The following is a 72,089-nucleotide window of genomic DNA, read 5'->3' as shown; positions in this document are numbered from 1 at the left end:
CACCGACGCATGTGTCATTCCTATTTTGCACCCGCGCAAAGCGCGCTTTTCCCTCCACAGAAGCACGTCGCTAAACTAGTGAATGAACTTGCGCTACCTGGGCGGTTCAGCGCAAAAAAGGAGGCGTGTTCCGGCGCAAACAATCCCTGGTGCTATTTTGCTGTTCCATTAAACAATTGCGCCACTGACCAGAAAAAAACTAGTCTAAAGTCAGTGGCGCGTTGCGCGTTGTTCATTATGCTATTTTAAGGGCGCATGCTTGACCATAATGTATAGCGTGCACAACGCGCATACACTTTGCTCATGTAATCTACACAGATGCAACAGTTATTTTTGCAAATCATAAATTGTTACACTAAAAAATATTAACACATGAGATGACCGAAATCAATGTGGTGTGCCACGAAGATGTGAAAAAATAGGCATAAATCTAGCTTACAAATTATTCAGGCTAATTGTAGTCTAATAATTAAGGAGACCTGTTTGCCCAATAGTGGCAACTTCTGGCAAGACATATATGTATATAAGGACATCTAACAAATTGGTTTGTCCGTCAAGAAGCAGGGAAAAAAATCGGTGAGGGTGGACGCAGCGATGTCCTCTGCAGGCGTCAGGTCCTGAGTAGAGGCAGATCCACCTCCCGTTACACGGCGTGCCCGATTGATGCTGGCAAGCTTGGACTTTCCCCGTCTTCTGATGTCATTGTAGCGCTTGCGGCACTGGTGCGACGTCCTGGGGATGCCAGCTGATTAAACAATTGTGGCTATTTCCTCCCACGCCTGTTTAACCGACGCTATTTTGGGTGGGTTTCTCCCATTCCCATACAACACAACTTCTCTGTCTTTCACTGCTCTTACAAGCACATCAGTCTCCTCGGCTGTGAACCGCTCCTGGCGTGCGCCTGGTAAATACGCCATAATAATAGCAATCCATAATGGAACTTGCGCACCTGCTTTTACAGGGAATGTTGGATGACGCTCTGATTGGTTTATTCACGTTACGCCCAAACCACACCTATGAATAATGAAGCTACTTCAGACCAACCCATTTTAGATTTGCGCCGGGCGCAAGAGCCATTTATCCCGCCGGGAAAATAGCAACAGCGCCGAGACCCGCCCACAAAGTTACTTGCGCTTCCCGCTTTGATACTTGCGTTTCAGATCGTTAAAATAGGGCCCTTTGGCCGAATATGTCACCGGATGGGCCTTTACACACCAACTCGTGACTCTCCTAATCAAATCAGACATAAACAATGGGGTTTGTGTGTGATAGGGATATCGAAGTTAATTAACAACCCGAGGAGCCACGATGTCTGCTCTGAGTCTAAAGAAGGGAGTCTGTCCAAAGAATGGAGCAGTGAGTGGTATAGCCTAAAGACATTCACATGACTTCACGTCCGCAAACACACACACAAAGAGGAGAATGCTGGAACAACATCCACACACACACGCGTTACTTAAACCATGTGAAAAAAAAAAACTGTCTCAATAATGTTCAAATATATATAATCCTTTGATTTCATGTCTTTATACAATGTATTACAATAACTAGGATGTTTACTGTATGTAAATCAAAACCTGTATGCCAGTAACTGTGATAATCTTGTATATCTGTACGCGCACGTCGCAGAATGACCGTGCTTGGTATCTCTGTTATCGCAAAAACCTGACTGTGCCGAATCTTGTTCACAAATCACAACAAGATGCATTATTTCAGAAATACCAGCTTTCTAAAGAAATAGAGGCTTAAAATTTCCACCCTATTGATTAACTGAGAGGAGGGGGTCGAGAGAACAATGAAACACTCGCGCCTTCTCTCTCCACGGATGTGATTGGATCCTTCCAACTGTCTGGGCTCGGCCACTCCATCTATAAGAACGAGGAGTTTATCATTAACTCTTTGCACTCCGCCATCCTGAGGAAGACCACCCTGGCCTTCGCCCCCCTTTGAGAGAAGGATCCCTTTGGCAGCCAGCCAAGAGAGAGAGACCTGCAAACCTCTGGAGCGACTTTCCTGAACTTCACAGAAATTCTCCCAGACACGCAACTCCGTAGCGAACTTCCACGACGATTAGAACTCAGACACGTACACGAGAGAGCCTAATGCAAGTATTATATTTCACCTTTAAACTGCTTGTACGAGGTTGTCTTAATTAATCCTGATTCACGAAATCATAAATGTCTGAAGGGCTCTGGTGAAGTGATTGGAACTCTCTCTCTCTCTCTCCCTCATGGATTCTCTCTTTCCATCATTCTTTTCCCTTTGATTTTATTCGTTAAGTTTGATTTTTCCTTGTTTGTACCATATCGTTTGTTTCTCCTATATATATATATATGCATATTTACCCCCGTGTGATTAGTAGCTTTGTATTCTGTAGTTGTTTTATTAAAACCCAATAATTGCATTAAATTGAATCTGTATTGTTTTGCTCACAAATCGATACTCGGTTACTTAATGTAACCTCGGTTCTCTCTAGAAGAGGGAACGAGTATTGCGTAAGTTCCTTACGCTACGGGAAAGTATTCTTTCTTCGAGATTTCTGAAAAACCCAAAATTATCCTTAATTTTGTAACATTGTCAACGCAGTGCGGCAGCCTGGCAGACCATAGCAGGCTATTCCAGCGTGCTATTGGCTGCTCTGCTGGCAACTGCAGCAGCCTATCGGTGAGCCCGCGTGACGTGGCGACCAATGAGGGCGCTTCGCGCCCACCTGGCTTCATTTGCCTACAGGTGGGGCGTGGCCACGTGTATATAAGCAGGGCTCACGGGCTGCATATTCGGTTTTCGTAGTTCTGAAGCGTAAAAGCCCGCGGGGCGCACGGCAAGGAACGCAATACTCGTTCCCTCTTCTAGAGAGAACCGAGGTTACATTAAGTAACCGAGTATCGTTCTCTTTCGAGAGGTTCTCTCGTATTGCGTAAGTTCCTTACGCTACGGGAACATATTGTCAACGCCGTGCGCGCCTCGCATACAGCATATGTATCCCAGGGAACCGGGGAAAAAACACTGCTCGGGCAGGGTGGCCGGTAAAGAAAACGGGCCACCACATATACAGACACTTCATTCGAACTGACGGGTGGTTACGACGGGTGGTTACAACACCCTGTCCCATGAATGAGGGAACGGCACCTGCCGGTCTCCTTCAAATTCACCACACCTTGTCTCATGAATGAGGGAGCGGCAACGCCGGTCGCCTTCAAATTCACAATATCTTGTTATATGAGTGAGGTAACGGCACCGCCGGTCACCTTCAAACTCACAACAGCTCGTCTCGTAAATGAGGGAATGGCACCGCCGGTCTCCTTCAAATTCACATGAGCCTAGTACCGAACTTACTACCAGTATGTGAGCTATGTCTGCGCAGAACCACTGGGCAGAACCAACAGCCCTATTGAACTGATAACACTTTCGCCTGTAAGGCAGGAACTTCCAGATTGTAAAATCTCACGAACGTAGACGGGGACGCCCAGCCTGCCGCCATACAGATATCGTGGATGGAAATCCCTCTGGCCCAAGCCCACGAAGAGGCCATGCCTCTGGTGGAGTGTGCTCTGACACCTAGCGGGCACTGCAGGTGTTTGGAAGCGTATGCAGTTGCAATCGCGTCCACTATCCACCTGGACAGGGTCTGTTTCGAGGAGGCGAGACCCTTAGTGCGCCCACCAAACGAAACAAATAGCTGCTCAGAACGCCTGAAGGCGGCGGAGCGTGTTACATAAACCTTCAATGCCCTGACAGGGCAGAGGATATTGCCACCGTCCCCCTCATCGGATGCTGGCAGAGCCGAGAGGGAGATAATCTGCGCCCTGAAGGGAGTGCCGATCGCTTTGGGGACATAACCATGCCTCGGTCTGAGAATGACCTTAGAGTCATTAGGACCGAACTCCATACACTTCGGGCTCACTGAGAGCGCGTGTAGATCCCCCACGCGTTTCACTGAAGCCAGAGCTATCAGAAACGCGGTTTTTAGTGAAAGGAACCTTGGTTCCACAGTCTCGAGCGGTTCAAAGGGATGAGCCTTCAGGGCCTATAGGACCAAGGCCAGATCCCATATAGGAACCGACGGGGGCCGCGGGGGATTCATCCGTCTGGCTCCTCTGAGGAAACGGATGATGAGCTCGTTCCTTCCTAGCGTGCTACCTAGCGTCGTCTGAGCGAACGCTACTATAGCCGCCACATACACTTTGAGCGTGGAAGGGGACCTGCCCAATTCCAAAAGCTCTTGGAGGAAGGAGAGCACCCGCTGGACCCCACATTGCTGTGGGTCCAATCCCTTGGAAACACACCACTTAGTGAACACCGACCACTTAGAACTATATAACCGCCTCGTCGAGGGGGCTCTAGAGTGTGAAATCGTGTTCATAACCCCTTCGGGCAGGTCAACGGGTATCCGTTGGTCACCCATACATGCAGAGACCATCGCTCTGGATGGGGATGCAAAACTGACCCTCCTGCTTGAGAGAGAAGGTCTGCTCTCAGCGGAACTGGCCAGGGGGGTGAGTGCGACAGCTTCACCAGCTCTGGGTACCAAATCTGGTTCTCCCAGCGCGGTGCTATAAGGAGCACCGGGCGGCGCGTTTCCCTGATTTTCGCTATGACCTGGGGCAATAGGGAAATCGGCGGGAAAGCATACAGCGGGAGGCTGGGCCAAGTTTGGGACAGCGCATCCTCGCTTTTGGACAGAAACGTCGGGCAGCGGGCGTTCTCTTTTGTTGCAAAGAGGTCGAGCTCCGCTCTGCCGAACAGGCGCCATACCAGCTGGACTGTCTGGGGGTGCAGGGACCATTCTCCTGGGAGAATGAGGCCCCTGGACAGCTTGTCCGGGCCCACATTGAGGTGGCCCGGCACGTGCGCAGCTCTCAGCGAGCGCAGCGAGCTGTGTGCCCACACGAGCAGGCGTTCTGTCAGATTGCCCAGACATCTGGACCTGACACCGCCCTGCCGGTTCACGTAGGACACCACTGTGGTATTGTCCGACCGGACTAACACGTGGTGTCCTCGTATAAGCGGGAGAAACTGCCTGAGCGCGTTCTCTACCGCTATCATCTCCAAACAGTTTATGTGTAGGAGTTTTTCCTCGCTCGACCAAAGGCCCGAGGCTGATCTGCCCTCGAAAACGGCACCCCAACCCGTGGTGGAGTCGTCCATCGAGATGACCTTGCGGTGTGAGATGGCTCCCATCGTCACTCCCCTCTGGTACCAGTCGGCTACTAACCAGGGCTCTAGGGCTGACACGCAGCCCTGAGTCACTCTGATCCTGAAGCCTCCGGACGCCCAGGCTCTGTGAGGCACTCGGGCGTTTAACCAGCATTGCAGCGGGCGCATGCGCATTAAGCCCAGCTGGAGCACAGCTGCAGCTGAGGCCATACGTCCCGGCATCCTCTGAAAAAGCTTGAGAGGTGCGATTTTGCCCGGCCGGAAGTACGCAGCCATGCGCCGAACTTGGCGCGCGCGTTGGGGTGACAGGCGGGCTGACATTGCCACAGTGTCCAGATTCAAACCCAGAAATGAGGTTGATTGCGTGGGCACTAATGAGCTCTTGGTCCAATTGACCGTGAGCCCTGGGCTGTCCAGATGGCTGAGCAGCATTGCCCTGTGGGCGAGGAGCTCGGCCTCCGACTGCGCCAGGATGAGCCAATCGTCCATATAGTTCAATACTCGCATCCCTCGATTTCTCAGAGGAGCGAGGGCCGCGTCCATGCACTTCGTAAATGTACGGGGTGCTAGTGACAGGCCGAACGGAAGGACGGTGTATTGATAAGCCTGGCCGTCGAAGGCGAATCGTAAGAATGGCCTGTGACGCGGCATTATCTTGATTTGAAAATATGCATCTTTCAAATCTAGGGAGATTAGCCAGTCTCTCGGGCGAATATGCGCGAGGATCTGCTTGGTCGTGAGCATCTTGAACGATCTTTTCATAAGAGCTTTGTTCAGACGCCTCAGATCCAGAATCGGTCTGAGCGACCCATCCCTTTTTGGCACGAGAAAATACCGGCTGTAAAAGCCTGACTCGCTCATAGAATGGGGAACCGGTTCTATAGCCCCTTTGCACAGCAGCGTGGCTATTTCTGCTCGAAGTAGATGTGCTACTTCCTCGCTCACTCTCGTCTCTGTACGCGCACAGAAGCGCAGAGGGCGGCGAGCGAACTGCAGAGTGTAGCCGTGCTTCACTGTTTTCAGCACCCATTCTGATACACCTGGAATGGCTTCCCACGCTCTCGCGTGCGCCACACGGGATAGAATGGCCTCCGGGCTCGAAACGCCGCGCTTCGCGGGTTTGACGGCCTGTATAGGAGGGGCGGGCGCAGTGCGCGCGCTCTCTGTGCTGTGGGCCAGCCGATCGCTCGCGATGGCTGGCCGCCCTACACACTGCATCTCTGCCGCTTCGAGCGGGGAGTGGCTTGTGTGCGGCCCTACACTCATCGCTCCGGCCACCCTGGGCGGAAAACAAATGGTGTGTGGCGCCTGAGGCATAATGTTCGCGAAAATGTGTGAGCGCGTTTGAGCGGGCACAACTCTTACGCGTGGAACATGACCGGTTAAGAGTGGCTGTGTGACAGCGCGTGTGGTGGTTAGTCGTGGACGCAAACAAGCGGACACGTGACCTAACTCTAGCACTCGAGCGGCCGGTGGCCGCTTTATGTGAGTGGGGGACACGGGGTTTATAGTGCTTGTGTGCAGGGGTGAACACAGAAAAGTGGGCACATTTACTGCATTTGAAACACATACGGCGTGAGCCGTGGAACCAGAAATAATGCAACTTTTGTGATTTCTCTGGTTCGCCGTAAAAACGGCGGTTATTGACAGGCGAGAAGGCGTTTTTGCCGGCTCGTTGGCTGCGTGAAATCCATCTGCAGCAGCCACAGTGGTGGGGGCTGACAGGAAAGAGAGTTTTGACGGTGGTCCGGCCGCGGCGGGACTTAACCGTCGTTTCTTGCCTCTGGCTAGGAGGACTTTGGAGGCTCGGGCTTCAGCGCGATCCTAGGCCGGGGGCCCCGAGGTGGAGGCGGCTTACCACGGCTGGAAGAGCGCGATCTGGGGCGGCCGCTCGGTCTTCGCTGAGACGAAGGGGGCCGCGCTGGGCGCTGCGCGGAGCTCGTTGCTGGCTGGTCACGAGGACGGCGAGCAACGGAGCTATTGCTAGCGCCGGGGCGTCGAGGCAGGAAAAGGTTCATGGCCTGCGTCGTTTTCTGCACTTCGGAGAAACGGTCGACGATCCCCTTGACCGCTGGTCCGAAGAGCCCAGACGGAGAGAGCGGGGCATTTAGGAAGGCCGCGCGCTCTGTTTCTCGCATGTCCGCGAGCGTGAGCCAGAGGTGGCGCTCAGCTACCGTGAGGGAGGCCATAGAGCGTCCGAGGGCCTGTGCTGCGGTCTTGGTGGCGCGAAGGGAGAGATCCGTCGCGCTTCGCAAATCCGTGATTAACTCAGCGTCACAGCTTTTCTCGTCCAGGTCGCGGAGGAGATTAGCTTGGAGGATTTGCAGCACGGCCATAGAGTGCAGAGCAGACGCAGCTTGACCGGAGGCAGCGAAAGCGCGGCCGATCAGCGATGACGTCACTCTGCAGGCCTTAGACGGGAGGGCAGCCTTTGAGCGCCAACCGGAAGGCGGGCAAAGGTGCGCTGCGACCGCCTCTTCCACCGGAGGGATAGCGTTGTAGCCTTTCTCAGCCGCGCCGTCAACTTGTGAGAGCGTCGAAGAAACCTGAGACGAGACCCTCGCGGAGAATGGCGCGTTCCAGGACTTTGCGAGCTCCTCGTGAAGCTCTGGCAGAAAGGGTGCAGTCCTGGAGGTGGGCGCACGGCGGCGACTGTTTAGGAAGCATCCGTCAAGTCGGTTTGGCGCTGCCACCTTGGGCGGGGCCCATTCGAGGCCTAGCTGCTCGACAGCCCGGGTGAGAAGGCGCAAAAGTTCGGCGTCCTCACCCGCTCGAGAGCGTCCGGAGCCCCGGACTGAAGAGGTCGCGGAAGACCAGTCCTCGCTGTCGGAAGCCATGATGGAGCAGCTGTCGGCGCGTTCCGCGGCCGCATCCGCCTCATCCCCGGAGGCGGCAACAGAAATGGCGGCCTGGGGTGGGGGCGGGGAAGGCGAGAGTGAAGCGGGCGGGAAAGGTTCCGGCGAGCTTCTCTCGGCGAACTCCGGAGTCCGCTGCGAGCGGCGCTTCTTTCCGCGCGGCGTAGCAGGGACTGGAGGGATATCATCGTCGAACAGGACGAGTCGAGCCCGCAGGGTCGACATCGTCAGTTCTTCGCACTCCTGGCATCCGCCGGCGAGAAGTGCGGCGGCGGCGTGATCACGGCCCAGGCAGAGAGCGCAGATCACATGGCGGTCCCCGGAGCTGAGCTGCGCGTGACACGAGCCGCGGGTGGAACGAGACATTTTGCATCAAACGCTCGGCTCTTTTAGTGAAAAGTGTGACGCAGCGGCGACAACACTTGAGCGTAAAGGATATGGGCTGCCGGATAGCAGAGCAGGCACGGATGGCTGAAGGTGGCGCGATGCTGCCGGCTTCCTCAGGCGCTGTCCTCTGCTTGCTTGTCTGCGCGGTCACGGCGGCAGGTTCCAGATCCAGCGATGCGAAGGGCTTCGCTGAAGAAAAGAAAATCGAATATGCAGCCCGTGAGCCCTGCTTATATACACGTGGCCACGCCCCACCTGTAGGCAAATGAAGCCAGGTGGTCGCCTCATTGGTCGCCACGTCACACGGGCTCACCGATAGGCTGCTGCAGTTGCCAGCAGAGCAGCCAATAGCACGCTGGAATAGCCTGCTATGGTCTGCCAGGCTGCCGCACTGCGTTGACAATGTTACAAAATTAAGGATAATTTTGGGTTTTTCAGAAATCTCGAAGAAAGAATACTTTCCCGTAGCGTAAGGAACTTACGCAATACGAGAGAACCTCTCGTAAGAGAACTCGAAGTCACTGAAGCGTAAGATTTTAGCTACCCATTTAAGCTTGATTTTCCTGTAGTACTACTTCAGTAGTACAAATTGTACAAACATAAGAGATATTATTTGTCCTGATCAAACAGATCAATGTTTCTTAAGGTTTGTAAGATTGATAATTGATGAAGAAATCAATTTGGATAAAGGTTACTTTTAAATGATTAAAGGTTCCGTTATACGTTAATTTTTGTCTGTACAACAAGCAAATCATATTCATAGACTCATGAATATTCATACCATTTGAATTAATTATTCCCCGAAACTCATTGTTGTTACAGTGGTGGAGAAATATTGTGGCAGTTTCAAACTTTGTTTTTGTGAGCAATATTAATATTAATTTTCATGTGTATTTTTTGGGTACTAATATTATGCACGCGCGTTTTCGTTCGTTTGTTTGAACTGTGAGACAAATCGCGCAAAGCAAACTCACTCACTAAGGCACAACGCTGAGCTCAGTTTAAAGCATATTAACAGATGCTAAATTGGCAATATTAAATGTCCTGCAGAGATAAAGAAATCTCTGTACAGTCCGTACATGAGTAATATTGTTTCGTCCCGCTTGACTTGAACGAAGAAATCTTCTTTCAAGCGGAAGATTGAAATAGAGCGAGTTTCCTCTATTCAATAATTGGCCTAATATAATATTAAATCGTTAAGATAAACGATAAAACTCCTGGTTTCACATTGGGGTAGCTACCCAAAGCAAAGAACTAACACATGATTCATAAATGCTGACTGACCGTCAGCCAGTTTGATACATGTCTATTGGAGTTCTTTTAAATGTGAAGCAAAGCAGATGTTAATTCCTGTAGCCACATGTTTCTTGTGCCATTATAGCACAAAAAGATCCGCCGTGGTCTAAAAGTCATTGTGATGTGTTAATTCTGTGTGCGGCCATCATCTGATTTTTGGTCCAACCCACACGAGCGTGTGTTGCAACTCCGCGTGCTAGACACCAGAGAGCGCTAGCTCACAGCTCTCGAATTACACTTCCTCATAACTTTATCCCGAGCGGGCGCAACAGCACCATCTGGTGGGCATTCCTCCTAACTAACTCTAGTCTGGGTGGACTCGACTGCACCATCTCGTGGGTATTTTTGGATAGTTCTGCAGGAAAGACTCGGGAGAATTATATTGACAAGAGTGCATTTAATAATAGCTCAGCAAGCTAATAATATACAAAGTCAATTTGGCGTAGGCCCCGTCCGTAGGCATAATCCGAGGGTATCGGATCTGCAATTCCTGCCTGAAGACGAGGGCAGGGGCGCAGCCGACCCCCCGGGAGGTATGGACAGGACCATCCTGGTGGTGGTGGGGGGGATGGGGGTAATCGTCGCTTCAGATCTGCGTAATCGTCGCTTCGGTATCTGCGAACTCAAATATGTGTAAGTACCGGGCTTTTATACGGTGAGCATGGGAATATAATTGGGTTAGAATGAAGGCAATGAGTGACGTAGTAATTGAGTCTTCCCAGCAGAACTTATGCTAGAGCTTTCATTTCTGCAGGAAAGACTCGGGAGAATTATATCGACAATAGTGCATTTAATAATAGCTCAGCAAGCTAATAATATACAAAGTCAATTTGGCGTAGGCCCCGTCCGTAGGCATAATCCGAGGGTATCGGATCTGCAATTCCTGCCTGAAGACGAGGGCAGGGGCGCAGCCGACCCCCAAAAGTAGGTGGAGTATGAATACACCGGGACGGGGCCTGCCAACCCCCAAAAGTTGGTAACTGAGTATACCCACCGGTCTAGAATCCTGGGGTTCCTGAAAAATGGAGAAGGAAGTTACCATGTGGTAGAATTAAGATGTGAAGAGATACAGCATGCCTATAGCTTAATGAAAAGACAATTTATTTATTTATTTTTATTTATTTATTTATTTATTTATTTATTTATTTATTTATTTATTTATTTATTTATTTATTTTTATTTTTTAATTTTTATTTTTTTTATTTTTTTAATTTTTATTTTTTTTATAATATATATATTGCCAGTTCACTCCTAGGAAAACACAGAGACAAGGCCTCATTGGACCGTACAGACTGCCGCCTTGGCAAAAAATAATAAACAGGCCTCATTGGACCACACGGCCTCATTGGACCACACAGACAGAGCCGCATTGGCTATAATAGAACGGCCACATTGGACCACATATAGCAGGCCACCTAGGGCCGTACATAAACCACACATACTCTGGCCTCATTGGACCACACGGCCTTTATAGACCACAGAGACAAGGCCTTCATCAGCCACCCGGCCTATATAGACCACAGAGACGAGGCTTCTAAGCCACAACGGCCGCTAATGCCACAAAGAGACGAGGTAAGACTGGACTGCACGTGAACGAAGCTAGGCTAGAATTTTTTTTTTTTTTATTTAAACAAAGAACCTATGCCCCAGGGGGTGACTGGCCACTATTGGCATCTTTTAAGGACAAGACCAAGCCACTAGTGCCACACATATACAAACCACACAAGACTACGGCATCTAAGCCACATTAAACATACTGTATGCCCCAGGGCAGGGGCGTAGCACCACATTTTGGGCCCTGGGTACAAACCATCTTGCTGGGCCCCCATACCAAATACCATAGTGATACCAATGGGTGGGGTATTGCATTTTTATCTAAAAACACTTAAAATGTAAACAAAATAAGCCACACTCTGATTAATATATTTTTGTTTTATTGTCAAAAGTACTACTACTTACAAAAGAGATGACAAAAGGTCTAGCAGGTCCAAACCTCGACTAAATCAAATATGCTGTAAAGCAGTTCTGAACAATGACCATACCAAATGAGAAAAAAACTTTGGTCTGAACATTAATAAACACTAAATAATGTCAGTTTTTACTAAATGCCCATTGACGGGTCTTTGCATGTGCAAATTTGCTGATCAGGTCTTTAAAGTCCAGTTTTTTGGCCAACTGACTTTCTACAGAGAGTATGGCAAGGCTGTTCAGTCTATCCTGGGACATTGTTGATCTTAAATAGTTCTTCACAATTTTAAGTTTACTGAAAGCACGTTCCCCTCCAGCAACAGTCACTAGTGTACAGAAGATCCTCAAGCCAATGCAAACTTCTCCAAAAATGCTTTCTAGCTGCATTTTGTATATGGCATTCAGCAGCTCCAGTGGTGAATGAGTATTTGGAAATGTGTTTCCATAAATTGCTTTTAAATGAAGCATTTCTTTTTCAAATTCTGCTGTAAGGTCTTTGTTGTATTTTTTATTAGAGTCTGACACGAAATCTTCATCTGATCTTCTGTCATGTCAGTAATCTTGAGAAAAGCTGCACATGTGTCACATACAGATGCTGTGGTCTGAAACCTTGCAGATAAGTCACTTATAATAGAATCCAGTGCCACATAAAATATGTTATGCTTGAATGCTTGTTCTGCATTTTCTTCAGATGTATCCCCTTCTGTCTCATCATACATCCTTTTTCTTCTCTTCTTTCTTTTATCTTCACCTTTGAACTGAGTTGGGATCTCCATTGCCTGAGCAACCAGTGTGGCCTCACCAAGCAGGCTGTCCCATTCATTGCGAAGTGCTTGCATTTCCTCTTTTAAACTTGCAATGTTTGCAGCCTCCACATCCAGTGAAATATTTCCTGTTTGAACAATGATATTTCGATTCTCAATGCACTGCAGAATCTTTACCCACACAGTGAGGAGAAGAACTGCATCAAACTTCGAAAAATAATCTTTAAGACCATTTGCCTCATATTTTGCCTCATTGGTCAGATTGCAGTTGGCAATTACGCTGTCTAATGCTTCAATAATTGAAGGCAAATGAGTCGACACAACTCGAACAGCCGCAATACGAGCACTCCAACGAGTCTCTGACAGACGATGAAGAGAGCAACCAGTTTTGTCTTTCAAAATTGCCCATCGTTCTGGACTGGCGCTGAAAAATGTGTACAGACAATTAATACATCCAAAAAAAGTTGAAACCTGAGGACAGGACTGCGCAGCATGTACTCCCACCAGATTGAGAGTGTGGGATGCACAAGGACTGTACGTTGCAACTGGGTTTTGTTGTAAAATCTGAGCCTGAACACCTTTCACTTTGCCTGACATATTCGCACCATTGTCATACCCTTGCCCTCGACAGTCTTCCAATGGTACGCCGCTGTCTTTCAACACGTCTAGGATCATTTGTGAAATTTCCTTGCCTGACTTTTTATTAAAGTCTTTGAACTGGAGGAATCTTTCTGTTATCTCCCAAACACCACTCTTTTTGTCTTGATGCACATATCTTAGTAGTAGCACATTTTGCTCTGTGTGAGATATGTCAGGTGTAGAGTCACAGATCACGGAGTAATAAATTGCCTCTTCTCTTTCTGCAAGAATGCTGTTCAGAACTTTTTTGCCACATAGTTCAATGAACTCATTCTGTGTTTCAGGACTAAGGTAATGAGTTAGCCGTGATGCCTTCTTTTCTCTTACTTTTTCAAGATGCTCATGTAAAATTGGGTCATAATGTGCTAACAACTCAAGAGTGCCGAGAAAATTTCCATTATGGACATTGTCTAGTTCCAGGGTTTTGCCTCTGAATGCAAGATTTCTTGAAGCCAAATGAATAGTCACATCCAAAAGCCTCTCCAATAATAATGTGTTCTTCTCAATTTCTGTCAGTATTTGTCGTTCAACGTGACTATCCACACCTCCTGCTGCCAATATGGAGTGCTAAAGACTTTTCCATTTCAAATAGCACTGCTTATGGGGGGCATGTGTCTCATGTTTTGGAAACTTTTCATAAATTTTTTTCCATCTGACGTTTGCTGTTTTAAGCCCATCTTTGCTATTTAGTGCACTTTTTGATGGTGTTTTCTGCTCATGAGAGAAGAGCAGCCATGGGATGCAGTATAGAGCTTTTGCACTTTCACTATATATAAGCCAATCTCTTCGGATTTTCTCACGGCCATTAGCGGACTTTGCATACTGAAGGTAAGTTGGGAATGGTTTGCCCTCCATATCTTTAGGTGTGATATTTCCAATACCAGGTTTTGCTCCACCTTGACTGGCTAGCATTTGAACAATAGTTTTCCTATGCTTATCAGTAAGAGTTGTTGGCCATAATCCTGGGTCCTCTGACAATCCCTCACCAGTATCCCTAAGGCTCTCATTCTCTTCTCTTTCCTCTTCAGCTCTGTCCTCCTGCTCCTGACTACCTTCATCACATTCTTCACTTTCCCTCTCATCACTTATATGAATATCAACCTCATCTTCTATCTCTGCCTCTGCTACAAGAGGAAATAAGCAAAACGGGTACATTGTTATTGTACACATTTAAACTTTAAACTGTAATTAGTAATTACAGTTTAAAGGGATAGTTCACCCAAAAAATAAAATTCTGTCATCATTTACTCACCCTCAAGATTTCCTTTCTTCTGCTGAACACAAAAGAAGGTATTTTGAAGAAAGTCGGTAACCAAACGACTGATGGACCCCATTGACTTCCATAGTAGGAAAAAAAATACTATTGAAGTCAATGGGGACCAGCAACTGTTTAATTACCAACCTTCTTTAAAATATCTTCTTTTGTGTTTAGCAAAAGAAAGGAAATCATACAGGTTTGGAACAACTTGAGGGAGAGTAAATGAAGACAGAATTTTCATTTTTGGGTGAACTATCCCTTTAAAGTTTAAATGTGTACAATAGCAATGTACCTATTTTGCTTATTTCCTCTTAATTACTAAGTGTTAAAACAGGCAATTCCGCTAAAAGCACACCTTGTCTCACTGTCACATCCACCTCACTGTCACTGCTTTCACCGGGCCCTGATGAGGGGTCTGAAACTGAAATATATGGCTTCAAATGGTTGCTAAAATATCCTTTATTGTCACAATACCTTTTTTAAAGTGTAGGCTAAGTGCAAGTTAATTGCTGATTATTTGTCTGTTTAAAATAAATGCAGACTATAGAATCACAGTGTACACTAACCGCCAAACTAGACATTCAGTCTTTTAATTACGTTTTAAAATAAGTCATTTTCAATCATTAAGATGTGCATTAAACTGAGAACAATCCTGTACTTAATGTAAGAGCGTGCGCGAGATAATTTACATAACAATGCGGTAAAATAGGCGCTAACGATCTGTGTTTTCGCGGGTGTTAGATTTTGACAATGGAGGGAAATATACAGTGTTTTCATGTAAACTTCTGACTCTGGGGAGAACTGCAGCAGAAGAGGAGACACTGGCAGTGTGTTGAGCTCCCAGCTCCGCCTCCGTCTGCTTCTCACCCCCTGAATTACTTACCCAGAAATATTGTTTGCTCGCTATGTAGGGTTCGATACTATAAAGTATTGGTATATTATTCAAATAGAGTACAAACATAAATGTATGCTATTCTACCTATAGTAGATATTTATGTTAAAACAATGTCAATGCTCGATGATGCATTTGGAGCTCACCTTTCTTTTAAAAAAACTGAGTGAGTAACTGCTTGCCCTCATTTGCCTTTCTCTCTCTAATCTTCTTTTCGTTTCTTTTTTGAGCCCCTGATTTTCCTTTCTTAAGGAAAGACATGACTCTTCCCCTGTCTTCCTAGTTCATATTACGGCAAACTTCAGTTACTGTGTCTCATTAACTGATCAATTTCACCGCAGCAGAAGCACCTGACCTGCGGGTCGTACCATTTACATTGATTCGAGAGGGGTGGTGGGGCCCTGCACAGCATGAAAATGACTTTTTTTTTATACCAAACCAGGGCCTAACTACAAGTTTAGTTTTGCACAGGAACTTTTTATTTGTACATAAATACTATACAAATGTTAGTGCATGTATATGTATGTATAGAAAAATGACTTCTAAGGGCCCCCCCCCCCTGCCTCGGGCCCTGGGTACTCGGTACCCTTTACCCCCCCAGTCCGACGCCCCTGCCACTGGCCGATCAGGCATCTTTTTAAAGGACAAGGCAAACATATGCCACAAGGCGCCAAGCCCCACATGAACACAAGGCCCACGTGGCCACAAGGCCACTAATGCCACACATAGACAGACATACTTGAATACAAGGCCACTAGGCCACATTTAACCATGCCATGAAGGCCACAAGACCACGAGACAAGGCCACATTAGGCTACATGGTCACAGTAGACCACACAGAACATAGAATGTTTCCTAAACCATAATCCCACACTTAGACGAGACGTACAGACGATGGCCACTAGGCCACACAAAACGAGGCCATAAAGGCCGCAGCCTTGAAGGCCGAACATGGAGCAAGGCAACATTGTACCACAGAGTCGAGGCCCGCCGGGCCACAAGGCTGCTAAGCCACACTGAACGAGGCCAACGAGACAGAGCCGCTAGGCCACACAGAACATGCCATGCTTAATGGCCACAAGACCACGAGACAAGGCCACATTAGGCTACACGGTCACAGGAGACCACATAGAACAAAAATATTGCATTAAATAAGACACTCGTGTTTTTTTTATTTTTTATTTATTTTTTTTATATTATAAACTTAAGATTATTTAAATAAAGAACATGTAACAAAGGCACAACGGCTGCTACAGCCACATAGAGACGAGGCCACATTGAACAGAGTCGCTAGGCCACACATATTAGATGACTAGAAGTCGTTGAGGAGTGCTGGCTAGAATAATAACTGGATGAGGGAAATAAGATTATGACACCACCACCAGTAGTTGCATAGGAATTTACCTTTTGGTTACTGTAGAGCTTGCTGGGCTTGAAGAATGGTTTTAGAATCGGGTCTTATGTATGATTCGAAGGCCGAGGAAGACCATCTACCCAAAATCTTGATGGCCGACATGGGGATTACTCGTTCAGCTGCTGTAGTAGCTGCCCCGATTCTGAATGAGTGGCCGGTGTAGAGAGAGGGGGATAGACTGCAGCTTTTAACGACAGTTTAACTGGGTTCTGAACTAGCCTTTTGAAAGAGGTGCACCGTTAGGTAAGATAAAGAGAGGGGCATAATTAGAAGTTTTAGGTTGGTTTTTAAGGAATTTGACCATAGATGAAAGGACAAAAATCATTGTTGATTTTAAGAAAGATAAGGTGACGCCGGAGCCTTGAGCGTGTTTTTTTTTTTTTTTTTTTTTGAATGTTTAAGAATTAGAGTGGAGCGATTAGGTGAGAAACGAATATCAGAAAAGGAAATACCAAGGGTAGGATCGAATGTATTAGTATCTGAGGAGAATTCGCCTGGACGCATGAACCGTAGAAAGCAACTAGAAACACTGCTTCTAGCAGAATATTGATGTAAAAGGAAAGAGACCGTTGCGGACGGAACTGATGAACCTATGCCGCTACGGGAGAGTAATGAGCAGACGTTTATCTATTTGTTTACTAGAGGATTTAGCGAAGCCTTTAAGGAGTAAACAAATGGAAGTTTCGGAGAAAAGACTTGGAAAATTAGGACTATAGATTTTTGCATAGGATTTGATGCCAGCGAGGAGTCGGCGGATGTAAGAGTTTCTTTTTTATTATTATTATTTTTTTATTAAGATGAGAAAGGAACAAATGGTCGAAATCAAAATGGGAAATACTGACATTTGAGGCGAAACAGAACATTGAAAAAACTGACCATGCGGACGTGTAAGTTTTGAAAGTTGAGGAAGCGACACTTTTAGGAATATATTTTCTAGCCGATATTAGCAGATAGTTTAATATAATATTATTGCTGCTAGGGGAGGACAGGGTGCTGGGTCCGTGTTGGCTAATGGGCAGAGCCGTCTGAAAGTCTTGGACGATGTTCGCTCTAAGAGGGAACACTGTAGCTGCGGATGGAGAGACAAAACGCCTACCGAAAGACTGAGCTGGGATTGCTGAAGAAAACCATCTTGACCATCATGGTATCCCACATACTTAATAGAGGAGACCTTGGATGCCAACTCCACACATTGAACTATGTTCGTAGCAACACTGACCTGAAAAAATGTCCCATGTACATGTGAGTTGGAGAACATATTTCTTTCCATCTGCAATTAGGGGGATTCTAAACCCTTGCGTAACTCCCACTCACGTCTTGATGGAACACCATCTAACCGTCAGCCTGCTAAGAGAGCCCCTAAAAGAAAATAAACCAGACAGCATGACAATACATAACATGGGCATGTGATTGAGAACATCAGACGATGCCCTTGCAAAAGGATAAGAATGTTTTATATGTTTAAGCTTTACTAACTAATAAAACCATAGCTAGCTATATAGAACCCGGCACGGCTACTGAACCTATGAAAAAAAATCATCATTTGATAACCTAAGCCAGGATAATACTGTGTGATTGTGGCCACATTTGGCAGTATGAGACGAATATCACAATCCTAAAAATTCCTTTGACCCTGGAATAACATCTGAAGTCTATAATAGTTAGTTTGACATACTCACCAACGCCATGATCAAATTTTGGCCTGAATAATTTCACTAAGGTGAATGGGTTGATGTAAAACTCCGGACAAGTCCTTGTGGATCTGATTAACGTACCTGGCATTAATGCACTGAAATCCCACAGTATGACATCAGATCACAGTCTGAAAAGCAACGAATCACAAAGATTATAAGCGCACTGTGTGCCAGCTTTAGCGAAGAGAAAAGCTCACTGCGAGAGAGCTCGTCATTTGCGGTGCAGCCAGAAATCAACACTCATGTGCAGTCTGAGTCAACAGTCAAAGCTATATTTACTCCCCTGTATATTGTGTTAGACTCAATAACTGAAAATGTTGGCGTTAATGGTGCAGTGTAGCATATTACAGACATGTCTTCCTGTAGCTCGAACAGTAGAGCGCGGCACCAGCAACGCCAAGCCATGGGGCCCGGCTCCCAGGGAAAGCAAGACCGGACAAAATACCAAATGTGCACCCCGAATTCAATGCAAGTCGCCCCGGACAAAAGCGTCCGCCAAATGCATAATGCAATGTAAGGTCTGTTGAGCGCTTGGATGCAGTGACAAATTGGAGGAGTTAACATGACAATACACGCGATCACATTTGAATGGTTCAGCGCTTGTTCGCTGGCTAATTCTGCCTTCTAGTGCATACATTTGACCAACGAAGAATAGAGCATGCAATAGATCATGATTCGGTGTAGATTGACCGCAGCAGTTTCCACTAGTGTAGGAGTTTATCTGAACTAAAGCATTTGACGGTTTCATGCATTTATAAAGGGAGCACACTCACTTACTGTTTTCATAAAAGATTGGAATAAGTGTTCCCCTGCTGCGATTTAGATGCAATCTTTATGTAATACGGGTCGATTGAGTACGGAAATATATTAGTGCTGCAATCGAATATCAAAAACTTGTTTGGTATGCAAACCTTACCTGACCTATGGTGCTGTGAGTACAAGCGAGATACACGTTTGTTTTATACTAGTTGCAGCCATGGCGTCCTAGCACGGAAGGACCAAGTGAACCGTAATACTAAATTCTAAAGTTACTAAAATAGAAAGAGGTATCCAGATATCAGCTGAATAACACACGAGTAATTAACTGGAGTTAAGCGAAAACAAAGCATCAATTACTATACATAACGTGTTTATTTCAATTGACTAATTTATAATATAGCGCATATTTATAATGCAATAAGACGACACCTTTATGGAACACAGAACGCTACAGTACTTCCTCATCAGAAAGGAAGCCATGTCGAATCACTAAGGGAAACCATTTCAACGCTGGGTGCCCCGTATGATTGAGCAAATGATGTACTCTGCTGGATGACAGCCCAAAAACACTTTTAAGCTTAAAACTATGTTGTGTCAGTTTTAATTGCATGTTGTATGTGACGAACTCACAGTGCTGCAAGAGAATAACACCATTGAATGAGAACGGATCAAAGCACTGATGTCGGTGCTGTAGCCTACTTAAAAACTATGCTGCGCATATAAGCATATTTAATTCAATTGTATTGATTAATAACACAGAACCCATTGCGATTCCAGCTTAACTCTGTTAATCATGAGCCCCGATTAACTGGGTGCATGTTGCTTTAAACTCATGTTGGTTTCCTTGTGTTCATAGGGAGAGTAATAGAGGCTAATATGCTGTGCCATCTGATTTGTTTCAGCTTTTCTAAACAAATTGCCATCAATACAGGCCGTTGTCATGCGAATCATTTACAGCACTATGGATTACGACACAAGCGAGCCACAACGAGCCATCACGTTGCACCAGCAGACCGGCAGACACCTGTGCGCGTCTCATACGATGCTTGTGTCTGCACTGTACAGACATGCTTGCGACAAAATTGAGAAAGAGTACAATACTACACCCAATCGGCATCGGAATGCATAATCATATACATGTCACTGTGGTGAATGCTGATGTAGAGATGACGCCAGAATGGTGATGAAGATCACAGCCGTGTCTTTGATAACATGCCCAATAGTCCTCCGTGGAAGTGATTGTTCTGAATCTGAACGCAAGATTGCTCTCGTTAGTGAAGGCACTCGTGTCTGTTGCCGCGACAGCCCGGTGAACAGAATGATAGCTGACATGGACTTAGAACGCCACTGTGTGCATATTATTAACTTTATAATAGGACCAGCGATCGACCGCTACGGAACATCCAGAACGTTAACTGAATCGTCGCTTCAGATCTGCGTAATCGTCGCTTCGGTATCTGCGAACTCAGACATGTGTAAGTACCGGGCTTTTATACGGTGAGCATGGGAATATAATTGGGTTAGAATGAAGGCAATGAGTGACGTAGTAATTGAGTCTTCCCAGCAGAACTTATGCTAGAGCTTTCATTTCTACTCTCCGCTATTAATTTTGTCTTGACAGACTTAATTTTCCTTCCTAAGTCGAGCATGTGAATTGTTAATGATTACTGTTAGGAACGTTTTCATTTATGCAATTTTACTAAGCATTAGGCAGCAACCAAGTCTCATTCTCGCTGATTAAAAACACTTATTTGAATTTGGGTTTAAAAGGAAAAATGAATTTCCTCTAACTTAAATTGAAATTAGGTTCTTAAAGTGACTGACAGTCCGCTTGGAAGGAAGGACGCCACCGTGTGGCCGTACCCTGCTAAGTCAGCTTACAGCTCTCTCTCTCTTTTCCACTTTCTTCCAATTCTGTGTGAAGTGCTTATTCCTGTTTCCCTTTCTGATTATTAATATATTTTTTTTGGTTATTGCTGATACTCCAACGTTAGCATTAAATTGTTATAGGATATTATTTGGACTTGCTTTCTTTTATTCACATTCTCCTTCCAGGCTTATTTAGATTAAAATTTTAAACTTGTTTTGAATTTAATTTGAATTAAGTTGGTCTTGTTAATTTTTATTTTTATTTTTTTTATTTAATTTAATTGAATTAAAAACATTTTTTTTGTGTCTCTTTCTTCCTCTCATTTGGGTTAGGTTCTTTTTGATAGTTACCAACAGTATCAAAATTGCCTTTTGTTTTATCATTATTTGATAGAAACTTTTGCCTTTGTCTAAATCACTCTCGATATAGGAGTTTTGCATTTCCTTTACGCCTGCAACCATAAATCACTTGATCCGGTAAACAATAGAGTCTTAATTAATTTTGATTTCACCTGTTTACCCTCTTTTGTGTATTTATTGTAAGGCTCACAAGCATCTGTGTTGAACTGAGAATCGTCTCAACGTGGTCTCCACGAGCAAGGTTGTCCAACCGACGTGACCTGCACCGGCTGTGGGTGAATCTCGGTTTCTTTTACCTCTGTCCGCCGTTGCGGCACGCAGTGGCGACATCAGCAATTTGACACTCCAAAGCCAGTCAACCAGTTCAGCTGACACACACAAGGCATTTTCTGGCACCCGTACCTAAACCATGGCTTAATAGGGGGCCACTCTTGAAAAAGAGGGTTCTAGGGAACTTGCCAATTTTGCTGTGCTGGCTGGCGGTTGACGGGTGGGTGCTGTCAGGTTGTGTTTAAAGTCTAAACTGTTTGAGTGGGCGTAACGCGAAACAGAGTAACGAAGGACCGAGGACACAGCAGTTGGGTGTTTGGGAACGCCCGGAAGGCCGACTGCGCCGCTGGTTTCCACCTGAGCGACCTCAACTCGCCCCGGATAAACTAAATGTGATAAAATCCACATTATAAGCCGAATATTAGATACTCCCAGAGTATAGCCTAAACGTGTGGCCCTTTCCTCTCTAAGCCGCACCCTTTTCCTAGGTTTCCTACCCCGATAGCCACACATGCTGTAGGACCTATCAGAAACTCTTACGAAAGGTAGCAGGCTTAGTCCCTTTTAGTGTTTCTCTAACACTCCCAGCGTTCGCGCTTATTCTCCTTTTTATTGCAGACCAATTCATTTTTGTGTTTGTTTTCACTGTGCTCTTTCCTACTTTCACTGTCCGGACTGTCGTAACCTTGTTTCTTTCAGTTCACCAAGAGACCCCAAGGAAAGCAAAGTAATAGAGTGACAACCAAGCAGCCGGTGTCACCAGGTGACCCACAGGGCTACCGCCTGTCAAAGCCTCTATTTCAGGCCGACCCAAAAAATTGGCCCGCCTAATTGTCTAACTGTCTACATCAGTTAGCCAAAATTCTTGTCGACGGCATAGTCCGTACAAGAGCTCGTAAACCTTAGAACAAACTTGCATTGGCCTCTTTGTGTGTGTGTGCTGTGTTTCTCTCGCCCACAGTGAACCAGTATGTCCCGTTCATCCAGTCCCTCTGTCCCTTTGGATCGCATAGCAGTATGGCTGGAAGCGATGACGAGCACTGTTCCGTCTGAGGACACCAGTGATCTGCAACAGTTGAGCCAGGAGGAACTGGACACAGAGCTAGACAAGCTGACGGCACATGACCCGACGCAGAGTTACTCTCACAAAGAACTGGCCAAGATCCTCGGGAGCCTCGCCCACAACCTTGTCGCCCAGGCACGGCTAAGAGAAAAGACCCACACCGACCTGGAACAGGAAGCGGCAACATTAAAGCTCCAAGCCGAGGAGGCCCGGAGAAACCAGGACCTCACCCAGCATCATCTAGATCAGCTACTTCTAGAGACCGAGAAAAAGGGTGAAATGGACACAGAACGAGATAAAGAAGTAGAGAGACTTCAAAAGGCCCTGGAAGATCTGCGTCTGGACACAGACCGCAGAGAGCAGTCAGAGAAAGACACCAGGGAAGAACTCAACGAACAGCTCCGGCGAGGCGAAGCTCTCCTAGAGAGAGCCAACACTGCGCTCAAAGACAGAGATGCTAAAGCCAAAGCCTCCTAAAACCACTTGCAGGCTGCCTGAGCCGAGATCAATGAGCTTGTCCAGCAAAGACATGAGCTCCAAGATGAACTTGACCTTGTTCACAGAGAACTGAAACATTCCTATAAACTGCAAAGTGACCGGGAAGGGGGAACGCACCACACAAAGTTTCCCCTGACCAAGTTTCTGGTCCGCACCTTTTAGCCAAGAACCAAGAGCTGGAAAGGGGGGTGACAGCCCACTGCTCAGACTGTCACCCGCTAGCCTCCACGAACCCCCGCCAGCAGCGGAGGAAGGGACGCCCTTCCAGGAAGTCAGGGTCAGCAGCCACGTAGGTCATAAGGACCTTTACAAGCTGGCCAGAAATATCCCTACTTTCAGCCCAGACCCTGCAGGAGGACACAATGTTTATGCCTATTTGCAAGACATAGACTTTCACCTGCAGACTGTCGCTAACGCGAACACTTGGGACAGATTGTACCTACTCAAAATCATGTCTAACCGGGACGTGCGTAGCTTTCTGGACCGCCAACCAGAGACTCTCAAAGTGGACTACGGGCAGCTACGACGAGCTTTAATTCGTGAACACTCTGATCCAGAATCAGTCCAGGGGCTCATCGCTGCTGTGGACCTCAGGCAAGGTCGACTTGAAACCCCACAGAACTTTTATAATCGACTGCGACGTACCTACTTCGGCGCACGAAACGAACCAGGCATGCTGAAGAAATAGATGCTTAGAATTTACACCCTATTGATTAACTAAGAGGAGGGGGGTTCAGAGAACAATGAAACACTCGCGCCTTCTCTCTCCATGGAAGTGATTGGATCCTTCCATCTGTCTGGGCTCGGCCACTCCGTCTATAAGAACAGAAGTTTATCATTAACTTCTTGCACTCCGCCATCCCGAGGACGACCACCCTGGCCTTCGTCCCCCCCCCCCCCCCCTCCCCTTGAGAGAAGGATCCCTTTGGTAGCCAGCCAAGAGAGAGAGACCTGCAAACTTCTGGAGCGACTTTTCTGAACTCCAAAGAAATTCTCCCGGACACCCAACTCCGTAGCGAACTTCCACAACGATTCGAACTCAGACACGTACACGAGAGAGCCTAATGCAAGTATTATATTTCACCTTTAAACTGCTTGTACGAGGTTGTCTTAATTAATCCTGATTCACGAAATCATAAATGTCTGAAGGGCTTTGGTGAAGTGATTGGAACTCTGTCTCTCTCATCTCTCTCTCTCTCTCTCTCTCTCTCTCTCTCTCTCTTCCTCGTGGATTCTCTCTTTCCATCATTCTTTTCCCTTTGATTTTATTTGTTAAGTTTGATTTTTCCTTGTTTGTACCATATCGTTTGTTTCTCCTATATATACATATATGCATATTTACCCCCGTGTGATTAGTAGCTTTGTATTCTGTAGTTGTTTTATTAAAACCCAATAATTGCATTAAATTGAATCCGAATTGTTTTGCTCACAAATCTCGAAGTCACTGAAGCGTAAGATCTTAGCTACCCATTTAAGCTTGATTTTCATGTAGTACTACTTCAGTAGTACAAATTGTACAAACATAAGAGATATTATTTGTCCTGATCAAACAGATCAATGTTTCTTAAGGTTTGTAAGATTGATAATTGATGAAGAAATCAATTTGGATAAAGGTTACTTTTAAATGATTAAAGGTTCCGTTATACGTTCATTTTTGTCTGTACAACAAGCAAATCATATTCATAGACTCATGAATATTCATACCATTTGAATTAATTATTCCCCAAAACTTATTGTTGTTACACTGCCAAGGGAAAGACACGGCTTGCCGTAGGGAGCCGTACCGTGGAAGAATACACACATGGGACCACCGTGGGGGTCAAAACATATGGAACCCAGCCTAACACCCGTTCCACAAATGCATACGAGTGTTAGACCTGGCGTCGGATGCTTCGCCATATCCGACTGCCGCGGAGGACTCAACAGGGTTCGCCAATCTGGGGAACTCAACTGGAGCAATTAGCGCACGCATCCGTTCCTTGAGGAGGGGAATGGCGCAGCAAGCCGACACAAGAACGGGCACTTCGGTGTTACTGACTATGGGAAGTGAGCACACAGGAAGAAACCGTCTCTACACGGAGGCTATAGAATCTAGCGAACGTGTTAGGTGTCGCGCAGCCCGCAGCTCTGTAATATCTGTCAGTGAGGCTCCACGAGACAACGCCTAGGAAGAAGCAACACCCCTGGTGGAGTGAGCTCTTAACCCGAGCGGGCAGGGCACATCTTGGGATTCATACGCCAAGACGATGGCATCCACTATCCAGTGGGCCATCCTCTGCTTGGAGACAGCCTTTCCCTTCTGCTGTCCTCCGTAACAGACGAAGAGCTGCTCTGAGGTCCTGAAGCTTTGCGTTCTGTCCACTTAAGTCCGGAGAGCACGGACGGGACAAAGAAAAGCTAGGGCTGGGTCTGCCTCCTCCAAAGGCAGTGCTTGCAGGCTCACCACTTGGTCCCGGAAGGGAGTAGTGGGAACCTTGGGCACATATCCAGGCCGGGGTCTCATGATCACATGAGAGTTACCAGGCCCAAATTCCAGGAACGATTCGTCAACCAAAAATGCCTGCATGTCCCCTACCCTCCTGATGGAGGCCAATGCAGTCAGGAGTACTGTCTTCAGTGACAGAACTTTTAACTCTGCTGACTGCAAAGGCTCAAAGGGCGCTCTCTGCAGTGCGGTTAGCACCAGAGACAAGTCCCAAGAGGGTATAGAGGGAGGGTGAGGCGGATTTAGTCTCCTCGCCCCCCTCAGGAACCTGAAAATCAGATCAGATTTCCTGTCATTCAGACCTGCAACACATTTAAAAAAAAGTTGGGACAGGAGCCATTTAGGGCTAGTAATGAGGTAAAATGGTTAAATAATGATGTGATTTGAAATAGGTGATGTCAACAGGTGATTGTAATTATGATTTGGTGCAAAAGCAGCATCCAAGAAAGGTCTAATCCTTTAGGAGCAAAGATGGGCCGAGGATCGCCAGTTTGCCAACAAATACGTGAGAAAATTATTGAAATGTTTAAAAACAATGTTCCTCAAAGAAAGATAGGAAGAGATTTGGATATTTCACATTCAACAGTGCATAACATAATTAAAAGATTCAAGGAATCTGGAGGAATTTCAGTGTGTAAAGGACAAGGGCGCAAGCCTAAGCTGAACAACCATGATCTCCGATCCCTCGGCACTGCATCAAGAATCATCATTCATCTATAAGTGATATCACCACATGAGCTCAGGACTACTTTGGCAAACCTTTGTCAAGTACCACAATACATAGTTACATCCACAAATGCCAGTTAAAACTGTACTGTGCCAAAATGAAGCCCTATGTTAACAGTGTCCAGAAGCGCCGTCGACTTCTCTGGGCTTGGAGGCATCTGGGATGGACCATCACACAGTGGAAACGTGTACTGTGGTCAGATGAATCAGTATTTCAGGTATTTTTTGGGAGGAATGGACGCCGTGTGCTCCGGATCAGGATCATCCAGACTGTTACCAGCAACAAGTTCACAAGCCAGGGTCTGTCATGGTATAGGGTTGTGTCAGTGCCCTTGGCAAAGGTAACTTGCACTTCTGTGAAGGCACCATTAATGCTGAAAAGTACATAGAGATTTTGGAGCATAATATGCTGCCTTCAAGAAGACATCTTTTCCAGGGATGTCCATGCATATTTCAACAAGACAATGCAAAACCACATTCTGCACACATTACAAAGTCCTGGCTGCGGAGGAAGAGGGTACGGGTACTTGACTGGCCTGCCTGCAGTCCCGACCTGTCTCCAATAGAGAATGTGTGGCACATTTTGAAGCGCAAAATGCGACAACGAAGACCCCGTACTGTTGCCCACCTCAAGACTTGTTTGCTGGAAGAATGGGACAAAATTATAACCTGAAACACTTCATCACTTGGTTTCTTCAGTCCCTAAACGTCTTTTAAGTGTTGTGAAAAGGAATGGCAACATTACAAAGTGGTAAATGCTTTACTGTCCCAACTTTTTTGAAATGTGTTGCAGGTCTGAATGACAGGAAAGGATGCATATTTACAAATGACATGAAGTTGACCAGACAAAACATGAAATATTTTTTGTTCATATTGTCTGCAATGAAATACAAGTCAAAGTAAATTTAGAAATCACTTCTTTGTTTTTTTATTTGCGTTTTCCATACTATCCCAACTTTTTCTGATTTGGGGTTGTACTAGATCATGATTAGTGGCGATAGCGGCAACATAGACTTTGAGGGTGGAGAGAGACAGCCTTCGCTCCAACCCATCTTGTAGAAAGGAAAGCACAGACCTGATCGAACATCTTCGGGGGTCTTCTTGGCGAGAAGAGCACCAATCGACGAACAGGTTCCACTTCAATGCATAGAGGCTCCTCGTAGAAGGGGCTCTAGCGGAAGTGATGGTGTCAACTACCGCTTGCGGTAGGTCACCTAGAACCTCTGCGTCCCGTCCAGGGACCAGACATGGAGTTTCCAGAGGTCCGGACGCGGGTGCCATAGGGTGCCCCGTCTCTGAGTCAGGAGGTCCTTCCTCAGAGGAATGGGCCAAGGAGGTGCTGTCGCGAGGAGCACTAGTTCCAGGAACCAAGTCCGGTTGGGCCAATATGGAGCGACCAACAGGACTTGCTCCTCGTCCTCCCTGACTTTGCACAGTGTCTGTGCGAGAAGGCTCACTGGGGGAAAGGCATATTTGCGTAGGCCCCGGGGCCAGCTGTGTGCCATGTCATCCGAGCCGAGGGTCCCCTCGGTCAGGGAATAGAACCACTGGCAATGGGTCGTGTCTGGGGAGGCAAACAGGTCTACCTGTGCGGACCCAAAGCGACTCCAAATCAGCTGGACCACCTGGGGATGGAGTCTCCACTCTCCCGGGAGCACTGGCTGTCGTGAGAGCTCGTCGGCTACACGATTGAGCAGGCCCGGAATATGAATGGCACGAAGCGACCTCAGATGCTTCTGACTCCATAAGAGGGGATGGCGGGCGAGTTGTGACATGCGACAGGAGCGTAGACCACCCTGTTTGTTGATGTACGCAACGGCCGCAGTGTTGTCCGTATGGGCCAGAACGTGCTTGCCTCTGAGCGGAACTTTGAAGCGGCTGAGTGCAAGACGAACTGCTAACAACTCAAGGAACTTGATATGCCATTGCAGTTGATGCCCCGTCCACAGACCCGAAACTGCAAGCCCGTTGTACGTGGCACCCCAGCCGGTGGATGAGGCATCCGTAGAGACAACAGCATGCCTGGACACTTGTTCTAGGGGAATTCCCGCCCGTAGAAACGAAGAAAATTAGAAAAAGTAGAAAATTTCTGAGAGATTTTCTTCTTCACTGACTGATCTGAGGGGAAACTTGGTACTTCGAGATTTGCCACGACATGCCACGCCCATCTCGGGACTCGGTCATGTAGCCAGCATTGAAGCGGTCTCATATGAAGCAATCCCAACGGCGTTACTGCGGCTGCGGATGCCATATGCCCCAGGAGCCTCTGAAATTGTTTCAGTGGTGCCGCTGTCCTGCCTTTGAACGAATTCAAGCAGGTCAACACTTACTGGACATGTGACCGAGTCTATCTCCATACCGAGAAAAGAGATCCTCTGTGTGGGACAGAGATTGCTCTTCTCCCAGTTGACCCGAAGCCCCAACTGGCTGAGGTGACTGAGCACCATGTCCCTATGTTCGCACAACTACTCCCGCGACAGGGCAAGGATCAGCCAGTCGTCGAGATAGTTGAGAATGCGAACACCACGCTCTCTCATGGGAGCAATGGCCGCCTCCGCGGCCTTCGTAAAGACGCGGGGCGACAGGGACAGGCCGAAGGGTAAGACACGGTACTGATATGCTCGTCCCTTTGAACGCAAAACGCAGAAAGGGCCTGTGTTGAGGGAGAATCGAGACATGAAAGTACGCATCCTTCAGGTCGATCGCTGCAAACCAATCTTGGGGACGGATGCACCTGAAGATGTGTTTCTGCGTTAGCATTCTGAACGGCAGCCTGTGAAGGGACCGGTTCAAGAACCGCAGATCCAAGATCGGCCGTAACCCGCCGCCTTTCTTGGGTACAATGAAGTATGGGCTGTAGAACCCGGACCTCATATCGGCTGGAGGGACCGGCTCTATCGCGTCCTTCGCCAGTAGGACTGCGATTTCCGCCCGGAGCACGGGGGCATTCTCCTTCGCTACTGTCGTGAAGTGAACGCCCGAAGGGGGGACGCCGGGCGAACTGAATCGCATAGCCTAGTCTGATGGTATGGAGGAGCCACCGAGACGGGCTGGGAAGCACTAGCCAAGCTCCCAGACACCAAGCAAGGGGGATCAACGGCACCACAGACGTACCCGCAGCGGGGCAGCGAAGCGGCATGCAGGGATCCAGAAACACACGAGTGGAATGACGTCTTGAAAAAGACGCAGTGTCACACCCGTGTTGCTCTTTTGTGAGGAAACGCTCTTTCAACAGTGCTGAAGCACCCAGGGGAAGACCGCGGCAGCACACAGGAGTTAAGTGCAGTCCTGTGTCTGCACTCACTGAAACAAACGCCCTCACCAAACTGACAGTTGCTGTGAGAACAGCAGTTTGTTATGCTGATGCAGCGGTGAGCACGTGATCGCGCTGATTGTGCCTTTTTGCCAACACAAAGCATCCTTCTCGTTCTCTGGAGTATCTCTCTTGTAGATAGGCTCTCTTTTAGAAAAGCAGTCTTGCTTCATCAACGCTGTTCGGCTCCGAAGTGAATGACAGAGTGCATTCGCTCTCGCTTCCTGTTTATACCCGCGGCGTGGGGCGGTGTGCGAGATACAAATCTCGCACGCCAATGGCCCATTTGCCTGTTCTCTATATCTCGAAGCTGATAGGGGTTCCCTGAAGTGATCGAATTGGTATGTATGCGACCTCACCTAAGAGCAAACAGAGAGATATAAATGGTAACAAAACCCTTTCCTTTACTTCAATGAAAGGTTAGTTTGCACATTTTCAAATAACAGATCAAAAGGATAAACATTGTAGATTTATTTTTACAGCCATCTTTGATCATATTTACCAGGGGTGCCAATAATTCTGACCACAACTGTAAGTCTAAAGTGTAAAATCTTTTTAAGCTTTATTATTAGGAATATTATGGAATAAAATGCACATAAATACATAGTGTACTGTATACATCTACAGTTTGCTACTAATTTTACAATTATGCTGTGCAATAAAAATTCAAATAAAATGTACAAAGGAGAAAATGTATCTTTCCATTTGCTTAATGCACCAATAAGTCCACACCTGTAAGGTGTGGCTGTTGTCGCATAACAAAGGAGTATTTAGCAAACAGACTCTTTATTAAATCAACAACAGAAAAAACATATGCCAGTTGGAGCTAACAGGCTTAACAGGAACTAAATGCAGAAATGAAATGCTATGAGAGGGAACAGGAATAGAATAGAACCAAAACACAGTGAAAAACATATAATCATGAGGCTGTTCCAGTTTTAGAGCAGCAAAGGCAAAACACAATCTCCTCTTAATTTCAGTCTAGCCCAGGGACAAGTCCTCCAACCCATACGACCATATAGCTACCTTTAAATACGACTCATACAAGAATGGTAGATAGACTATAGTGAGTGAACAACAAAACTACAGCTGATGATGTTTATTATGTTCCTCAAACAATTTTGAGAGGTTGTGAAGTAAAAAAAAAAAACTTTGTAAGGAACATAGGCATAACATTTTTCCTGTAAGGACCAAAAAACATATTTCTATACATTAAAGTAAAAAAAAATCCTGGAGGTTGCACAAAACAAAATGCCAGTGACTCTTTCATGTGCATCAAAACGAAATAAAATCTCAAAAGAGAAAATTGTCCCTTTCTCACTCCTTTTCTCACTCCCTTTCTCTTTTCCTATGTCCACGCCCACAGACGAATATGATAGAACGTCAGCATTCTTACTCAGACACTTGAACGCTGAATCGACGGCAGTGCTCTGTCTGACAGACTTTTTCTCGAAAGATAAGAGGTACATTTTCCTTCAAATTATTATGCTACTTTAGATTAGCTATGATTTTAAAACTATTAACAACTTTTATCTTATTTTAGGTTAGTTTTTCAAAACAATCCACAGAAATACATATTACTGTTTGATTTATCTAACAAGCATTTGACATCATCATCTATAATTTGATGCATTAAAGCAAATTCAAAGAACTCATGTGGGTGTTAAAATCTATTTTAGGAATGTACTTTAATTGACTTTATGAATTTCTATTTTTAGATTGGTTAAGTCTTTTAAAGAGACAGTGAAAGCTTGTTTTTATGTTTTCTGGATGCTTTTGGAAGACGTTCGGTTTTCAAGAAGTAACATAGGTTTATTGATATATTATGCATAAACTGCTCTGTAAGAATCTAACCTGGTTAACCCTTGTGCACTGTTAGATTTCTGGGTACAGCCTGCATTGTCCGGGTTAAATTGACCCTAATTGGATTCAACACAATTCCCCAAAAATCACACTATGAAAAAAAAAAAAAACATAAAATCGATACAAAATTATTGACTTTTAACATCAATACTTTTCACACATTACAGAGAATATATTTATGAATTTTATGATTTATAAAAATGTTTTTAACCACTATTTTAAGACTGATCCTGTGGGATGTTTACAATTACACATTTATAACTATAATATCTTAGTCTAACCCTAAAATAATCTTGATAAACTATGTATAATTTGAAAGCTTGTATTCACGTTTGGTACGGAGCCCCTAAAGGGACGTGGTGGTGGAAAAAAATGAGGATGGGAGGATATTTTTTTTCCAAATTGTTTGCGTTCCCTCGCAAAACTTTTGCATTCCCCCGAGAAACTTTGCGTTCCCTCGCAAAAATATTTGCGTTCCCCCGAGACACTTTGCGTTCCCTCGCAAAGATTTGCGTTCCCTCGCAAAAGTTTTGCGTTCCCTTGCAAAGATATTTGCGTTCCCACGCGTTCCCTCGCAAAGATATTTGCGTTCCCTCGCAAAGATAGATGTCCCACGGGCCGTTTCAAACAGCTCAGTAGGCTACGTTAACAATATTGTATCCATTAATGGAGCGGTTAGAGTTACTTTGAACTTGGGCTTATTTAAGTATAAATAAATACAGTTAGTGCTTCGGAGTTCAGTAGTTGGCAATGTATTCACAGATTTTAACTTCCCGGATCAATAACTCGTGAGCTAAAAACGTTGTTAAAACACAAATGACACCTCTTTAACGTAGACAACGAGCTGCAACATAATTTTCCTCAAAACGAGCCTTAATATATGAGAGACAAGTAAAAAGGGGCCGTCTGCAAAGTGCAAAACCCGAAAGGCGTTACTAAAAAATAGGCAATAACAATCAATCTCCTACTACAATATACTAATACAGTATACAGTGTAATGCCATCAAAATCAGTAAGCAATTATCATACAAAAGCTATGGAACTTGCAACTACTGTATTTTAGCTGGGTACCAACATCATTTGTGTAAAGAATAGGCCTATGGCTATGTGCTATTACTTTTATTATTTTTATGTGCTATTACTTGCCAAACTAAGCGTTGTAGGCAGGAGAGCGTGATGTGTGAACTGAGTTTGGTGACAGTAGGCTACAATGCATTTCAGTGAAGTTTGCTGAATATTTTTCATAATAAAATAAATCCTAACAATTATGCAAAAGCAAATTTTATCAAACTAAGTGTTTTTATCAAACTAAGTGACCATTGATGTGTAAACTGAATTTGGAGACATAGTGTGTAACATTGAAGTTAATGACTTGTAGTAGGCTATACGCTTTTTGGGTTTTGCACTTTGCAGACAGTCCCTTCGGACTTGTCTCTCAGCCGCCTGCTCATATAGACCAAATTAATTTATATTACAAGGCTCGTTTTGAGGAAAAATAGGTTGCAGCTTGTTGTCTACGTTAAAGAGACATTGTGTTTTAACAACGTTTAGCTCACCGAACTCATTGAGCTCTAGCCTAGGCTATAGCCTAAGTCCAAGTTCAAAATAACTCTAACCGCTCCATTAACGGATACAATATTGTTAACGTAGCCTACTGAGCTGTTTGAAACGGCCCGTGGGACATCTATCTTTGCGAGGGAACGCAAATATCTTTGCGAAGGAACGCAAATATCTTTGCAAAGGAACGCAAAACTTTTGCGAGGGAACGCAAATATCTTTGCGAGAGAACGCAAAGTTTCTCGGGGGAACGCAAATATCTTTGCGAGGGAAAGCACAATTTCTCGGGGGAACGCAAAAGTTTTGCGAGGGAACGCAAACGATTTGGAAAAAAAATATCCTCCCATCCTAATTTTTTTCCACCACCACGTCCCTTTAGGGGCTCTGTACGTTTGGTGACTGATTTTAAAAAGAAATGACTAAGCAAAATAAATATCAATAGATTATTCATTTGTGATGCGGTGCCAAACCTGGTTCTTTCCGTATTTAAATTTTTGTGTGTTTTAGAGGTTGAATTCGAATCAAATATTAACATTACTGCCCAAAGTACTTCTAAATAGGATGTCTACTTCATAAATTAAATTATGGAAATATATGGTTCAAATCACTCCATATAGAAATTCAAGAGTCCTAAAAGGACTATATATATATAGTATATATATATATATACTATATATATATTAGGGGTTGCACTGTACATGATAAAAAACCGAACCGGTTCGCTTGTCTTGGTTCGGAGTGTGTGCGTCGCACAGTTTCGACGCATGCGCAATGTATCCTCATGCCCGTATGTTACCTCAGACAGTGGGTGTCCTTTTCGCGCGAAATCAGAGGTGTGTGTGTGTGTGTGTGTGTGTGTGTGTGTGTGGACATACAGTAAAATAAAGTAAAAGTCGAGTGCTGCAGGTCACGTCACGTGTAGAAATGCAAGTGGGAGAAGGCTGCCTGGAGTTGGAGGATGCACCAGCGACGTATAGCAGGCAGGGCATAGCGGGAGCCGCGCGCGCCCGTTGTGCATTCACACACTGGCAGTGTTTGTCTCGTGCAGCTGAACCGCGGCTCGTGTATTGCAAATACAGACGAATATTGTCCATTCTGTCACATTTTCCGGTGTTCTCCTCCGACCCCTGTCTGTCTCGTGCTTTGATTTATGATGGGCAGAATATATCTGCTGCAAATGCGACGTGTTCCCCTCTGTCTCATACACATATGCATATAATATGTTGCATATAAGTAGTTCACATGATAAATGTAACATTTAAAAGTAAAGATATGCTTATAGTTTTAATTATTTAATAATATATATATATATATATATATATATATATATATATATATATATATATATATATATATATATATATATATAGCCTGGATGTCATCTAGTGAAAAAGTTTGGTACTGCGCAAAAAAACAAAAAAAACAATCAGAACTTGTTCAGATATATATAAAATATATATATATAAAAATTGTATATTTAAAACTTTCATGGACTTAAATGTATATAACTTTTTAATCTTTACTTTTACAAATATGTTTTTTATTAAAGGGTAACTAAACCCTAAACCAACTTTTTTTAGTTATTGATCTGTAATACTGGGGCTTTATTAATGCTGTTCATTGATTCGAGTAAATGTTTTGACATTTGGGTATAAAGTGTTTTAATTCTATAAAATATGGTGTAAAACCACCAAAGTGCTGCCCTCTTAAGGTTGAATGGTGGCTACTGCAGTTGACTTTTCCTATTGGATGTTGTGGTACATCGTGACGCAGGATGGTACTTCCAACGGCTCACTACCCACGCCCATGGCACGAGCTCACCATGACCTCAGAAATGTTTTCCCCAATCACATGATGAGAACGGCTTCACTCCTGTATGAACTGTTATGTTACATGAAGTAGAAACATTATGAATGAAACTTACTTGACACTTGCTTTAACATTGTAATGAAGAAAATGCGGTTAAATAATGCAGTTGTCAGTACACGTCAGGATTTTCTTGCAATATTATTGCCGCCCGTCATGTGTACAGATAATGTTCATACATGAGACGCACTTTCAAACCCTGACACGCAAGTGATTGCCGCGGTAAAGAACAACAATACCGTAATGTGCTGGCATATAGTATAGTCTTTTATTTGAGGAAATCTGTTTATAATAGGCTATTAGGTCTGAACTTATTGGTCCTGCGCTGCTTATTGATTCAGATAATTTAAATGAAAATACATCGTATGTATATCAGATATCTGATCTATTTTTAATGGCATTCAGTAAAAGGATTTGACTGTTCATAGATTAGGTCAGTTCTCTTGCGCTGCTGCTTCACTAGCATCGTCGGCATCGGGAGTTAACGCAGTTTGAGCCAGCGGCTTGCATTGATAAGGCTCTGTGTCTGTGTCTACAGACACTTCACCCTCCTCCACTTCAGGTGATGGTGGGGGAGAATGACTGCTCTGTTGCAAATCTACTGGCGTCATTCCAGTCATTCTCCATCTTTGTGACTCATGAGTCAAACAACTGTCAATCAATCCGTCACTGCGGGTCTCAGGTGTACGCCCTCCGCTCAGTCCCGCCCTCGGTTCGTCCCCTCTGTCTCCGCTGGGCTCTGCCCACTTTTCCATCATTTTTCAAAAACTGCCAGTGGGAAAGGGACTGTCCAGCAGGTTCTCGGCCGCCCAGGCGGAGACGAATTTGCTGCCTCCACCCAAACGCCGGCTGAAGATCTTCCGCCTGCTCGTTGCAGAGCGCGCTGCTCTCGCTAAAGCCCAGGTTCAAATTTGTTTTTATGTTCCACCACTGGCCTCACGACCACTGGTACCCATAACTTCAATTAAATTTATGGGGGGGGGGTTGGGGGGGCAAGAGGCCTCCTCACACCCCAGCTGCACTATACAGACCCCACTTCGGGCCGGTACGCTGTCCGTGTCGGGTCCTGGCATTCCACCTGGCTGCCCCACCCTGGTTACGTCTGTCCTTGGGGAAGCATGATCTGATCGCCAGGTTCCTGAGTGGAGCGAGGAGATTAAATCCGTAAAAACATAATGTCGAACGTGACCGACTGAAAGGGAACGTATCGGTTATGTATGTAACCCTCGTTCTCTGAAGGATGGAACGGAGACGTCACATCCCGTCATCACGGTTGCTGTACCATCGCTGTTATAAAGTCACGACTCGGCTTCTCGATGAAAAACAAATGTGTGCTGCTGCTTCCGTATTTATACCCGCGCTGCGTCTTGTACGGCAATGTGCATTTGCTCATTCTGTATACACTCGAAGCTGATAGGGCTCCCAGAAGTGATCCCAATACGTTAGTGGTGTCGATGTTACGTCTCCGTTCCCTACTTTGCATACATGTTCATGACCCTTAACAGGGCTTGACATTAACTCCCGCCAGCCCGCCAAATGCGGGTATATTTCAGCTGTGGCTGGTAAGGCAGCCACTCCCACTAGCCACTTTGGCAGATTGAATATAATTTCAGCCTACAGCCAAATGAAATGTCAAGACTGTCGTATCACAAAATTACAATTCAACTACAATTCTTTATCTGTTAAGTTGCAGTTGTGGAAGGCGGGATAGGCAGAATCATGCTGAATGACTCACAAAAGAAGCACTCTCTCGCGTGCGCTCTCTCTCTCTGTTGCATGCATGATCAGTTCTCCTTGCGGCTGAATAGTCAAATACACGCGCACACAGATGTCCATCGTGCGTGTGGAGTATCTCGCATGAACACAGTAGGTTATGGCTTAAGTGTACGTAAACAGGTGTGTCAGAATATCCATACATTCAGCAGCCAAATTAAATATCTGTCTGTCAATAATGTTAATCAAACAAGATGTTAAATAAATATATAAATATTAAATAAACCTACTGTATATGAAAAAAAGCCTATGATCATATTGCCTATCCATTGCCCGCATGCACATACCAGCTGATATACAATCTAGTATTGATTTGGTGGTCACTCTGCATTTGAAGTTTGAAAGGGTTTTAAATCTTCTAAATCAAGTAAAATTACTCAAAATCAAGTAATTTAAGCATGCAGTCAACTTTAATCATATAAAATGTAATTTCCAAACAGCAAAATTGTGGCCAGTGAAAATGCTGAGTGGCTAGTAACTTTGGAAAACCACTAGCCACAGTGGCTGGTGAGCAAAAATGTTAATGTCAAACCCTGACCCTTAATAAGAAAAAGTCACAAAATGTAACGTAACTAATGGAACAATGTAGGTTAGATAGTATTTCAGATTGAAAAAAAGAATGATAGCTAATTTTTACCATAGGTAGCTGACAAAATATTTTTCAGTATTGAAGTAAGTGGAGAAAAGCTCACAATGGTACCACAATGGTAGTTAAAAACCAACATAACAAACTATAACCAAAATTGTATTATTTTGGGTCTGTACAGTTGCCTTAGAACACTAAAATATGCATGTAAAATTGACCCGCAAACATCACAAACGTAACAGAAATTATATGTGGGTAACACTTTACAATAAGGTTCATTGGTTAACATTAGTTTCCTACATTAGTTAACATGAACTAATAATGTACTGCACTTATAAAACATTTATTTATCTTAGTTAATGTAAATTTCAACATTTACTAATGCATTATTAAAATCTTGTTAACATTAGTTAATGCACTGTGAACTAATATGAACAAACCATGAACAGCTGTATTTTTATTAACTAACGTTAACAAAGATTAACTAATGCTGAACATAGGTGTTGTTCAGGGTTAGTTCATGTTAACTAATGCATTAACTAAAGTTAATTAATACAAGCTTATTGTAAAGTGTTACCGATATGTGTATATGTCAAAACACATCAGCTTTGAAACTTTGCATGCGTGTTCATCAAAATAGGTCAAATTGACCCGCAACACGAGGGTTAAGCAGAAAGAAGCGATTGGAGGAGAAGCAGATACATGATAACCTGTCTAACAAGTTTCACACAACACCACCGCCAAACCAAATACAGAAATTAACGTCAGCCAGAGAATACAACAATACACTAATATTTGTGGACACCACAATGTAAAAGCATTGAAATCAATTTGGATAAAAATGTTTACCATGAAAGTCTCAGTAATTCACTCAGAATGCAAAACATTATGTTCCTACCCTCCATCACTTTTTGTTTTGACAGGGAATTTACTAAGGTGAGGACCTTTGGTCTGTGAGAGTCCAATCTGTCAATGGCTTCACAGACCACAAACTTCATCACTTGGAATGTTAATGGACTCAAGCGACACCGGGATGAGAAATTTCAAGAACTACAAAAAACTGATGTTATTTTCTTTCAAGAGACGCACATTGGACTAGGAGATAAAAATATCTTAGAAGACTATAAAGATGAGTGGCATGTTTTCTACACAAAGTATAACTCCTCAAGCAAGGGATCAGCCATATTAGTGAGGAAAACACTAGATTTCAAATACATAAGTGATGAAAAAGATAACAGTGGAGCTTATGTTGTGTTGAAATGTGAATTGAAAGGTCAGCTGTACACTCTCGTTAGTGTTTATAATCATCAAACAGACACAAAAACCCTTGATAAACTTTCAAGGTACCTGCAGTCAATGACCAGAGGGCTGCTGGTGATTGGTGGAGATTTCAACACAGTTCTAAATAGATTTATCGACAAAAAATGGAACACGATGACAATAAAGAGTCCTCATAGTAAATTGCTGTTATTTGTAGAGAAGTTCATGAAATCTCTTCAGCTGGTTGATGTCTGGAGAAGAAAGAACCCTATAAAGCAGGATTATACGTTCTACAAAAGAGACTGTCCTGTGTCCAGACTGGATTACTTCTTTGTTCCAGAAGAATGTATGTGGCGTGTCAGAAGTTGTGAAATAAGAGACTCAGAGATTACAGACCATCGGCCTGTGTCTTTAGAGATCAATATTCCTGCTGTCCCTATTCGGAAAGATCCCCAGATCTTCCAATGGCTGAATCTAAAAAAGGACCTTTTGACAGATGAGACAGGTTCCTCTCTGGGTGAAGAAAGCTCACATGCAGTCAGTGAGGTTGACATTCTGTCAGCTGTACTTTCTCTTCAAGTGTCAGACACACCGAGACCAGATGGCATCCCAGCATCCTCCTATAAAGACAAAATTCAGGATCTAATTTTATACATAAAGACACTCTATGACAGAATCCACAGCGGTGCATTTAACTGCTCTGAGACACACTTTAATGAAACTGTGAAAAGTCCACATGACAATAGTCAACACTTTTTTAACGTTGACTTCCTCATCATTGCAACTATTCTGGCAAGACGTCTAGATGAAGTCATTGAGTCCCTTCCAAAGAGGTGGATACCAAAAGAGTCAGCTACTGTCATGATCACTCCCAAAACACATTACGCTTTAATAAGTTTTAGTCATATTAAAGATGAGCTAGAACAACAAATACAGTCAAACCCTACTCTGAGCCAGGATCTTCTCATCATAGAAAATCTTCTCAGTGATGCAAAAGAAACATTTTCAGTTGAGAAATACAAACTGCTACATCAGGGCTGCCCTTTAACTCCAGGACTCATAACGTTGGCTCTAAAAAGCTACGCCTCACAGTTATTTGGAAATTTAGAAATATCTGGGGTTTTTATTTTCAAACAAAGTGTGGTAGTTTGCTTTCAGCCTGAGGACCTAAAAATGGTCTTAGCTACTGTGGAGAGCAGTACTAATGACATGTATGAAATAGAGATATTATCCCAAGGAAATGGTCAACTGCTACAATTAAACTGCTTCGGAAATGATTCTAATGATGAGGACTGGGAAAAATTGGAGATTTTGGGGAATGATGATGAAGACTCTCTTTCGGGGCGACCAAATTTCTCTAAAGCAGATGAAAGGGATGATAGGAGCAAGGTGAAAGAAGAGATTGAAAATGAGTCTAAAACCTGTGAGGAAGATGAATCAATGGAAGTCAATGTAAGGTGAGGATAATGAATAAAAGGACATGGACATTTGGACAGAGAAACCTAAAATACTCTGAGCACATAGGTTAAAATCCTTGCTAAATTCGAACATTCCCCGTAATATGCTTACTTTGAAGTAGATTAGGAAATACTGTCATTCCAAAGTGATTCACAGTTCTTGTGTTTTGCTCAGGAGCAAAATTGATGAGCTAGAGCAGAGAAATGTTCCCTAAAGCTGGGCGCACACTGTGCGATTTTGGCCACGATTTGGCCGTGTGAGACAAATTTTGCCAATCCTAAAAGATTCCTCTGATCCTAGGCTAAAATCTGAAGTCTTTGATCGTTAGTTTGACATGTTCACCAGCAGCTGATTAATGACTGCTGCGATCGAAATTGATCTCATATGAAATTCTGGCATTGTCAGAAGATTTGGCGCACAATCCTGCAGTGTGACTACTCCTACGACAACCGTCAAATTATTTTTTTTTCAAGGCAAACTATGACCAAAATGAGTGCTAGAGATTTCTTTGTAGCCACCACTTCAATCCCGGGTGTAATGCAGCTCACTGTCACCGAACGCGCCATTGATTGATGATATAAAACTCCGGACAAGTTTTATTGCTTGCGTCCGTTTTTAGCGTGGCTTGACTATCGTGCAGTCTGACATTAATGACAACTTAGATCCAAGGGGGTAATCCAGCAACTGAAGCGTACCTTCCATAGGGTAGCCATTGCTAACCAAGCCATCACCTGCTATTAGCATTCCATTGACTCCCATTCATTTTGGCGTCACTTTTGACAGTGAATAACTTTACATCTGAGGCGTTTAAAGACTCCATTTGTCCATTGTTTATTTCTAAAGAAACACGACAATGTATAAAAAGGCTCCAATACCTTGTATATTACACTATTGCCCCGTAGAAGCCGGTTTTGTAAAAATAGGCTAACGATTGCGTCATAACCACGTGACAACCGGCGCACAGTAGATAAATTACCGTATAGACAGGAGGAGAAGCTCGCAGGCAATCTTTTACTGTCTATAAGGCAATTTATTAAAATAAATAAATACTATGCAAAATTACAAAACAATTAATAAGAATACTTACCAAAAGTTGCTCCTGCTCCAGCTCTCCGTCTCTGCAAGATTCTGTGATTCAGATTTTACTTAGCACAACTACTAGAAGGCTTACAACTGTCAGACAGGTTGCTCACGTCACATCTATGTTATCAAGCTCAGTCTGCAGCTGCGCAGTACACTCAGCCATCAGGAAGTGAGTGCTTCTAATTGACTTCACTTTTCTCCGTGGAAGTCTATGGGTCTATGTCTATGTCTATGTCTATGTCTATGTCTATGTCCATTTCTTTTACTGTCTATGCTTAGATCTTACAGTGTGACATGGCTTACGCGGGGATCATGTTCGTAACAAGGAACAATCCTAAAGGACAATTATAAATCGCACAGTGTGCACCCGGCTTAACTCCCTTATTAAAGAAATTAATTAATAGCACCATGAAACATTTAGTATATAACTGTTATCACCCAGTGAGCAAAAAAAAAAAAAAAAAAAAACACTGTGATGGAATGTACAAAATTGATTCTACTATTTTCCTGTTGGTCTCTGTGAAGCTGTTTTGACAATATTTTATTGTATAAAGCACTAAGGTGACATCTGAATTAACATGGAAATACCATATATCTGTTGATTTGGGACAGTAGTTCTGTACATATTGCGAGGACATCATAATTAGTAAAACTGTACATGGTATAATTAATGAATAATGAATAAATTTTTATTATAATATATATTTTTTAAACTATATTTAGTAGATCAGCCATTTCTGGACCACCAAAAGAAGAGATGGAAGCAGATGTGCCGTCATCAGATGTGATGAAGAAGAATACACCTCCACTTCTTCCTGTACCATCACCATCTTCTTCTTCCTCTGACGGTGAGACAATTAATTATAACTAATATAATAATTAAAATCTTTAAAAATTGTTACGAAAAAACAATAGATCATTAATAAGAATGTATGTTCTTTCCCCTCCATGTTACATCCATTCCACAATGACTAGCCAATGTATTAAATATCATTGTACAGTGAGTGATTGTGGCAATATAATGACTGGAATGAATTCTCTGATAGGTACTAAAAGAAAGTGTGAAGCGTTACCAGCAGAGTCACCACTGACACTAGGCAAGTAAAATCTGAAAATCTGGACAGATGACCAGTCCATCACAGAGCTAATGCACACATACATACACCTTTACACCATTTAGAGTCTCCAATTCACCTGCCCTGCAAGTCTTTTGATTGTGGGGGAAACCGGAGTGCCCAGTGGAAACCTACACCAAACATGTATATATGTTGTTACAATCTTGAGTCAAGCACCTGTGCCGTAAATGCCACATGACTGAACACAGTATATTAGAATTACATACTATGCACTAGTAAAACTTCTACTATAATAGAATTAAACATCTGTTCTCTGATAGGTACTAAAAGAAAGCGTGAAGCGTTACCAGCAGAGTCACCACTGACACCAGGCAAGTAAAATCTGAAAATCTGGACCGATGACCAGTCCATCCCAGAGCTTATGCACACAGACATACACCTTCACATCATTTAGAGTCTCCAATTCTCCTGCCCTGCAAGTATTTTGATTGTGGGGGAAACCGGAGTGCCCAGTGGAAACCTACACCAAACATGTATATATGTTGTTACAATCTTGAGTCAAGCACCTGTGCCGTAAATGCCACATGACTGAACACAATATATTAGAAATACGGTAACACTTTACAATAAGGTTCATTAGTTAACATTAGTTAACTACATTAGTTAACATGAACTAATAATGAATTGCACTTATAAATCATTTATTTTTGTTAATGTTAATTTCAACATTTACTAATGCATTATTCAAATGTTGTTAACATTAGTTAATGCACAGTGAACTAACATTAACAAACCATGAACAGCTGTATTTTTATTAACTAACATTAACAAAGATTAACTAATGCTGAACAGAGGTGTTGTTCATGGTTAGTTCATGTTTACTAATGCATTAACTAATGTTAACAAATACAACCTTATTGTAAAGTGCTACCAGAATTACATACTATGCACTAGTAAAACTTCTACTATAATAGAATTAAACATCTGTAACTCATGTTGCTTACAAAATTTTTATTTAATCAGAAACACGACTCTTCTTTGTTCCACACAGATATGATCATGGAGAATGTGAGGCAAATTATGAAAAGATTCTCCAAAAACTCAGATCAAATAGATAAAGGCAGCATGAAGAAGGCAACCATTGGGATTTTTGGAGCATCAGGAGAAGGCAAGAGCTCCCTATTAAGTGCAATCCTGGAGAAAAAGTATATTGTGCCATCTGGTTGTTTTGGTGCCTGTACAGCCATTGTTACTCAGGTGGAAGCCAATCTGACTGACTCCAACTACATAGCAGAAATTGAACTCTTCTCTAAAGAGGTTTCCTTATTTATATTCATCTTAATATGTTTTTTTAATGAGAGTTCTTCATAAATGCAATGCAAATAAATGCAAATAAATCAGGGAATGAAACAAAGCCATATTTTTCTCTATATTGTGATGTGCTTCTGCAGGAGTGGGAGAAAGAGCTCAAAGATCTTTTCAGAGTTTTGTCGGATGAAAGTGAGGACAGGAATGATGACTTGTTTGAAATTGCTGTAGAAAAGATCACTGCGCTGTATGGAGCTGATGCAGATATGAAGACATTACACTCAAAAAAATTATTCTTTAAACTTACTTAATTTAATTATGGACAGTGGTTCCAGACAAGCAAATTGCTTTTTATTAACATTAATGGAATTTTTCTAATCTATGTAAACTCCTTGTGTTGGGACAACACGACTGAATGGGGAAGAATCTATGTGAAATAGTAATGTTGAACTAAATCAGTGGAATTGCTTCCCTATAAATAAAATCGGTTAAGTTAAATGAACATGCACACTCAAAAAAATAACTCATTGGACAAACTCAATTTACCTGAGGGGAGGTTTTCCATCCAATAAATATGTGTAACCCCAACTCATAAAAAACTAATTCATACAATGAAATGTAATTGAGTTGGTTCAACTCAATTTTATCTAATAGTTTAATTGATATTTATATACGTATAACATTACTTTTTTTTCTTGTAAAACTTAAATTTAAAAAAATAATTGGAAAACCAATTATAAGTAATTTAATTCATCATATACAATGTATATAATGAATATATAAGAAAAGAGGTTTGACATTAGCATAGATCACTGGCGCCACTCTTCAGCATAACGGTAACCACAAAATTAAAAAAACATTACAGAAACCTCTATAAATGTCCAACATAACTGAACATTAAACACTAACATTACTAACAACATCATTCCCTTTACAGAAAAACATATAAAATAACACTTTAATCGCTAAATTTACTCTCCTAATGGAGTCCCTTGCAAAGCATGCTGGGAACTGCCCAGTTAGTTATGTCAACACAAATATTTAATGTAGTTTTAACACAACTGAATTAAGTAAACTTCAGTTTTAAATATATTAGGTTGATTGAACACAATTAAATTAAGTTGTGACAAAATTAGATATGTTTAAGTAAAGTGAACAGAATTTAAATGCGTCACATCTATGAAGGGCTTGAATCATTTTTTTGAGTGTAGAAGAGCTCAAGAATGACGACAAATTTGCTAAGATTGAAACCTTATTGTCCACTAATAAGGAAAAATCAAGTTTCTCAAAAAGTGATGTACGTTTTTTTTATTCTTATGTATAATGCATTCTTAATTAGCTTTTCAGCAAAGTAAAGCAAAGCTATTATCTCAACAGGTCTCTGAATTTATCAATGATGTTGCAAGATACATACAACACAGTGAGTCAAGTCCTGGTGAATGGTACTGGCCACTTGTGAAGAGTGTGACGATCAAGATTCCAGATTGTCGTGAATTTCTGGAACACATTGTGCTTGTTGATCTTCCTGGATCTGGAGACTGCAATAAGACTAGAGATGATCTGTGGAAATCTGTAAATATATTACTACGCTCCTTTCAAATGAACAGTTTGCCAGATTAACCACACAATAAATATATTATAACACTAAGAACATGTCCCCTAATTCACTGTTATATTTCAAATCTTGTAGAAACTCAGAGAGTGCTCTTCTGTGTGGATTGTAAGTGCTATTAATCGAGCAATCACTGATAGTGGCCCTTGGGGGATTTTAAAGCATTGCATTGAAGAACTGGGACTAGGAGGAGAATGCAAAAGCATCAACTTCATCTGTACAAAGACGGATGATATCGATCCAGGAGCCTATATTAGGTATTTTATGAATATTACATATAGGAAATGAATGTCTGGAAGTGGTATAATTATAAGTCTAATTCTAATAATATTGTATCTTTTATGTGAAACAAATAAGAACACTTTGTAACTTTTTAATATTACGTTTTAGATGTTCACGGCTTCCTAGTAGAGACCAAATCTCAGAAGACAAGGTTTGCAAAAAACTGTACTAGCTGTATTTATGTAGTATTGCTCATTTGTTTTCATAGACGAGTACTAATTTTAGCTATCAATTTCCACTGTAAGTTTGAACTGCTGGTTCTGAGTAAATTTGCTGGTTTTACTTACACTTTAAGTAAGTTTGTAAAGTGCAATTTTTATACACAGAGCTTATATCACTGTGACAGCAATTTAATGAATGTAATAATTTACTTAGAGGAAAAAGAGCTACTACACAACCAACCACTGAGTCGACTTTTACTTTAAACCTGTGTATAGCTGTGTTTTGTTTTTAATCATTCAGGATCTGAAAAAAGAATGCATACTTCATAGAAATGAAAACGCCAAGGTGAAGGTCAAAGAAAAGTTTGAAAAATCTAAACTTAAGGTAGCACTTTTTACCTATTTATCTTTGTTACATTACTTTTTCAAAAAACGATATATACTAGAGATGCACGATATTGGATCTTTGCCAATATCTGATATGCCGATATTTTTCAATTCGTTTTGGCCGATGCCGATATCGATACCGATATAAGTTTATTTTTTCCCTTTGTTTTTGAAACAACACCCTTTTGAGCAAAACATTTTTTTTTTTCATTCTGGTTTCAGATTTCTGAGGTCTCCTTACTAAAAGGATTATTGTTAAAGATAAATAAATGTTAATAAAGTTCTTTATATAATAAGAGTAGCCTAAATTAAAAGCTCTGAAAATAACTATAATAATAACTATCAATAATAAAGTCAGTGATTTTTCACCCCAGACATATGCAGTTGTAACCTAAATATTTTATTTTGGGATTTAATGTGTGGGAGTGGCATGACATCAGTTGATGCTGTCTTAAGCTTCAAATAAAAAATTCAACAATTATTTTAGAGCTCCTTGGATTATTTTACATTTCATAAAATGTTATAACGAATTAATAAACTGTATATAATAGTGTAATGCTTGTGATTTATGACATCTTTATTGCTTTATTTATTCAGAAAAAGCTTCAATTCATTTGTGTATTCTACCTTTCATTTTATTGCTGTAACAACAACGCCCCCACTACATGCATATAACATTCTAGAATTTAAAAACTGTCAATATAAATCACCACACATGCAATGTATTTGCTTGTTTTCACTTTAAGAATGACCACACTGCTGATGTGATCTTATCGTTTTAGCACTCCTTGCACATGTGAGTTATTGCAGGCACATATCAACACGTTATCATATCGGCAGGGCATAGGCATATCGGCATAATTTTTTCATATCGGCCAATGACGATTTTTATATTTTAAGCGTTTATCGGCCGATTCTGATGTCGTGCCGATAATATTGTGCATCCCTATACGATGTGACTATATATAGAATACAATATATGTTGTTCTAATTTTAATAATATTACTTTCCAGGAAATGTTCAGTACTGACAATCAGTTCCAAGTTTGTACTGTAAGTTCCAATGCATTCTTTGACCAGAATTTAAATCTGGAACCTAATGAAACAGGTAAACTATCTTCTGTCTATTGCGTTTATTTTACCACTTTATGTCAAACTGTTGCTTGTATATTTTTTTTATTAATCTTAAGTTAAAATATTTTATAAAGTGAGCTAACGAGCAAATGAGTCTAAATCACATCCTTGACTTTTTATCTAGAAATCCCTAAATTGCAGGATGAACTGAAGAGTCTTAACAAGAGCATTAATCGAGAACTGGTCAGAGGTTATGTCAATAAAGCAAAGGGAACTTTGCTCTTAATCCAAAGTGGCCAGCTGGATACAGACAAGAAAACGGTATGAGTCTGAATTAGAATGACTAGAATTAGAGTGTCTTCAGAATGCTGCCAATATGTATTATTCTGAAATTGACTGCTCTTGTATGGATGTGTTTTAGATGGACATGAAAGTCATCGAATTAGAGAAGAACTTAACGGAGTCACTGAAGGAACTGAACAAATATTTTGATGGCATTTATAGTGATCTTGAGCAGTGTCTCTCAAAGGGAGTGGATGAATCAGCAAAATCATGTGTTGCTTCCACAGAGAAACTGATAGCACCTGTGAGTGAGATTCAAATGTTTTGTATAATCACCATTTTCTTGTCCTTTTAACACTTTTTTGTGTGTTTTCTTACTCAGAAAAAAGATGGAAGGGGGTTCCATAAAATCCTTGGAGCTTTCTGTAAGAACAACGGATGCTATTGGTCAAAGAATTGGGATAAAATTTTAGACTTGAACAAGACATTGGCCGAAAATTTGCATAAATGCATTGATGAAGATTTCAAAATGCTTTTCCCGTAAGTTTGGTTTTATCATTCTATTTCCAATCTAATAATAAAATGTAATGAAAACTATTTACATTTTACATTACATATTTTACATGTAAATGGCTGTTAATTATCCTATTACATTTTGTTTACAAATTATTCATATTACACTAAAAAAAAAAGTGGTTCTTTTGCCCGTAATCATAGGGGAACCAGTGCTATACAGCACCAAATCTTGGTGCTTCAGTGGTTCTTCAGTGGTTCTTCACCGGTTCTTTAAATGACTGAGGTGCTATATAGATACAGAACCTGTTAAGATATGGTGCTATTTAGCACCAAAAGTGGTTCCCCTATGATTACGAGCCAAGAACCTTTTAGTGCCATATAGAACCACTTTTTTTAGAGTGTATATTGGAGCATAAATTGGAGCAAGGCTTGTCAACATGGACCCACTGTAGATTGCAAGTAAACCAAATGAGCAAATGAGACTGATGCCCACTAAGATACAGATTGGGTTTAGCTTTATTTGTGATAGAAAATTTGGTCCACATGACATCAGTGCAGGACCCAAAATATGAATGGATTTGTACTGCTACTCTTTTTAGTGATAGGTCATTTAAACCAGCCGCATACACACTGTACAGGAAAAAGAAAAGATTTGCTCACCTCCCAAGTCCCCTCTGAATCTTTTGTTCATATGACAGCCACATAGGATAAATTATTGCTTCCAGTAATTCTTGTATCAGATTAGCAAGGATTACAACCATGTTCTGTAAAATGATTTTAAAAATGCCTTTCTCTTGGCTCTAGTGTGACTGGAACAACAGGGAAGTCAGTGCAGGAACAGATTGATAAATTCAGTATTATCCAGAGTGACCCTGCTAACCCCACACTTCCTATAAATAACATACAGGACTTCATTAAAATTAAGGTGAGTTCAGTTGTCCTGTTGGGGATGTGTGTCATACTCTGGCCACAGTCCTCTATGCCTTTCTTTACTCCTGTTGAAATCTATGTGAATTCTCATTCCTTATAATTAAGCAGGCTGTTTTTATAACCCAGTAGTAAGCACTGAAATACACCAAACTTTTATGCAGGACTGGAATAATCACAGACTAATGTTTCAAGACTTTTCTGACTTTTCTTGTGTTTTTCCTGTTTTGAAAGGAAACCGAACTGAAAGCGTCGCTCAATAGAGACATTGTTGACATGAAGAAGCAAATCTTCTCATCAATAAAAACAGCCATTGAGAATGAAATGGCTTCTTGCTATGAAGGTAAGCTAGCATTAAAGGGATAGTTCACCCAAAAATGAAAATGACCCTATGATTTACTCACCCTCAAGCCATCCTAGGTGTATATGACATTCTTCTTTCAGACGAATACAATCAGTTATATATATATATATATATATAAAATGTTCTGGCTCTTCCAAGCTTTATAATGGCAATGAATGGCTGTTTCTGTTTTGAAGTCCATTAAATAAATAAACGCCCACTGAAGTGAAGCGATTAGTTTGTGTAAGATAAATATCCATATTTAAAACTTTACTAACTGTAATCTCTAACTTTTGCTTTAACTGTACGCGCATTCACAAGAGATTGTATTTGTCTGAAAGAAGAATGTCATACACTTGAGGGTGAGTAAATCAGTGCTCATTTCGTTGACGAATAATTTTCGTCATAATTTTCGTCAACGACCTTTTTTCACTGACGAAAACGAGACGATAACTAAATAAAAACTTGTGTTCGATGACTAAAACTATGACGAAAAGAAATCAACAAATAAAAACGAGACGAAAATGTTATGGAGGGTCGATTAGGGAAGAGATCCATTCAGAACTGATATCCTGTGTATAAGATGCGCACATTTGATTTGAACGTGCTGATCTAAGTGCTGGAAAACACGGCGCTGTTGTGCTTCTCCAGGCGGTTTCACACTGCACGCGTTATGCTGCGTTCACACCAAACACGAATAGAGCGTCTGGCGCGAGTGATTTCAATGTTAAGTCAATGGAAAGGCGCGTTGACGCGCGTCTGGAGGTCCCGCGGCGCGGAAGGCGCGTTTCGCGCTGCGCAAAGGACGCGAATCCACCTCGCGCGAATGGCGTGAATTGAGCGTCTTGCGCGATACGCGCGTTACACACGAATGGTGCTTTTGTGCATTCACGCATTTGAAGCGAATTCGCGTCTGACGCCCGAGTTGAAAAATTTGAACTTTGGCGTCAATTCGCGACGCGTTAACCAATCAGGAGCCTGCTCGCTGCGGTCACGTGGTGAAGTGACGTGATGAGAAACCCTGCATAATTTAAAAATAGAACTATTGTGTCACAAAATGTAGTTTTAAGACTTTTTCAGGTGGGAATGTAGTTGTTTAAAGCTCAAATATGTGGTTTATTTATAAAGAGAGCGCCAATTTTTTTAAATATCTTGTGTTTTTGGAGTTGTGAGATCCAGGCAATCACCGGGCAATCACCGCTCATAACCCCACCGAAAACAGCCTTTCCTCGGCCAGTCCTTCTGCCGTTTGCCGCTGGCTCGAGATAGGTCTAACTGCAGAACCCATATACGTCACTCACAACAGTCTGAGGACAACAGCGCCACACCACGGTCTCGGGCGTGTGGGCGGAGCTGATTAATCTTCGTATACATTGCTCCATATGGAGCGTTTCAAACCCAAGTTTCAAACCATGTTAATAATGTAAAGTATTTTATTAATAAGTTCTAATTGAAGAGAGATATAGATAGATATACTCACTTTTCATGAATAGTACATAGTTAAATCATAAAAATACACATTACACATTTTCGAAAAAAAAAAAAAAAAAAAAAAAAATATATATATATATATATATATATATAAAATGTAAGTTATATATATATAACCCCATTGCAACGTTTTGTTAAGGATTTTTAAAGTAAAAAGTTGCTATTTATATTGTCTTAAAAGATTATATTAGATCAATTGAACATGAAGCTTAAAACCAGGCACGTGCAGAGGGGGGGGGGGGGGGGGGGGGCTTTGGGTGCTCGAGCCCCTGCCCTTTTTCAAAATGAATCAAAAGTGCCCCTCTCAGACATATATCAATGATAATATCGTGGTCAATAAAACTAAATAAATGTGATTATTATAACATGACATTGATGACAATGTATACAATAGTAACGAACGGCTCAAAAGTCTGACAATTTCTGTTGAGACGTTGCCATAACGCGTTGCTATGGGTTGCGTGCGTTTTGATTGATTGCTGATTTTCCTCTGTTCGGAAGCGGCTCTAGACCCAAATATGGTCCTTTCAGAGAGTGTGTGGCCTCGCGGGAAAAAAGTAAACCAATATTTTTTTTTCCATCCATAATCAGAGCTAATGTGTTGATTTAATTACAAATCTATATATTATATATTTTAAAGTATTACACAATTCACCAATGCGCGTTTATCATGTATATACACCAACCAATCGTGATCTGGCAAAGCAAGTTCAAATTCCATTGGGCATGTGAAGTGGATCGGTAATTTTCTGTTCTTATTCATAAATCGGTTGAAAATTACATGGACAGACGAACTAACGTTTCGGGCTTTCGGTATGGTGCGAGCGTGTACCGAACGGTTATGAATGCAATCTATAACAGTTAACAGTCGGCTTGTTTAAAGCGCGGAACACACTTCAATCCGAGTTCCCACACGAACATATTAAGTATTCAGTCCATTTTATCACGAAATTCAAACGATAAATGCCGTTTTAACGCTCTATTATGTGACGTGACAGAGAGACGCGTATCAGTTCAACTTCAAGCGGCAGCGCGCGAGTGAACGCGATCATCTCTTCCTAAAGAAATGAATATCTAAAGGTATGTTGAGGATACATTACAACTTATTGAAACGTATCATATGTTGTGTAATCGCTCCATCAGTGTTTCAACCGCGGAAAGACAATAAAACAGCTTGTAAACAAAAAATGTCATGTAGAATCACATTTACCTCAGAAGTCATTCAGTGTCCACAGCTGTGAGTTCACTAGAGAGATTAACTCTTTCACTGAATACATGCACTATATTAGCCTATATATTCGTTATATTAGTCTATATATATATATTCATTATATTCCACTTAGCCTGTTAGTGATGTCTTGTTTATTTAATGTATGTTTAAATAAACCTGTCATGAAAATTACAGCCACTAAATGATTATATTTCAACAACGAGTTGGAGAAAAAAATAATAATAATTAGATTTAGATATTAATGCAAAAACTGCCTTATGTGAAGCTTATGAGTGATGATTTTTATATCTAAAAATAAATATCAAATGAATTTAGGCTAATAGTTTGGGCTCTGTTGTTAATCTTTAATAGCAATATGTAAGGGCTCCCTATATAGTTTACAGCATTATCTTTAAGAAACTTTTAGTTATAACTGAATTAATTTAAGGACAGACACAATTTTTTTTTCATTAAAGGGGTGGTAAACCACATTCTTTTGAAGGCTTGACTGTGTTTGTGGGGTGCACTGTAACATGTGTTCATGCTTCGTTTAAAAAAAATTTGCCTTATTTTTCATATATTTGACCTTTATTCTACACTGCTCTGTCCCTCCTTGTAAAACGGTCTGATGCTTTCCGGGTTGTATGAAGCCAGTCCCTCAAAAATACGCAGTGGGCTCTGATTGGTTAGCTGGCCCAGTGTGTTGTGATTCGCTAAACGCCTAGTGCACGTATGTCGGAAACGTCACGCCCCTTCCCTTCACCGGTAGACACTGCTTTCTTTGGTCAGTGTTAGAAACAACGGCGTCAATAAAACCATACCAATCTGAGCCCGAATCAGACCCAGAACATTTGAGTGAAGATGATCGAGCAGAACCTGTTCAGTCCTCAAGAGTAAAGACTGCGGATCTATAATGATCGCTACTGAATGGCACTTTAACTTTTGTATTTTTAGAACGATTATAGCCAAATATCTGTCCCAAGAACTAACCCAAAACGAACACTAAGCACTGGCTTTAACTAGTAAGTTAGCCAAATCACACACAGAACCATGTTTAGCATGCCTGAAGATAAACAATACATAAAAGCTCTAATCAAAGAATCATTTACACTAATGCCAGGTTCGCTGTTGAGATTTAAACGTTAGTGTTTGTAACGTTAGGAGTTCGTCGGATAACGTTAAGTATGAATGAGCATTTAACAGACTGGTTTGCAGAACAGCGCTGTCATCTGTTTACTTCCTTGCTACAACATATTACAGGAAAACACATCGATGAAAAATAAATCAGACTTACAGGTTGTGGCCCGTAAACAGCTTCTGTTTGTAAATCCAGCTTTCAGGACAAGCCGTTGTGCATATCCTGTATTGAACTCGCGAAGTTTGTGTTGTCCTCCGTGAAATGTGCAGCGCGCGCGTCGTGCATCCAGGCACCGGCAGTGTTTTTTTCACGCAGCTGACGTTGTGCAAATCTGGCATTGAAATCGCGAAGACGGTGGATGTTTAGATGTTTTCCTCTGTTGTGCTGCAGAGAGCCCTGCGCGCGCCTGATTCCCCGCTGACTCAAACACACGTGCATATAACATGCTGTATGTTAAACGCTCTGCAACGCACCTCCGTCCCACAAGGAAGGCTGAACAGAGCAAGTACCCCAGACCTGCAATCCGGATGAATATAACAGCGTTTCCTTGGCATCGCGGCAACAACACTCCAGCCTAACTAACTTATACCACAACAGCGCCGCGATACAAAATGGCCTCACCCCCCCGGATTTAATATTCTCGGAGGAGGGGTTTATGTAAATATTGGGCCTGCTGATGTCAGCAAAACCTGGAAGAATGTGTGTAGTCGCCTACTGGCCGTTTGCTGTAGTCCTTAGAAACTGATTTCTTTAAAAGCAAATATCTCCCTTTGCTTTAAACTTTGAACGTTGTGACTTTGCAGATGTTGTTTATGCTCAAGCAGCAACATTACACGTTAGCTAAAGTTAGAATAGTGAAATCGTGGTTTACCACCCCTTTAAACCACTGTTGAATAAAAATTTATAAAAAGCAATTTTGTAAAACTGCTGTACCGAATCCGTAGCAAACCGTGACTTCAAAACCGAGGATCGTCAGTTTTGTGTACCGTTACACCCCTAATATATATATTTACATATTGCCCCTTTTTTACATTTGAGCCCCTGCCTCTGAAGAACTCTCTGCACGGCCCTGCTTAAAACACTAAAAATCAAAACAAAGATTGAGCATTTGAACATTTATTTATATGACACAAAATATTTTTTACTCAAGCATTTCAGAATGAACCTTTTTTCATAGTACATAATAAACATTACACAATTCTACACTGGAATGCATAATTCAAGCAGATTCAGATTAATCAAATCCCAAAACAGCACACAAAAAATATTTAATTTTAATAAATGTACTTCCCCAAAGGCATGGCAAATTAAATCTAAAATAAATGAAATCTCCATAAACATGCAATTAATTCTGAAACTTCTTTTGTCCAAACACTAAACACTTAAAAAGCACTAAAGGCTCTTTAGCCAGTTCGGTCCATTTCAGCCTGTGAAAGTTGAAGGGCTTTTTCCTGGTCTTCCTCTTTCAATTTCAGAAATCACGGCTCTTTCACTAAACCTTTGAAAACTTTTGGTAGTTCCACAGTCTTTCACCTGCAGTGCAGAGGTCTTCTGTGGTCTGTGGCTCCTTCATGAGAGAAGGGTACAAAAAATGGGATGAAATGTTGGAAGTGTTTTAACAATATCGTGTGTAGAAGGATGTAGCATGTATATTACATTTTTGAAATTAAATTTCCCTCATATCTATATTTGTGACATAAATCATACCGTCACAAATAAAATTAATTAACCATTTTCAGTTCAAAATGTATACAGAAATCAAAGGCAAGATATTCACACTGAGCTTATCGTCGTTCTAAACACACTTTTAACCCTGGGTAAAGTAAAATTTCACACTTTTATATTTGCATGCTTTGGACAGTCACTGAAACACTGTGCATTCTATATAAATAATAAATTCTGCGTTAGAGAGGAAAAACGTCAAATGCTGACAGAAAACGCAACAATTGCAGTGAAGAAGAGACCATTTTAATTATTTTATAGTCTGAAATGTCCATTCAGGTTAAACTTGTAATACGAGGACATGCAAAGCTTGAGCATTTATGTAAACATATTGTGTGTGGTCTTCGTCCAATCAGTGACACTGACACTGCAAATAAGGATGTTATCCCATGGTTTAGTACAGTACAGTGTGGAACGGCAGTGTATGAATACCCAGGATTAATTGTTCATCTCAGGTAAATGATGATCAGTGTGAAACGTGAAGCAAGATTCTGTCTACCTGGGGTTTACTATTTCAAGTTTGAAAAGCCCTCATGTTTTTCATCCTAATGAAGAGAAGCTCTTATAAAAAATAAAATAAAAAAAATTGTCTTACCATTAACATGAATATCCCACAGTCAATAGAGCCGACCAACTGTTGTGGAACAGTTTAAAACAATTGAACGTTATTAATTTATTCCTGGAAAAGACGTGGCAGATATAACAACATACTATATAAGTAGCTTATGTCTTTTTTGAGAGCCTTTTAAAACTAACCTTGTTTTTGATCAGCTTCCATTGTCCTGTCCTGGGGTGAGTCTGCTTGTCAATTTACTGCAACAAAATCAAACAGATATATATTATGTATAAATAATGTAACCATACAAATTGTACAAGAGAGCCAAGTTTCATTGTTCTAAAGCAAAAATTACCACTTACTGCAAATTCAGAATATAAAAGAAACTTTCAGAGCATCATCCAAATGAACAATATCTATATTTGGCAATACATTTCACATGTTTGGTTGTGTATTTGATTTGATTTTAATAGGACACATTCAAACACATTAAATATTGTTTGTATTTTGTTAGCTTAAGCACATTGTGCTTATATATAAATATATATACTTGAAACTTTGAAGATGAGATGACATTTTTGACCAAATCATGCAGAAAACCAACTAATTCCAAAGGGATAACAAATAAATAATATTTCTTGCCACTGTATATAAACAAATAACTCAAAACATTCATACCTTCATGGACAGCTGCTTTTTGAAGTGAATTTGAAGATGTGCATTCAACTAGTGCCATCTGGTCAGTTTAAAAACACTGGGCAGTGAAAACTGTTGCAGAATGTCTTGCATTGATGAAAATGAAATAAAGCTGAGCCTCTCCAAATCGTAATATGCCTCTATAAATTAGAACAAAATCCACATAAAACACATTGGTCAACATCAGAAAAGGTAATTAAATAAAAAATACAGCGCCAACAACAAAGTAAACTCACAAACAATGAATATGTAACTTAACTTAAAGCAAGACCATATCAACAGACGCGAGAGACAGTGTAAAGCTCGTTTAAAAAAAGATTAGAGCCACGTGCTGTTTAAAGTGTTAATACAACAACGATGGATCAAATACACAACACAAATAAACTTGATAGATTAAAACCACAATACAAAAACAACTGTTTACTGTGTTCTCTTCTTCCGCCATGCTGATTGTTTAGTTTTCGTTAACTCCGCCCACTTCTGATCTGAGGCTGCTACTCCGCCCACTTCCGGCATGAGACTGAGGCGTGGCACTGTTGTCCTCAGACTGTTGTGAGTGACGTATATGGGTTCTGAGTTGCCTGGACCACATTTGTGTGGCTATTCATGCTTAATATATATTTTTAATGAAATGAAAAGAGGCAGAGGTGTTTTATGACATATTTCTCCTGGAGTGCCTTGAACGCGCGTCAATTTCGCTTCCAGCGCTCGATTTCTACGCGCGTCCAACTCGCTGCGGACGCGCAAATGCATTCAAAATATATATATATATATATTTTTTTTTTTTTTTTGAAGCATGCTGCCCATCATAAATCAAAGCACGAGACAGACAGGGGTCGGGGGAGAATACCGGGAAAGGTGACAATGGACGATATTCGTCTGTATTTACAATATACACTGTAAAATCTAATAGCTTTCCTGACTCACATATACTTAGTAAACTTTACTCACTAATATAGAATACATACTTCTTACTAGGTTTTGTTGAGTTACAGTCAATTGCAGGGTGAAAATAACAGTTTACTCAATTGTTTGAGTGACGCTTACTTGAAACAAGCAAGTAGCAACAAAGGATGCAATGACGTTACTATACCAGTGAGAGGCAGCAGTGCATTAAAGCGTGCCTAATGTGCAGAAAAAACGAAGAAGAAGAAGCGGCACTTGTAAGAGCATGCGCAATAGAATCTGTACGTATCTCGGCCATCTCAGCGCCAATTTGAATTTTGCAGATGTGGAAAGACGTTGACAGGCTACCTACGTTTTTATCCGGAGCTTTGTTGCAGTTTTGGAAGAAGATTAACAATAAGGTAAGTAATCAAGCGTGCAACTTTTGTGTGAATGTTTTTTTTACTGTCTGTCGCTAATTTTTGCTGATATTCTTAATGTGTACCAAATAATTTTGATATAATTCATAAATGGTTTGACCTATTTTTTGCACATAAATCTATCAGGTGCCACAACGGTTCTTGTATTGTCTGAAAACTTATTTTAACTGTCCCAAATATAATATGTATTATGGTTTTCTATTTTACCATTTTCCCTGATGCATTATCCTCTGTTGGCATTGGTTTATAAATTATTAACATTACACATCTGTTGAAATGGCGCACATTTAAAGTTATATGTAACCTGCAGCTTATAGAGATTAAGTTTGTGATTATTTTTGACAATATTTGTGATTTCACTGTAGCACTATACTATTATTTTTGTGAGACAGCTTCTGGTTGAAGAAATGAGGAAAGTGAACCCTAGTGGAGCACTCATTGCATCAAAGATGGACCAGACCTTTTCAATGTGAAGACATGAGATTTGTGGATGCAGAAACTTCAGTGAAAACATTGATGGACTTTTACAGAGAGACAAGTAAGTACTTATTCCTTTTTCCACCATGAGAAACCGCATTCTCTTTAGGTTTGGCTTTAGAATTGGCCTGTAAGCCTTACCATGCATTAACAAATGTCCACACTGTCCCAAGTTGTTTTTTTTTCATGTGTTGTAGGTGTTTGCGGAGTTTAACAGGATAGTCACCACAGATCTGCAGAGTAAGTTTTATGGTGCTGTGGATCGCTACACACCACGCTTTGTCACAATGTTTAAGTCCAAGAAAGGAAGAGTTGGAGAGAAATTGGATGAGCTTATGCAGCAAATGAATACAGGGGTGAGTTTACTGCAGCCTTCATTTTGTTTATTATTCTGTGACAGAATTAATATAATTAGTGACAGAATTGAAATAACCAAACTTATTTTTACTGTAGCTTAAATGTTTCATGATCTTGAACTTGATCTCTTTTTTTTTTTCCATCTACTTCTTTTTTTTTTTTCCATCTACTTCCAGAAACAAGCAGATGTGACAGCAATGCACACTCTTGCGCTCCGGGGCTTACCTATCCTGCTTAGTGATGATGCCAGTAACGTATACAACACCTGCAAAGTAAGTTCTCATTGTAAAAAAAATATATAAGGGTTACGTCTCCCAAATTTTTTTAATTGTCATCAATTGCACTTCTGTGCTCCACTGAAAGTTGTTCAGTGATGTAAACTTTTCTCCAAAGAAAATTGTGTAATTTTACAACTCATCTGTTCAGTGTTGACTTCATTACTTAATCGTAAAGATCATTAATTGTGAAAACGGTTTATTTGGCTATAAAGCAGCTCTGGAGAAAACTGTGATGTCCCGTTCAGTTATTATACTATTTAATGAATATACCTTGGATACGAGTCGGGATAAAAAAATAAAAAAAGATAAATACTTAATGGGACATGGATAAAAGGCAGTGTATGCAGGGCAGATAACTGACAATTAACCGATTTAATCCCAGAGATGACATGTATGAATTTGAATTGTATTTGTAAAGATATTAAACAATCAACGTCAATTAAGTAAGAAAAATATTGAAAAATCCATGAAAAAAGATAGATAGATAGATAGATAGATAGATAGATAGATAGATAGATAGATAGATAGATGGATAGATGGATAGATAGATAGATAGATAGATAGATAGATAGATAGATAGATAGATAGATAGATAGATAGATAGATAGATAGATTTTGACAAATTAACTTAACACAATGACGTCAAAGTTCTTTTAAGATGGCAGTACAATGAAATAAATGTATGTGGTCACATGACCAAACTACCCAATAATGGTAGACCTACCCAGAACTCATGTAGACATCTTAAATTTGCACTATAAATGGACATGTGCTTCATAATAATAGTTGCTTTTTAATACCACACTAAAATATGTGAGGTAAAACTGGATTTTCACATTCCCCTGTTGTAATATTTGTATTGTTTGGTTTTATTCAGGCATGTGATATTGATGGCTGGCCACAAGTGCCCGTTGGGGTGATGACTGTAATTGATGAAGAAGAACCTCTCATGCCAAATAAACTGTACCTTGACCCAATCATTGTGGAGGGAGGTATAGTACTGGATAATATGCAGAATCTGCCTCAAGCAATTTGCACCTTGTTTGGTCTGTCTTATGCTTTAAATTTGAATTACCCAAAAGGCATGATTAACACTTTTAACTTCATTCAGAAAGTGATTCTTGGTTTGGGACAGAACAAACTGCCACCAAAAATTTCTGAAACTACAAATCTCCTGTTGAGTTAGAATGTAATCAAATTGTGCTGTAAAAGGTGTTTGTTTTAAAAATGTTTTACCCCAGTGCAAACTTGTGTGTACCATCCTTGTGTCAGTTGTTAAGAAAACAAATACAATAAATTTACCTTTGAACTGTATCATTGCCTTCAATTTATTTGTCCATATGTAAATGTTATCTTTGAAAAATTGTGTACCTATTCTCAATGATTTAGAATAGATGATTGTTAGCACTTAAGTTACTTGAGTAAAGCTTACTTGGTTTTTTCAAGGCAATCGGTTTGCATGGTTTTAACAAGTAAACTGGATTGCCTTTAAAGTAAAGTAAACTAGGTAATTCCAAGTAGTATGCAGAAAACATCACCTTAGCACAACTTGCATTTATGAGTTAGGAATACTCACAAAGTGTCTTTTACTTGAATATTTTTAGTTGTTAAAAATAGTAATTCAGAGTAGTCTATACTAAGACAAGTACATCTAAAGTAAATTATTAAGTTACTGGAACTCTCTTGTGAGTGTACAAAACTAGACAGGAATAGTATGTAGAACTAACAAGTGCCTATTTCACTTTACTTGGTTTTTTCAAGGCAATCGGTTTGCATGCTTTTTTTAAGTAAGGTTTACTAATTGGATTTTACAGTGTACAAGCCGCAGTTCAGCTGCGCGCGACAAACGCTGCCAGTGTGAAAGCACAAACGATACAGATCCACTTTTGCGGCACGACTGAAGCGTGGTGTTGTGACGCTTCCCCTCATGTGTATGTTGATGGGCGTTACTCAAGTTTACCGCTATGGGCGTGCGTTTGAGCCAGCGGGAATGAAAAACAAAGGACCGGCGAGAGACTTCCCTCCGTCTCCATGTGCTCTACTTCTATTGGATAGTCGTGTCGCGTTCAATGGATTCATATGCATAAAGTTGAGATTCGGTCAGCTTTTTTGACGCGCAGCATTTGTTCAAATGCAGCGACGCCTTCCCGGGATGCTTTGCGGGCGCGTTAAAGTCGCTTGACGTCACCCATAGGAATAAAGTGGAGTGCGGCGCGACAGAAGTGTTGCACGGACAAGTGGATCTGCACCTAAAGGGTGCGCGCGGCTCCCGCACTCCATACGATACAGATCCACTTTCGCGGCACGACTGAAGCGCGGTGTTGTGGCGCTTCCCCTCATGTGTACATTGATGGGCATTACTCAAGTTTACCGCTGTGGGTGTGCGTTTCAGCCAGCGGGGAATGAAAAACAAAGGACCGGCGAGAGACTTCCCTCCGTCTCCATTTGCTCTACTTCGATTGGATAATCGTGTCGCGTTCAACGGAATAATTTGCATAAAGTTGAGCTTCGGCCAGCTTTTTTGACGCGCGGCATTTGTTCAAATGCAGCGCCGCCTTCCCGGAATGCTTTGCGGGCGCGTTAAAGTCGCATGACGTCACCCATAGGAAAAAAGTGGAGTGCGGCGCGACAGAAGTGTTGCACGGACAAGTGGATCTGCACCTAGACGCTCCGCTCCTGCGCTGCTTACGCCCTGCTAACGCGTGCGGTGTGAAGCCGGCGCTCACTCATCCCCAAACCAGCAATCCAGACCAGCTCAAAATTAATGAATAGCGCACATTTATGCCACGCAATTGTATATGAACTAATGCTGATGAATAATGACAATGTTTACTTTATGATGATTATATAGTAATATGTTTTAGACGGTTGTAACAATGCATATTTTATCTCCTGAACTTGAATGAGCAGCTGCAACTGCAACAGAGGCGCAGCAGACATTTCAAAATAAGAGTCCCGGTGTATTTCAAGCTTGTTTATAATTTAAAAGTCAAGCATTATACAGTATATTCGTATTTGGTTACACAATAAACTGTATTTCATTTAATTCCCATTTAATTCTTAGTCAGGAGGAAAGACCAGTATTTGACACATATTCAATAAAGTATCAGGGTTATAATAGTTAACTAAAACCATTTAAAAAAATCATTACTTGAAATTAAATGTTAACTGAAATTAAAAATAAATAAACTTATTTGAAGCTTTAGCTTTACCTGATATGGCCTACTAACCAAAAGAAATACAAAGTTATAAAAACTATATAGATGTTTTTAAAAAAACAAACAAAAAAGTGAATTGAGCTCTCTTTCGTGTATTTTTAATGTAAAAAACAAAATGATGTCAAAATTAAATGGAGCTTGAATGCTTAATGTATTACAATTTAACAAAACTCATTAGATTTTAGGAGACTAAATCTACAGTAGATTTAGTCGACTAAAACTAGACTAAAACTAAAAACAATTCAGGTGACTAAAATATGACTAAAACTAATTGGCATTTTAGTCAAAAGACTATGACTAAAACGAAATAAAATTTTGCTGTCAAAATTAACACTGGAGTAAATCATGGGCTAATTTAATTTTTTTTGGTGAACTACCCCTTTAAGAGTTGCAATTCATCACAAACTATTTTATTGTAAATTTTACTTTTTATTCAGTGCATAACCAAAACATATTTCATTCCCTTAAAAAACAGAAGGTATAGGACTGTGAAGATTTAGGGGTGTTAATGGAGGCGCTTTACTCCATCTATCATTCTGAATCCCATCCGAACATAAAAAATAAATAAAATAAAAATAAAATAAAACGGATTTTCTCAGCTTTTTGCCCCAAAGTTTTTTTTTAAATTATTAAATGTACCCACATTCAAGTGTTGATCTTAAAAAAAAAAGCATGAAGCTAAAATAAAACGTTTTTTTTTTTATTTATATTTTTATCAAAGATATCAAAGCTTTAATCTAAGCCTGTATGAAACCAGGCCATAATATATTAACTTGAAGTATACTTAATTTTTGTAAGGGTTAATAATAATAGAAAAAAACACCCACCCTGTGTACATGTAACACAGTACATTTCATTCAAGAAACGCACATCCAAGAATTTATTTATTTCCTTGTTCTGATGTATTTTCCATGAGAAAGAAGAAAAAGAAAATGAATGAAAAGATTTTTATTTTAGAAGCTGCAGCAGTGACTGGAATTGGATCCATGAAGATAAGGCAAGATATGCTAATAACTACGGTTGGTAACATAAAACAAGACATGTTCAACAAAGCAAGAATGGAAGTGCTTAAAAAGTTGAATAACTTAAAGGTATACTGATTTCATATTTATTAAATACAATCATGTATTTAGTTGTGCAATTTCTAAAGTCAAATATAATCTTCTCATGTTCCTGAAGCTGCACATAAAGGATGCTCTTGAAAAAGGACTAAAGGAAGCAATAGAACGCTCAAAATCACAAACCAATGAACACAGGGGTAAGAGAGAATATCATCCTATTACACCACAGAAACAAGCGTTTGAACAAATAATCTTTTGCAATGTCAAGTGACTGATTAATCTCAATCGTTGTCATTTCTAGATGTCTCTGGATATATTGAACAGCTGGAGAAACTGTCAGATCAACTTTCTGACTGATGGACATCAAGCAAAAAGAAGCCCAAGAGAAACAGAACAAATCATAAAAGAAACAAACACATACAAATAACAGATTTTCAGTATGTGTTTTCTAAATATATATATATATATATATATATATATATATATATATATATATATATATATATATATATATAAATATATATATATATATATATATATATATATATATATATATATATATATATATATATATTATCTTAAGTTGTTAACTTTTATAAAATTTCTCTAAACATTGGGATATATTGTAGGGTTTCATGAAACAAATTGTATTGATTTGTTGCACTTTTCATTGTAACCGTTTTACAGCAAGACTTGGAAATGACATGTAAAAACTGTAAGAATAAATAGGCTCTTAGCTTGCAGAAATTATATGGTTACATGATGTAAACTCCCTCTCACTTCTCTACTCTCTTCTGCTTTTCTGTGTAAGCTTAAGATCAGGACAGGATAAGGAGCCTGAAAAGTAAGAGCATCCCATTTGGGAAATATCTGTTGTTTTTAGAAAAGTGTGGAACAAAAGTTAATCACTTTGCCTTATATGGTATATTATTGGCCTTGAAAAGGGGTAAACATGTACAATTATGGTAAAATGAGATATAATGACTCTATTTGTTTATCAACTTTGTAAGTCTTTGTTCCATGATACATTAATATGCATGTTATAAAACAGTTTACAATCTGACAATAAACTTTGAAGAAGTTTGATCATAGAACTTTGCATCTGTTATCATTTCTTCCTGCAGCTGTGCATTCCTGACTGAAAGGGCTGAGACAGTATCTGAACTTAAGGCACTGAGATACAGAATATAACCTAACAAAAATATAGTTGTCCTATTTTCAAGAACCTTTATTGGCATTTACTGTATAGACTGAATTTAATTTCCAGGGTCTTCCTGAAAAAGAAAAAAAAGTTACTGATACTGGGAATGAGTATTTATTGCATCAATGATATTGGCTTTGATACATTATATTGGATGAAAAGAAATGTAGTAATATCACCCATAGTAACATTAAAGCACAAGCGCACCAGCTTTTACATTTATGATATTTAATATTATTGGTCCTCACATCTGTCATGATTGATCTGTTCAAACATTCATTGGTGAGTGTATATATATATTTTTGCTGTATAAATGCTTTAGGCATGCAGACTTTCTAAGTTGGTCATTATATGATGTCACAACTTTTAAAGTAAAAGACAAAGTATAGCCTACCTGAGGCAAGAACTCACAATCAGACAGAGAGCTAAAGTCCAATTCATAAGCTGCTCTTTCAAAGACAGCAGTCAAGACAAAAAATAGATTAATAAAAGTAACCCATATGACTCATCTCTATCTCTCTCTCTCTCTCTCTCTCTCTCTCTCTCTCTCTCTCTCTCTCTCTCTCTCTCTCTCTCTCTCTCTCTCTCTCTCTCTCTCTCTCTCTCTCTCTCTCTCTCTCTCTCTCTCTCGCTTCCGGTGAGGGTGAGGTTGTGTGTGGTGGCGTTGGAGAGCGTTTCTTTCTCTTTTGGGGTTTTTCCCTTTCTTTTTCTATATTTTTGTTTTTTTTCTTTGTTTCTTTTCCCCCTACGTTGCTTGTTTAAAAAAAAAAAAAAAAAAAAAGGCACCGGGTGCCGGTATGGCAGGCGTTCCGGCGCAAGGAACGGCCGGTTTATCCCTTCGTAATGGGTGCAGGTGTGTGCCAGAGGCAGGTGTGACAGTCGAAGATTTGTTGGTGGCGGTAGGACAGAAGGTTGGTTTTGATAACATAATATCTGGCTCGAGAATGAACAAAGCGGTGGTAGTTTTTTTGAAAGCTGAAACTTTAGAGAATAAATTGACTGTGGACGGATTGTGGGTGAAAGAGGCTTTTTCACCCGTTTCACCTTTGTCTGCCCCAGCTACAAAAGTCACAATTTCAAATGTCCCGCCGTTTGTTTCCAACGATGCAATAACAAAGGAACTTTTACGATTTGGGAAAATTGCAAGCCCTATGAGAACGATTCCGTTGGGGTGCAAAAATACGGCGCTAAAACATGTATTGTCTTTTAGACGTCAAATTTTTATGTTTCTAAGCTCCCAAGATCGATCCTTAGATGTTTCTTTTAGAGTCAAACACGAAGATAATTCGTACATGGTATACGCGAGCACAGAGAGTTTGAAATGTTTTGATTGCGGCGAAGTCGGACATAAGCGCTTCTCGTGTCCGCATAAAGTGCGCAATGAATCTCAGCCTTTAATGATTGCATCTAGAGCTGAAGAACCAAATGGAGAACTTCAAGCGATTGAATTGAATGGACAAAACACTGCGCAGATTGATAGAGTGACGGAGGAGGTGAAGGAACAAGATGAGGTGAGTGGAATTGTTTCTAAAAGCGTGAGTGATCAGACTGGATGTAGTTATGCTGTAGAAAAGCCTGCTAGTGCTTGTGGTGTTAGTGTTACGGATAGGATGGTGAATGAATGCAGTGTAGAAGATGTGCTGCAACACTCTTCAGTGACACAGGTGAACGGTTCAGAGGAGGAAGTAGGAGATGAAATGGATGGTTTATCTCAGAGTACTGAAGATAGCGTGAGAGATGAACAGTGGTCTGAGATGGAAAGAGTAAGAGAAAGTGATTTGTACACTGTGGAAGAAATTAACAGTTTTCTCGATGAAACAAAAGGGAAAGCAGGAGTAGAAATTGGTGACTTTTTTCCTGATCTTGAGAAATTTATTTCTTCGGTAGCTTGGGCCCGAAAAATGAATAACTGTACTGAGCTTTCTCAACAGAAAAGGTTTCGGCTTAAGAAACATATCACATCTGCTAGACAAAAATTGAAAATGTTTGGAAAAGAGCAGCTAACGGGGGGGAAAGTTAAAGACTCATGATGGGTTTCACTTTTTCTTTAATTTTTCTTTGCGGCTCTCTTTCCTTTCTCTTTCTGATGGAGATCTTAAGAGTAGGATCACTAAATGTGAATGGGATGAGGGATATGAAAAAACGTGTATTTCTTTCTGAGATTATTAATTTGAAAGAGTTAAACGTTATTTTCTTGCAAGAAACCCACAGTAATGTGGATAATGAAGTTGACTGGGGGCTATGGTGGAAGGGAGAACATTTTCTTAGCCATGGGAATAATTTAAGTGCAGGGGTAGTGTAACGGTTCAGTTTAATTGTAAAAAGGTGATTGTGGTTATATGCTGACCTTCAAGCGCCCTCGTGTGGCAAAGGTTGTGTATGGTAACTTCCGCAGCCTATGACTCGTGTTGAGTTGTGTTCACTTCATTATGTATGCATCATGGCTGAAGAGCGGCTCGTGCGGTGAAGTCGTGGCCTCATAAGGCTGTAAGTCACTATTATTTGTCACATAAACATGACGTTTAGTAGGTTTAAGATGTTTTAAGATGTTTGACAGTAAATATATCAATCTAGAGATTATTAATGTTGCTAAAAACTAAATGTAAAGTGCAAAGTATGAGCATTAGGTAGCGCCTTATGCTAGCGGTCTTTTGTTATGATTATTAGGCTAATTTGGAGTATGTGATGTCAAGCAATTACTTAATTTGTATAATTTACAAATATAATTACCACATGCGTATGACAATGTGACGTTTAGTGCATAATGTGTGGATTTTATGTTTCTTTGAATGCCTATTTTGGCAGTAAATAAATACTGCTCAGTGAATATGTACTTTGCACTTTGAATATAAGTTGAGTACAATCTAATTGTTGTATTTTCTGTTTGTTTACAGTTTTTACAATGTTAAAATTAAACGAGATTTGATTCAAACTATTGGAAGATTAAAAGCCATGAACCAACATCTCGCCTGTTCACTGTCTGTCTAGCTGGATAGAGAAGTTACATCTAGTGAGGACAGAACAGTAAAAAAGCCTTTCTTATCAGCATACAACGCCTTTCAGAAGCTGTTAACTTCAGTCATCAAGTCATCATGTGGCAGCCATTGGACCCGCAACCCCAACGACTTCCAGGGAGTCACATGCTGAAAGCACAAGAGGAGGTACTGGAAACGAGATCTCGGTGCTCTGCTTCTTCAACGCGGTCTACAAGGTCATCTGCAAGCGTAGCAGCTCTCAAAGCGCGAGCCAAAGCTGAAGCTGTACAAGCGCAGGTGGTCTATGCAGAAGAGGAAGCTGAAGTAATGAAACAACAAGCTGAAATGCAGGCTCAGCTACATATTTTAAAGATAAAGAAAGAAGCAGCCGCTGCAGCAGCAGAAGCAGAGATATTAGAAGCAGCCGCACAGTTTGAAGAACAGCCTTACAACAAAGAACATCTGTGCGACAACCCCGTGGACTCCAAGGAAAAAGTTCAAAATTTCATCGATAGTCAAGTATTCTTGCAAAGCAACCAAGTGCCATCACAGCCTCAAATCTCAATCACGAACCCCTTCTACCAACATGATAACACAAGCGCAGAACCATCACCATCCCCCTATGTTACTCCTGTAACCAAGCAAGAAACCCTGCAACATAGAAAACAACGTCCGTCTATATACATGTCAACACCACATCCTAACATATCACATCCAGTTCTCAATCACCAACACCAGTCATTCAGCTCAACACCCCCAAATCCTCAACAGACATCTACGGTAAATGACATGGCTAAATATCTAATGAGACGTGAACTGGTGTCAGCCACTTTGCAAACTTTTGATGATGATCCACAAAATTATCGTAGCTGGAAATCCTCATTTCTGAGTGTCACGAAAGACTTGTCCCTGTCCCCTAAAGAAGAGTTAGATCTGCTTGTAAAATGGCTTGGACCAAAGTCAAACCAACAAGCTAAAAGAATCAGTGCGGCTCAAATCAATGATGTCGCTGAAGCCCTAAACATGATCTGGCAGCGCTTGGAAGAAACCTACGGAGCACCTGAGGTAATTGAACATGCACTCTTTCAAAAGGTTGATAACTTCCCTAAGATTACAGCTAGAGACTCAAGTAAACTAAGGGAGCTAGGAGACCTCTTACTTGAACTACAGCTAGCTAAAGCAGAGGGTTATTCACCTGGGCTAGCCTTTCTAGATACGGCTCGTGGTGTTAATCCCATAGTGGAAAAACTTCCTTACTCCCTACAAGAAAGATGGATCTCACATGCATCCAAATACAAGGTAGATTACAACGCCACATTTCCACCATTTTCTACCTTTTCTAACTTTGTACGGGAGCAAGCACGCATAAGAAATGATCCTAGCTTCTCCTTCCTGTCAGCAGCGCAGTCCAAATTTGACAGACCTGTTAAAAACAGTACTCGCCCTATGATTTCAGTGAAAAAGACAGAAATAGCCCAGAGTAATGAAACAACAGATGTGAGTGAAGATCCAGACAAACAATGTCCTTTGCATAAAAAGCCGCATCCCCTCAGGAAGTGTCGCAGTTTCCGCTGCAAGTCCTTAGAAGAGAGAAAAACATATCTGAAGGACAAAAACATATGCTTCAAGTGTTGTGCGTCAACCAAACATCAAGCCAAAACCTGTCAGATCAAAGTCATCTGTAAAGAATGTGGGAGTGAAAGACACAACTCAGTGCTACATCCAGGCCCACCCCCTCCTACCAGCATCACACCGACAACAGAGGTGAAACAGCATGGCGGGGAGCCTGAGCTCAGCACACCATCAGTCTCAGCTACGGCAATGTGCACAGAGGTATGTGGCGAACAGCGCGGCTCAAGATCTTGTGCTAAAATATGCCTAGCCAAAGTGTATCCAGCAGGTCAGAGGGACAAGGCAATAAACCTCTACGCTGTTATGGACGAACAAAGTAATCAGTCACTTGCCCGCTCTGACTTTTTCGACATCTTTAGTGTTAAAGGAGGCACAGAGGTGTATACCTTAAAAACATGTTCAGGTATCATGGAAGTCAGCGGGAGAAAGGCTAAAGACTTTATTGTCGAGTCTATAGATGGTCACATAAAGGTGCCGCTGCCTCCGATGCTAGAATGTGACATGATACCAGAGGATCGCTCTGAGATCCCCTCGCCTGAAGTCGCCCAATACCACCCACACTTAAAGGTGCTCTCGCACAAGATACATGCCATAGACCCAAATGCACAAATCCTGTTACTCCTGGGCAGAGACATCCTGAGTTTACATAAAGTGAGAGAGCAGTGCAATGGTCCCCATAATGCACCATTCGCCCAGCGCCTTGACCTCGGCTGGGTTATTGTGGGAGATGTCTGTTTGAATGGTGCACACAAACCAAGGTCTGTCGCAACGTACAAAACAAACACATTGCTCAATGGGCGTCCATCGTATCTCAGTCCATGTACCAATGTCCTGCAAGTAAAAGAGAAATCTGTAAGTCAACTAAAAGACACTCAAATCTGCACAGATACTTACCAGGCTATACAAACAGACAATCTCGGAGACACTATCTTCATCAGGAGAGAGGATGATGAAAAATTAGCATCTTCACAACAGGATATGCAATTTCTCACAATAATGCAGAACGAAATGTATCAGGATGAGACCAACAGCTGGGTTGCGCCCCTTCCCTTTGTTACACCCAGACAACGTCTACCAAATAATCGAGATCAGGCTTTAAAAAGACTCAACACACTAAAACGAAGTCTCGTCAAAAAACCTGAGATGAGAGGGCACTTTGTTCAGTTCATGCAAAAAGTCATAGATAACAAGCAAGCAGAAGTTGCACCCCCTTTACAGCTGAATGAAGAGTGTTGGTATCTCCCCATGTTTGGGGTGTACCACCCGCAGAAACCCAAGCAAATCCGTGTGGTTTTTGACTCAAGCGCTAAACATGAGGGCGTAGCACTCAACGACGTCCTGTTAAGCGGCCCAGATCTCAACAACGCTTTGCTAGGGGTTCTAATCAGATTCCGCAGAGAGCCCATCGCAATAACAGCAGATGTGGAACAAATGTTCTACTGTTTCACAGTGAGGGAAGACCATCGCAATTTCCTGCGATTTCTCTGGTTTAAAGACAATGATGTCACAAAAGAGATCATTGAGTATCGCATGAAAGTCCATGTTTTTGGAAATCGTCCGTCTCCCTCTGTTGCAATCTACGGGCTCCACAAGGCAGCTGAAGCCAGTTCGAAAGAATATGGTAAGGACGCAGAGCATTTTGTCACCAGAAACTTTTACGTAGACGACGGTCTAACCTCACTCCCGACTGAATTTGAAGCAATTACTCTCCTGCAAAAAACACAAAAAATGTTAGCGGAGTCAAATCTGCGTTTACACAAAATTGCTTCAAACAGCAGCAAGGTCATGGAGGCGTTCCCAGCAAATGACTTGGCAAAAGACATCAAAAGCCTTGACTTAGACACTGACCCATTACCTGTGCAAAGAAGCTTAGGCATCAGCTGGAGTCTTGAATCGGATACTTTCACATTTCAAGTCTCTAAAGAACAAAAACCATTCACCAAAAGAGGCGTGCTATCCACTGTTAATAGTTTGTACGACCCCTTAGGTTTTGTAGCGCCTATAACTGTACAGGGAAAAGCACTCATAAGAGAACTAACCTCTGAACCATGTGACTGGGATGATCCCCTATCGCCAGCCAAAGAAAGACTATGGTCTGCATGGAGAGACTCTCTTCTCGAGTTGGAGCACATACACATTCCCAGACCATACGTACCATTGTCTCTTTCCTCAACACAACACAGAGAGCTTTGTGTCTTCAGTGATGCCTCATCCACAGCAATAGCAGCTGTCGCCTACTTGCGAGTTGTCAATGAGCAGGGACAGCCCCTCACCGGATTTGTCATGGGCAAAGCCAAACTAGCACCAAAACCAGCTCACACAATTCCAAGGCTGGAGCTATGCGCAGCTGTCCTTGCTACAGAAATGGCAGAGCTTATATGCCAAGAAATCGACCTGGAGCTTCATGCTGTGAAGTACTACACGGATAGTAAGATTGTACTAGGTTACATCTACAACACGTCAAGAAGATTTTATGTCTATGTATCGAACAGAGTCTGTAGAATCAGAAAATCTTCAGTACCAACACAGTGGCATCATGTCTCATCAGAAAACAACTCAGCGGACATTGCTACTCGCCCAATAGCAGCACTTCTACTGCCACGAACATACTGGTTCACCGGACCCCCATTCTTGTCTAAGGAACGGCCTCAGTGTTCATCTACAGCAGATACAAACGAATTCGAGCTAATAGAACCAGAGCATGATTCAGAGATTCGACCAGACGTGAATGTCTATGCAACTAAAGCCAGCATCGAACCTCTCAGTTCACACCGGTTCGAACGATTCTCAACATGGAAACATCTCATACGAGGTATGGCAAAACTCATTACTCTAGCTAGAAACAAGTCCAAAGCTTCAGATCAAAACACTACAAATCCTCAAACTCAAGCTAAACTTACAGTAATCTCATGCGTCCAACAACATGTATTCAAAGAGGACATTAAGAAACTGCAGAAAGGGGAACGAATCCCAAAAACAAGCTCCTTGTGGACTCTAAACCCTTTCATAGACTCAGATGGACTGTTAAGGGTTGGGGGTCGGACGTCTCTAGCCAACCTCCCATATGACGAAAAGCACCCTCTGATTCTCCCTAAAAAACATCATGTGTCAACTCTGCTTGTGAGACATTACCACCAAGGCGTCGCTCACCAAGGTCGTCACCTCACTGAAGGAGCGCTGAGATCTGCTGGTGTTTGGATAATTGGAGGCAGGAAGCTAGTCTCAAGTGTAATCTATCAGTGTGTCACTTGTCGTAGGCTTAGAGGAAAACCTGTTGAACAAAAAATGGCCAACCTACCAGAAGATCGACTCACCATGGAAGCCCCATTCACTAGGGTAGGCTTAGATGTTTTTGGGCCCTGGAGTATAGTCACTCGCAAGACTAGGGGTGGGGCTGCAGAAAGCAAACGCTGGGCAGTTTTATTTAGTTGCTTAGGGACTCGTGCAGTCCACATAGAAGTAATTGAATCCATGTCCACCTCATGCTTTATTAATGCACTGAGAAGGTTTTTTGCAGTTAGAGGCCCTTCCAAAGTTCTCAGATCAGACCGTGGCACCAACTTTATTGGAGCCTGTAAGGAGCTGAAAATCAGTACAGATAACCCTGAGATCCAAGACTACCTCAGCAACGAAGGCTGTACATGGACATTCAACACGCCTCACTCATCACAT

At 41.6% G+C, this 72,089-nt stretch overlaps 2 protein-coding genes across 2 annotated transcripts; both read left to right on the top strand.

The window, feature by feature from the left end:
- Positions 1–31,065: 31,065 nt before the first annotated feature.
- Positions 31,066–48,840, top strand: LOC307133470 (uncharacterized protein; the record flags this gene model as incomplete). Its single annotated transcript, XM_079828553.1, has 17 exons — positions 31,066–31,130; positions 38,236–40,029; positions 41,837–41,961; positions 42,160–42,210; positions 42,510–42,560; positions 43,241–43,506; positions 43,641–43,772; positions 44,875–45,069; positions 45,188–45,366; positions 45,500–45,542; positions 45,854–45,937; positions 46,953–47,046; positions 47,197–47,333; positions 47,434–47,598; positions 47,677–47,834; positions 48,615–48,735; positions 48,784–48,840. Exons 2-17 carry the CDS (start codon positions 38,285–38,287, stop codon positions 48,838–48,840), a joined length of 3,603 nt encoding a protein of 1,200 aa, XP_079684679.1. The 5' UTR covers positions 31,066–31,130; positions 38,236–38,284.
- Positions 48,841–57,610: 8,770 nt separating this feature from the next.
- On the top strand, positions 57,611–59,643 carry LOC307133630 (uncharacterized protein). The gene is made up of 4 exons (XM_079828771.1): positions 57,611–57,756; positions 57,893–58,051; positions 58,229–58,324; positions 59,208–59,643. The coding sequence occupies exons 2-4, from the start codon at positions 57,983–57,985 to the stop codon at positions 59,514–59,516; spliced, it is 474 nt and encodes a 157-aa protein (XP_079684897.1). The 5' UTR covers positions 57,611–57,756; positions 57,893–57,982; the 3' UTR covers positions 59,517–59,643.
- The last annotated feature ends 12,446 nt before the right edge of the window (positions 59,644–72,089 follow it).

The sequence above is a fragment of the Gobio gobio genome, assembly GCF_949357685.1.
Source record: "Gobio gobio genome assembly, chromosome: 11".
Classification (NCBI taxonomy): Eukaryota; Metazoa; Chordata; class Actinopteri; order Cypriniformes; family Gobionidae; genus Gobio; species Gobio gobio.
Note: the sequence above shows the minus strand (reverse complement) of the source record. Positions and strands in the feature narration are given on the sequence as shown.

Bases quoted from the DNA above. Each gene is read 5' to 3' on its own strand.
- LOC307133630 (XM_079828771.1), top strand. From the start codon at position 57,983: ATGTTTAAGTCCAAGAAAGGAAGAGTTGGAGAGAAATTGGATGAGCTT. The intron at 58,052-58,228 runs GTGAGTTTACTG...ATCTACTTCCAG, and splicing joins TGCAGCAAATGAATACAGGG to AAACAAGCAGATGTGACAGC. The intron at 58,325-59,207 runs GTAAGTTCTCAT...GGTTTTATTCAG, and splicing joins ACGTATACAACACCTGCAAA to GCATGTGATATTGATGGCTG.